Source organism: Hyalella azteca, unplaced genomic scaffold, assembly GCF_000764305.2.
Source record: "Hyalella azteca isolate HAZT.00-mixed unplaced genomic scaffold, Hazt_2.0.2 contig10827, whole genome shotgun sequence".
Classification (NCBI taxonomy): domain Eukaryota; kingdom Metazoa; phylum Arthropoda; class Malacostraca; order Amphipoda; family Hyalellidae; genus Hyalella; species Hyalella azteca.
Window position 1 is genome coordinate 20017 of NW_025940847.1, and position 72089 is coordinate 92105.

Genomic DNA, 72089 nt, shown 5'->3' on the forward strand with positions numbered 1-72089 from the left:
TACTCCTGCTGCCTCTTGAGTCCGAGTAAGAAAGATTTCATTCAACAAGTGCAACGAATACCTATCAAATATGGTCATTGCATGATGACCTACTCAAGATGGCATACCCAAGATGGCATGTCCAAAATGACATACCCAAGATGACACACTCAAGATAGCATACCCAAGATGACATACCCAAGATGGTAGGGTCCAAAATTACATACTCAAGTTGGCATACCCAAGATGACATACCCAAGATGGCATGTCCAAAATGACATATCAAAGGTGACAAACCCAAGATGAGATACCCAAGATGGCATGTCCAAAATGACATATCAAAGGTGACAAACCCAAGACGAGATACCCAAGATGACATTCTAAAGATGACACATCCAAGATGACACACTTAAGATGATATGTCCAAAATGACCTACCAAAGTTGATATGTTCAAAACGACATACTAAAGATGAAATTTCCAAGGTGACATATCCAAGATTAAATAATCAAGATTACATACCAAAAATGACATACCTAAGCTGGCAAACCATACATGACGTATCAAAGATTGCATATAACCTCTGAAAGATAACTCCATCTACAAGCCTATTGACCAGTGAGCCAGCATAATTTTGCTTACCAGGTCAGGATCTTCCACAGAATGCCACTTGTGAAGAGAATAGCATGATTTTTATCGGCTAAATGAAAATTTTTATATGATTAACTGTCTGAAGAAACTGGAACGTACAGTGAAATTTATAACACTAAGACAGAGGGTAATGAGGTGGATTAAAGTCCCACTCGCAGTTATAATACACATGGTAATGATGAGAGAAAAAATGCATTTGATCATTTTCCCGAACAAGACCTGTGAACACATGATTTGCTTATTCACCTCTGCTAGGAAAAAAATCATTCGTCACTGCCTGAGGTATTGGATCTGCCTAACACGATTAATATATACGTTGAAAAAATTGTTTGAGCGTATTCGGAATTTCAGTAGTCTTACATGATTTTTCTTGCTTCGTACTCTGGATTAGATTCCTTACGATTCGTTGCATACGTTTATTTAATATATATATATATAAACAGTTGTATATTCATGTGTAAATATTCAATAAGAATGCCAGAAGCGGAAATTCGTCGTGCCTCGGTTGTACTTTCTCGATTTTTTAGTCCAAGCCTGGCTGCTTGCATAGATATTTAAATTATACCGTGTACTCGACCCTATTATCCTACCCACTCATATTGTGCCAAGCTAGTGTGAGGGCATGATTGCAATGGAACCATTTGTTACGTGTCAGGCAATTTCTCATTCTTCTTCAAGCTTGCTTTTAAGCGATCTCGCTTAGGTATTTTTCAAGCCGTGTGATTCCACCAAAGCAAAAATTTTCATAATTAAAATATTAGATAGAGTAATCGCAACTCTATTAGCAAGGAAGTTGAACTCGTATAAGCATTAAAGTATTTGGTTCATACAAAGAAAACTGAGTGCACGAGTGCGCCATCGGCGTGCACCATCAGCCGACCCTGATGGACTCGCGGGTGCATGTGCAATGACATCACGGCTGCTAAGCGACATCAAATATTTATTTAATTGCAGGTAAATATCATGTGTGATCCATTCATGATGATATATATTTGTTTGATATATATAGTCATGTTATAAAATTTTCTGTTGTGAAATTTAGGTCTCTGTTATGAAATTAATTTTTATACTGAACAGCCTAGCGTTACGTGTTTTTTAATCATGGAATTTAAATCATACGCCACATATTTTTCAGAGAGCGGTTGGTTGGAGCTAGCGCACCAAGATTGGAGCAGTGATCTGCGGGTTCGAGTTCCAGTAATCTCCAAAAATTCTGCGACATCGCTTGTTGCGTTGGTCCATTCGAATCTTGAATTCCCCGTTTTTCGGTCACCTAATGGGTCAAGATACTGGTATATGGAGTCCTCTGGATGGCTGAAACCGTCGGATTGGGTAAGTCTCACCATAATGACGATACCTAACTATTTTCATTCTTCATACTCCGATGTATTTTTAAAATTTTCATTTTTGACTGCTGCCATTTTAGTATATATTATGTTTATTCTAGAGACTGTCTTAAATTGTTCCATTCTCTTGTCTAATTATGAAAAGGTAATTAGATTTTTCCTCATTTGTCCCTTAAACTCGTACATTAGTGAAATACATTTAGAAATATCGTCGGTGCCTTGATTTTTGATTTTTTGATTTCTTTGTACCTTTAATTTGTACCTTTCCTTGCACACTGATACAAATTCTCTGTGAAGAACACTATCATGCTATATTATCTGTGTGCCTGTGGTATGTGATATCTGCATGTGATATTTCATGTGATCTCTGCATGTAAAAGAGATGAAAAAGTATCTGTGTGCCTGTGGTATGTGATATCTGCATGTGATATTTCATGTGATCTCTGCATGTAAAAGAGATGAAAAAGTAACGTATAACATTTTTCATTCTTACCCTAACAAAATTTAGAGTCGCCCCAGCTTCTGGTAATCCAAATCAGATGCTGACGCGTCTGTAAATTTTCACTGGGTACTTAAAGGACATCATCCTTTTAGTCAGCGAATCGATTCGATTCAGCCAGCCTCGAAATCAAAGAGAATGCCGCCGACCTCAATTTTAAACAGATTCAGCCAACCTCAAAGTCTTAACAAATTTAGTCAGACACATTCTAAACTGATCCAGCCAGCCACGAAGTGTAAACCGACTACATCGTGGATAGAATATTCCAAATAAATACCCTATCGATATTTAGGGGTTGTCCGCTTTTTAATTCTGGACGCCTCATTTGAGCGTAAATTGGCGGCTCTATATGACCGCTATACGCTCTGGTTGTACGAGCAAAATAAGCGTCCCATTAGAATTCGGTCTATTCTCTGACAGCCGTAGTGCGAATGCGAGGTGCGCTTATTTGGTACCTGATACCTTCGGGACGGACACGGCCGAATCTTAAAAGTGTGCTAAAAAATGCTACTCCCTTCCGTCCTTATACTGAGGTGGAGAGAGGGGGCGTTTCATTACATACATTGGAAAAAAGGTAACACTGCCATTTGCATTATCCGATTCTACCCTTACATTCTACCACATTCACCAGTACCAAAAATTTTTCTCTAATCCGGGTAATTCTGTCACATAACCCAGTGTCAAGCGTTCTTTCATATAATACCAGCACCATGCATTCTCTTCCATTCACCATTACAAAACACTCTACCATTATCAATAGTAGAATCAATTATAAGTCCTCAATGTTCTCCCACAACATTCACAAATAACAGCCTAGTGGGTCTATAAGGGTTAGTTTTAAGGCATGGACTTGATTTGTATTGGCCATTTCAACATGGTACAGTTTAAGTGTGGTAGCTACTCTGACGGCAAAACCGGACGTTCATCTGTTAATTGTTCTGCCAATTAACAGCTTGCACAGCTATTAGTGAGTTATTATGAGTTATTTTATAACTACTAGTTATTTATGTTATGATAAGGATGTGATATTACCTCAAAGAGTTACAGGCATTGATTTGTTTGCTGTCACGTACTCAGCAGTGTCTCTCAGCAGTCTCTGGTTTATATAAATAGGATAGTTAGAAATAAAGGCATATTTCTGTCAAAACAATTCTTGTCGTACACGTAATGAAATTAATAACTAAATACCACATACGCTCGAAAAATTGGTTAAGTCAATTATCATCCTGTCTACACAAATATACGTATACACGCCACTCTATGAGCTGGAGATGACTTGGTTCGCTCCAATATCAAAGGCTGACCAGGCTATCATGAAGCAGCTTGACAAGCCGCTACTTTAGGTTATTTTACGCAGATTCGGACCATTGGGCAATCGATTCCCACAAAAGGCTCCTAAATAACAGTCGAATACAGTAAGGTGGCCGGCCGATCAATGCCTGATTCCCAGTGAAAATTTACAGACGCGGCAGCTTCTGATTTGGATTACCAGAAGCTGGGGCGACTCTAAATTTTTTAGGGTTCACCTATAAAGCGAGAGTTGCAACCGTTAGTCGTCCGTAAGTCGACTCTAAAATTTGACTGGTTAATTCCTCAATATCAATGGTTAAGAAGCAGTCAAGCAATGCCACAAACTGGCACGCTCTCGTCTAGTACGTGTTCGTCCAATAGAAACTTGAGATCCGCGTTGATTGTACTCTTGAATTCTTTGTTTTGGGATTTGCATAGTTATTCACGCACATTGAATTGCAGACCTTGCTCTTCTGTCCTTCACATAGTGAATATCAAATAGCCAAATCAGGCCATTTTTATGCAGCAATGCTGGATTCTCGAATTTTGCATGCTAGCTTCCTGTCCGCTCTTTGTGTGATTGGTTTAATTAATTAATTAAATTTAAAATTTAATTTAATTTAATATTAAATTTAATTTTAAGTTTTCGCAGGCAAGAGCCAATATTGAGTTGGTAAAATTTCTTCTAGAATCGTAAACGTTACTGCCTCCAATGCACAAAACTGCATTAATTTAAGCATTCATATTTTCAATGATTTTTTAAATGTTTCTTTCTGGTCATAAAGTTGGAAACGAAATAATTTTATTTTTGAAAATTACGATCAGGAGATGTTGCATCTATTTCGCTGAATCTCTTAAGTTTCGAACAGGCATTTCAGGTAGAAGGATATATCCTACACGCTTGCTCTCTGCGGTCTGATATTTCTAAACTTGATTAGCATCATTTATTACGTCATTTTTCATTTTTTACTTGAATCACTCAAAATATTTGTCCGAATATTCTGATATCACTCCAAAATTTCATTTCTTACCTCTCAATCTATCAATGATTCCTGCCGGCACTAATGATATGTATGCATAAATAGTATTATACTTTAGTCTGCATGAAGATGAAAATAAAACTTTTTCAAGTTGAGCGAATACAAAAATGTCAGCTATAATATTAGGTTATCCCTAGCTATATTACATGCTTCTGTATTAATATTATGAATGCAAAACTGAATGCAACACTATTATTATTATTACACTTCTGAAGGCAACATCAATTGTGCTCAATTCCAAAACATATAATAATTAAATCCCTTGAAAATAATCATTAAGTAGCAATAAAAATAATAATAGAGTCAAATCTCGATAACAGTTTATAATTATCTACTATATTCATCGGTAGTCATCTGATTTAAATCCAGCGACATCGAATGACATTGTTTTTTTACCGTTTCTGAGGGTCACATAAAATTTAATGTTAAGAAGTTTTGTCTGCATCTAAAAATTTTGTTATTAATTTTGACAATAGCTTTTTCCACCTAAATGACTTTTCGGCGAAATTTATGGTTGCTCCTAGAAAATTCCCAACAATTAAAATGGGCATCCAGTACAAATTGTATACATTATCTTGTACAAATTAAATTGGCATTGAGTACAAATTTTATTTATACTCGGAAATCGAATGCTACACATTCTTCATAATTTAGTTATTTGCCGCATAAATTTTAAGAATCTTGATTCGTAAAAACAATGTCAGCAATATTTACGTAACATCGCGTGCAATTCTAGTCTCATGCTGCGAAAAAATTAATAGAATTATAGTACAAAAGCAAACAAAATCTATTAGTTCACTTCAAGGTTTACCATTGAAAAATTCGTTAAAATACGTTTCTATTATAACAACAAGGCGGAAGACATCAACGAGAGAAACGATCACTACTAGATTTGTTGCAGACGCACGGTGTGTGGCGCGTGTGGTGGTGCAACTCTTTATTTATTTATAATCCACATGTTATTGTGCTAATTGTTGTTTCTTGAAGTATACAAGAAGTGTTCGTGAACTCACATCAAAGCTCTGCTGAATTAATATACAGGAGACGATGATGTCCAGATTTCATTCACTGCTCTGTGTGCGCGTAGGGCTGTTTAAATCGTCTGCACACCTCACTCTAAATGGACATAGAAAAAGGTATTAAATGGGCTTAGAAAAGGTATTATTTTTTGCGGAAGCATACCCATGTTATGGGGCAGACTTAGACGAAAATAACTGAAGTAAAAAGTTAATGTTGTTGCTTATTTATTTCGAAAATTGTACTAATAACGAGCTTACTCAGCTGTGATAGGTAGTTATTAATGATATTATTAGGTAGTTTCGCTGCTCAGCAAAATCTTCTTAAAAATTAACGTGAATGACAATCCAAAATTATTCCAATACAGACCGTTTCATGGAATTTTCCAACGACACCACCACCACCACCACCACCACCACCACCACCACCACCACCATCACCACCCCCACGCTACGTTATCGACACTGCTGACTATGAATACTAATCATTCGATTACTTACCATGAATACTAATTATACGAGTTCTCACCATTAAGCTCATCATTCGACTGCTCACCAGTAAGCTCATCATTTGACTGTTCGCCATTAAGTTCATCATTTGACTGCTCACCATTTATACTCATCATTTGACTGTTCACCATTTATACTCATCATTTGACTACTCACCATTTATACTCATCATTTGACTACTCACCATTTAAATTCATCATCCGACTGCTCACCATTTAAATTCATCATTTGCCTGCTCACCATTTAAATTCATCATCCGACTGCTCACCATTTATAGTCATCATTGGACTGCTCACCATTTATACTTATCATTTGACTGCTCATCATTAACACTTATCATAATCATTCCACTATTTGATACACGTAGCTTAAACCGGTAAAAATTTTTTGTTTAACATTAGTTAGATACGACTTATTAACTCGAATTTGCGATATTGCACAAAATTGTTTCTCTGTTCCTATTCAGAATGATTTATCACTAAGTACAACTAACGTATCACTAGCTAGCATACTTTTTTGACCAAACATTCAAAAATATTAGTTATCAAATGCTACCCATATTTTCTAGATCTTATTATATCTTCCATCTAACTCCATTCTCCGTAACTCCATTTTTCTTATTACCTCGCTTCTTTTACTTCATTCTTACCAATTCTTTTCTTTTACTTCATTTCATTCTTCTCATTTTGCATTTCATCTTTCATTTCATTCTTTCATTCTTTTACTTCATTTCATTCTTCTCATTTTGCATTTCATCTTTCATTTCATTCTTTCATTCTTTTACTTCATTCTTACTAATCATAAATAAAGGATCGTCATTTTCATACTGAATGTTCCTCTTTACAATTCATTTTATGTTTATATGACGCGATTCCGTCATATATGACATTTTCTACATCGCCAATGTGTATCACATCTACATTTTATTGATAAAATCAATCTGTTATTGTTTATTTTCTAAGTGTAACTTAATTTCTTCTACGTACATTAACTAATGAATATTTTACCCGGTATTTCCAATTACTTACTTTTGTATTATCAACAGCAACTCATCGGGGCTGAAGCGTCGACAGGCAGGATTGCCTACAACAAGCGAAGGCAGGATTGAAGGCAGGATTGCCTACAGCAAGCGAAGGCAGGATTGAAGGCAGGATTGCCTACAACAAGCGAAGGCAGGATTGAAGGCAGGATTGCCTACAACAAGCGAAGGCAGTATTGAAGGCAGGATTGCCTTCAACAAGCGGATTGCCTACATTTTTGTTCATGTCGGCAATGAATACATCGCGCCATGGATTTACGCACTCCAGAATAACTTGGTACTCTTCACGTTAGGATTTCAAATAAATAAAAATATTAAATTATTTATTTAATGGGATTAATTATTTACTAATTATTTATTATTAGATTAAATAAAATTGTACGGCTGGTCAAGACATTAAATTCATGCGGGTTATCATCAATATTCGCTGCCTCACATGAAAAAATCTATCATATAACTAACTTCAGATGTAGGTGCGCTTTTAGGTGATAAAATTACAGTAGATATTCACTAGAAATGAAAGTTTAGTACTCTAGCATTCCGCTAATCATTTCTGATAACATGTACCAAATAATTCACAACTGATCAGTAATACCAAAATTAGTTTTTACCATTGGTTTTCCTGAATCATTACTGAAATTTTCATATATGTAAGATTAAAATTGAATTATGACTATATGAACCTCTAGCAACTAGCAGCCGCTTTAATATCCAATTTCTAATTGTTATCCTGAGGGAAATAAGGAAATGTCAAGGTGAGAAGTAAATCTCGCAATCGTGATCGCTTTATGAGTATTTGTGAAAATTTAAAACTGGAATTAGAAATAAAATTCATTGACATATAAGTATTAAAATCACTTGGCTGCTTTAGTCGCAAATTTACCAGGAATTTAAAAGTAAAGAAAAAAGTCATTGGCATATTTTCTGATAATTCATTAACCCTCCTCGATTAAATTATAACTTTTTAAAAAATTGTCGGATTTTCACGAGAGTACCTAAAATTTTAAAGAAATTATTTAAAGGTGCTCTAGTTTTATTTATACTTACTTTTTGAATTTTAAAAATGTACTTTCCAATCAAAATTTTAGCAATTTATTTAGAATGATGTCGTAAAGGTTGAACAAAGTAAAAATCTGTAAGATCTTATTTATTTACCTACATGTTCTGATAGCGTCAGAGGACTTCTTTAAGATCATTATAAATGTTTATTAATGTCTTGAATATGATCGTTCCAATTTTAGAAGAAACATTACCCATTAATCATGTTATCTGGAACATCTATCATCTCTTTCTTTGTTGATCTGTACTGCATTGCTCACTGAAATTAAAATTATAAAAAGTAATATACGAAAACGAGAAAATTTCAGAAAAAACCTTCACGATACTCTTTTATGTTACAATCAAATGTTTCTTGTTCCGTGCGTGGAAGGAAAATTTTAATTTTACTCTATCAGATTTTGATTTTTAGCGCATCTTCTCATTTATGGAAAAATGCACTATTGTGCTCGTCATGTCCGTCCGTCCGTCCGTCTGTCCGACCGTGACCTCAAGTTTTCGTCGACGAGAAAATGCGCTCTCTGTCACTCACTGCAGTGAGTACTGAGTTATATTTTTTCAGATCACTGCGGCGGTAAAGCCGTGCTCCTGCCGAGCGGCAAGCATTGAAGTCTTCCAAGCTGTTCATGGTCAGCACGCTGCCAAGAAATACAAGATGTCTATTTGTTTCAGCCACAAAAACACTTGTAGACCGATATTTGTTTGGTCTACAAGTGTAGACCAAACAAATGACAAACAAAATGACAAACAAATGACAAACAAATGACCAAACAAAAACACTTGTAGACCAAACTACAAGTGTAGTTTGGTCTACACTTGTAGACCAAACAATCGCTAATAAACGTTAAAACGAAACATTAACTGGTTAAATCGCAACTTGTTTGGTCTACACTTGTAGACCGATGTCCATTTGTTTCAGCCACAATTTTAAAAATTATTAATCTGTAACGGACGGAAAATCTAAGCTCGTCATTCCGGATCCCAAGCCAATTTACCTGCGTTGTTGAAAGGCTGAAGGCAATATTTATTTAAAAATTGATTTTAAAAAAATTAATTTCAGCTCAACGTTAATCTTTTATGGTACGAATAATGAATTTAATCCTAATGCTTTATTTATTGAATAAAAATATGAGTTATTAAAACGATACACGTCAGTCCACTATATAGAAGCGCGATAGGTTCAATGCATGATAAAAGTTCCTTCTCTCGCAGAATTAAGACATAAAAGAATAATGAAGTGTTATGGTGATAAAAGATTCATACAACAATGATCATTTCAAACTCGCGAAACTGTAATTGTATGCCTGAAATCTTCCTTTCTTCGCATCGATTTTTCATTTATTCATCATAGAGTTGCCTCTATACCTGCCGTATGAATCCTATTATTAGGTTTCGTTTAATTTCTAATTGAATTCTTATTGAAGTGCCAAGCTTTAGATCATACAAAACTTAAACCACTTGATATTTAGCACAGATTATACATTATTATAAATTATAGACACAGATTATACTCAAGCAGATATATACTGTAGAAAAGTGATCCTTTTAACGCAGATCCTTTGTAAAACTTAAGCTTTAAATGCAACAACGTATTACATTGATGAATCGACATTGCGATCAAAAATTGTTAATGTCGTATCCACCCAACATCATAGTTATACATTAGTCAAAGCTCGACTGAAAATTCAGATTCATCTTCAGTTCTGGTTCATTTCAGAGTGAATAACTTTTATGTGCTAGCTCATTTGCGGCAATCATGGCAAAACAATAATGACAATGATAGTCGTGATGGTATGATATATCAGTCGTGCCACGAATCACGAATACTAGACAACAACATCAACCTTTAAATGATTGAATCATACGATAATCAGTGAATATATGCTAAATTATAGAGAAATTCACTTACATCAACTACTTCACCTTCATCATGTCAATCAAGACGTGGTCATTTCAATCATGAATTCAGATTTTGGCGTAAAGTACTTCTTAATTTCCAACATTTCGTCCCGATGTAACTTGCGTAACATTACGTGGCGCACCACAAATGCGGTGGTTTACGACGCCGAGATGAATATGGACCTAGCCGAGCCTCGACAATCTTGTTTTCCTATTTGCCTGTGCACTGTTAGAAAAATTACCGTTAACGGTATTACCGGCGTTTCAGTGGCCGTTCGGCACGTGAAAAGAAACACCGTGTCGCCGCTTATATTCAAATTTAACACTATAAATCCGTAAAACATCTGATTAAAACGGCGAAACAGTTCATTTTCACGGGGCGGCCGGCCACTAGAACGCCAGTGGGACCGTTTTTCCACCGTTTTTTCTAACGGTGTGTGCACTGGACTTGGTAGCCGTTGAGGGTGGTGTTTCAGCACCTCCTAAATCAAAATCTGGAGACTTAGTTTCCAGTGAAGAGCTTCTTAATGTCTCAAGGGAGTCGAATTCAGCTTCCGCAGCAGGCTTCTCGTCACCCTCATTCTTGTAATTCTAGCGGATAATGCCAATAATCAAATCAGTATTAAATATGAAGCTGATGTGCTTTACTTGAATTCTTGGCTAAATTATCGGAGTTATCCGCTAGAGTTAGAAGTTAACTAAATAACGTCAGAATTTATGTCTGATGCAATTGAACCTCATATTGGATACAGAGTAAAAACTCAAAGAATCAAGAAAAGAAGTAACTTTACGCAATAAAATTTTTACCTGAAGCCCATTATCTGAAGTACAAGAAGTTTTGTGAGATATAAGGAATTTTCATATTTGCGGTCACAGAATAAAGTTTGGGCAGGCGTAATATTTGAGAATTTTCATTCTCAATACATTCTCATAGCTGCATAGTTTACCGCTAGGAACGTTTCTCATGATTCAGAATACATTTTCGCGATGTACATGTAAATACAGAGGCAAGAATGATATTACATTCGTGAAAAATTGTCAAATTATGTTTTTTTCGAGAAAATTAACGGGAAGAAAGTAAATAATTCGTGTAAATCGGTTCTGTACCATTGACGACTCACTAATTATTGTACTGAGATCTAATGAAGCATCAAGCTCGTATAGGAAGTTAAATTTGTTGCGAACTGAGTTATGGTAGATCCTTAATATAGCAACCAACGATTCAACAATAGTTGTAGGATATTATAACAATAATGAGGCAGAGTGAAAGTGAAGAGACAGGGGAAATACAAATAGATATTGCGCCATAATTAAGTGAAGACTGGGGATATTACAGGATTTTTCTCATATTATCATAACTGAAATCTAAATTGTTAATATATACACATTTTTTGAACCGGAAAGTAAATATAGATTTAATTTATTTTTGACTTACTCACCTATCTTTAATAACTTCTTTAAATTAGGATCTATGAAGTGAAACAACAAGTGGGGCTAGAACTCGTTCATACAAAGGAAATTTTCATTTAAAATCTCAAGGAAAAAGGATAGATTTTATTTTGAACCGTGATTATCGTTCTGATGACAATTTGAAAGTAAATTTTCATTGCAAGAAATCTACTCATATCTCTCCATTTTAATGTAAAGCAAAATAAAAAACAATTAAAGTTCTTATTTTGAACCTTGTTAACACGTTTTTCTTAGCTTAGCTTCGCGTTTGTTTGTTTGTTTGTTTGTTTGTTTATTTGTTTGTTTTTAACACGTTTTTCTTAGCTTAGCTTCGCGTTTGTTTGTTTGTTTGTTTGTTTGTTTATTTGTTTGTTTGTTTGTTGTTAACATTGACAACGAAAATTGGCCCACTTCTGATTGCTCTAGAGATCTGAAATTCGGCATGCAGGCTATTTTCGCCTAACAATTTCAGATACAATCATAAAAACTAGCAATTAGAGACCAAAATTGGTTTAATTGAGTAAAGTATATATATAGTATATATATAGTATGACGTGCGGGCGCTCACGTTATAGACGAGCAGGCGCTGACGCTGCGTATCATCGATACGTGCGTCAAGTCATACTTAAACAAGTCTTAATCGATTTTCTTGTGGACTAAAAAGTAGAAAATAAAATACTTAAAAAAATTTTTTTAAAAACCACGTTTTTCTTGTGGACTAAAAAGTAGAAAATAAATTATGGTTCGCCCCAAAAAACGTGGGTCGGGCATTTTTGGGGCGAACCATAATTTATTTTCTACTTTTTAGTCCACAAGAAAAACGTGTTTTTTAAAAAGTTTTTTTAAGTATTTTATTTTCTACTTTTTAGTCCACAAGAAAAACGTGGTTTTTAAAAAAGTTTTTTTAAGTATTTTATTTTTAAAGCTAATTAGTTAACTTATATTTCATTTTTTGAAGCAACGGTTGATTTTCAGTTTTTTTCCCATTTTATGTATACAAAACTTGTCTGAGATTTATAAAAGTTTGGACACAGTTTTTTCATCCGATATTATCTACTTAGTACTGTATACTAATTACATTTTTACATTCTCATTCAGACCTGGGCCTATACTTTCAAAAAAAGTTAAGAGTTCGTAAGTTCATCAGCCAATCATTGACGGCCTATCGAGCAAAATCCACCAATCATAGACAAGACATTAGGTCGTAAGTACTTACGTTCACTTAGCGAGTTTTGAAAGTATGGCCCCAGATCATTTCGTTTGGGAATTTTTTACTGGAATTTGTGTGAAATTACCATTACATTTCATTATATTAAATATTTTATGAATTTCGATGTGGATGTGTCAGGCACAAATCCATATTTATATGCTGATGATTGGAGAGACGATATTTGAACTTGGAAGTCTGGAAGAGGTTGAACGAGTATGGTGGAAGTTGAAAGGGAATCGTACAATATCGAATAAAAATTAGGTCGACGAGTCTGGAAGAGGTTGAAAGGGGATCGCACAATATCGAATAAAAATTAGATCGACGAGTCTGGAAGAGGTTGAAAGGGAATCGTACAATATCGAATAAAAATTAGGTCGACGAGTCTGGAAGAGGTTGAAAGGGAATCGTACAATATCGAATAAAAATTTATTATCGTCTAAACTTGCACAAACTATAACATACAGTATGTTGTGAAATTCTGTTGCTGTGCTGGCATTTTCGTATGGTTCCTTGCAATAGTTTATGACAGCGCGTTACTTCGAACTACAATCATTGACTGTTCATACAGAAGTAAGTTACCGTTTAACTGCTTCTCCAACAATAGATTTATATGGCAATGTAAAAAATTGTTCTTAAGGGCAGCATCTGGGTCTTTTTGTAACTCGTTTATTTACACACGGATCACTTCAAAATTTGATACTCGTTTGTAAAACAGAAATCTAAGACTTTTTGTTCAAGTGAATTTTTCGAAAAATGGAAGAAAACGTGAAATTCTTAGAAAACGGCCAAAAAATGGGGACTGTAGAAATCTGTCTGGTCCTAGGATTTTTAAGCTACAACATCGAGACACGTATCATTCGATGGGTGAAGACCATATCTATAAAATGATTGTTTTTTATTTTCATTTTTGTGGTTGTGGGGGCATTTTTCGGAAATTTTTCGATTTTACCCCCCGCCACCCCCCTTTTTGCAGAATAAAATCCAAACCATAACGAAATTAGAAAAACGCAAGCATGACTTTGTAGATCTTTTCTTTGCAAATCGAATGGTATATTTTCAGAATGGTATATAAGATGAGCGTGTTCAGACTGGCTATTTAAGTGCACTGCCGGCAATTATGCCCTATATTAAATGTTAAAGAACTGCACCACGCCCAGCCCTTTCCCGATCTGTCGTGAACGCATAAATCAACGTACAGAGGTGGTTTTGGTACCGTTGGATAGATCAGAATGTCAGCTTTAAGACGAGACTAAAAACTGGAATATAAAAAGATGAGACTATAAACTGGAAAATTTTCGATTTTGTACCCAGGCGCTCTCCTATTCGCTCGGGTCTTGTAAGGTAAAGATCTAAACCACTCTTCTACATGTAGGTTATTAAATCATTTATTTACTTCATGTGCAAGATATTCTCATATCAATATATTCCTCCAACGTTGCCGTTTTTTCCTATTTCTGAAGCAGTGTTATTTTGTTAGCTTCATTTGGGTCACCTCGGCTATCGCTTACGAGAACATACTTATTTTCAACGTGTAAGATTAAGTGCAGCGACCACGATGACTAAGCCTCAACGGATCTGAGTACCGACCTTGCAATAATGTTCCCTTCTAATTGAATAGATTGTTAAATTTTTATTATACTTACATATTTTCCGACCACAGTGTCCAAGGCGTTCATGAAAGGCTGTGCCGCGAAGGAAGTTAACAAATGAACTTTTGGTTTTTCTTTCCTTTATTGTTGTTGTAAGACACAAGAGCGAGTAATTAGAATCTTTACGTAAAATTGGTGCGCAGGTTGCATATCAATGAACTTCGAAAATAACTAGAATGTCAAGCTAACAATCTCGACTAGGTTCATTGTGGGTAATCATAAAATAAAACTGTAACGCATACAGCAGGTATTTGGACGTAAAAGTGTACACAGAATTCATATAAAAGGATTCTCGTAATAAAAAACTCACAGCAGGGATTCGGACCTCTTAAGGGATGCAGTGAAGCGTCGACGTATGAAACATTAGACGGCGACTCTATGATAAACTGGCGGGCTGCAGCTATTCGTCCGTACCCCGTTTCCGCGAAATGTTGCCATAGTAATAAGTAATTCACTAACCGTAGGCGCTAAAATATTGTATTTTGGATGGTTGACCAACAGCGTTTGTTGGTTTACATACGGAAAGTTTTCACCAAATAAAAAAATCGCCCGGTAGAATTTATTTCCGCTGATCGCCCAATAATTTATGTTAAACGATTTTTTTTCAATCGCATGCCGTAGTACGAATGCCATAGTCACCACAACAGATGCTGGAATTGTTTGGGTGAATTTATTTCAGTTAATGGTCGAATAATCATGGTTATTCGTGTTCTATGAGTGAATTTCTTTCAGTTAATGGTCGAATAATGATTCTTCTTGGTGTATGAGTGAATTTATTTCAGTTAATTCAGTTAATCATGATTATTCTTGTTGTGTTGCAGTCTGCATGAGCTCACCCGTATACTGAGGAGCTAACTGACCTCTAACACGTACAGTCCCTCGATAAACCATTTCTATTATCAGGTATAACTGAAATAAAAAATCGTGATTTATCTTATCATTCGCAAGATCAATAGAAATGAAGCTAAATAGTTTCGTAAATAAATAATCACACTAAGCTTGAATTGTATTTTTAAAGACATCACCACACAAGACATCACCACACAAGACATCAACACACAAGACATCACTACACAGGACATCACCACACAAGACATCACCACACAAGACGTGACATAATGGACAACATTTCGTCTGTACCACGCATAGTCTGGTGTAGCCATGCAATTCATCTGAGACATGAATATTATTTTACTGAACATCTGAGACGTGAAGACAGAACCCAAGGCAAACTGAACTATTTTGGGGAAATTCCTAATGATTAGCTATTTGACAAAACAACATTTGCCGGTGTTAATAGTGAGTGAAATGAAGTTTTCAGATGATTGGACTAATTACAATTGACTGAAAATAAATTCAATTTAAACATCAAGAGGAATAAGTATGGTCTTACGAAGGAAAAACTATTAGAAACAATGAAAATGTGTCATTAATTCTTCTACCGAGGTGAATATTGAGTTATCAACATTTATTATTTTTTTTAGTTGCTATGACTTGCATCTTCATTTGAATCAGAATCCACAATGTTCATGAATCCATTCATAAATTTTAAACTTTATTTGGAAAATTTTTATCAAAATCCACATCGTTCATGAATCCATTCATCAATTTTAAATTTTATTCCTAAAATTTTACACAAATTTTGCGTGAATTTCCAGGCCAATTCATGTTAAATCTCCTGAATCCAATTTGAAGGTCAGGGCTATGTGAATGAATCATACGTCATCACTTTTCGTTGCCAACTGTTGATCTTTCCGCACTTTATATTTCATAAATTCATAAAGCTATTTTATCGCTATTTATTCCTAACTTAGATCATGAGTGATGAAACAAATGTTTATTATGTCATAGAACTATATCAATAGAAACGTAGTATTAAAATATTTCTTCTTAACACGTTGACTACGATTGCTTTATCTTGTACTATTATTTCATTTTTTGTACTATTTTTAAACAGGGTTGCCAAACGGTCATTTTTTCCGGACAAATTCCGTGATTTAGTTTTTCTCAATTGCGTTGGACGGCTAAAATTTATGATAAGGGTACTTCCTAATTAAATTTCAAATACTGCAAAAAGAAAATGAATGAAATTTTTACAGTGGAACCTACAACTAAACTAGTATATCTTAAGTTATCGGCCTTTTTTGGCCTTTTTTGTTCTCGGATTTGGCCAATTTTAGGCAACCTGAATTATGTACCACTACGTCCTGGAGAAATACATTTCGTGGTACGCATATGTACCACTTCGTAGTCAACGTGTTAATATTAAGAACTAAAAGAATAATCAATTGCGAAACAATTAGAAAATTTTGAGTAGGAAACTTAATTGATTTTACGTTCCTGGTATTGTTTTCACTACTCGAAACAAGATAAAATTTGTATATCACACCGTAAATATTCCGGCAGCATATTTCTTTGAAGAGACTTAATTCTGCCGCAATCCAATGTTGAAAACCATTAAAAAATTCACATTTAATCATCAGTCCTTTAAATATTATTTCGTAATTAAAGACCATTTTATCAAAAATATTTCGTACTTAATGAGCATTCCATGAATAATTCCGTTATTAACTACCATTTATTATTATTATTATTATAACTACCAAATTATTTTGCAATTGATTAACCATCAAAGCAGAAAATTAAGTACTCGGAGGCCGCGAAAGTCAAATATTTCGTAAATACAGCTATAGATCTTTCCAGCACAATCATTCCTCAATATAATACAATAACAATTAAATTATTTCCAAATTTACAACGGTTCAAAGTAAATTCTGTAACTAGGGCCTTTAAAAGAATATCCTTTCGTCAACAAAGACCATTTCGTGCAAATTGTTTTGTGCTCAGATGACGGACGTACCAATTGATCCTCTGGTTTTGATCATAGTTCGACGGAAATTTTTATGCCTGCAAATTTCGAAAATTAAAATCCACAGTTGAATACCTAGCACATGAAAAAGATTAATTAAAAAACATTATCGTTGAAATAAATAAAATTCTCCAAAAAATATTTAGGCAGATTTCGTAAGCTTCAGCAAGCCATTGAGAGACCAAATATGAAGGCAATTAGTATGATAAAATAATGAGTAAATTAGTACATTGTATTGGACCCAACTTCATAAAAACTGCAATTTTAAAGTCAGTTTCCTTCGTTCTCATTAACTGGAGCTGAACTTAGTCTGCATTCAAAGTATTATTGTAGAGAATAATCATTTGTGGAACGTCTACAATATCCGCGTATTTGAAGGCACGTAGGAGTGAATTTAAATTGCATAATTTTATGAATTTAAATTATATATTTTTATGAATTTAAATTATATAATTTTAACATATATTCATTTACACCGCACCAAATTTTTCAAGTACCTTACAATTTACGACCAGTCATTTTCTCTAACACGGCCTTTTATTTTGATTTGAAACCATCTTGATACGCATTGGAAGAAATACTTTCATTAGCACAACCATTTATTCATTATTTTATTGATTACCTTATTTTTATTTGTGCTTAAAGAACGCACAACAAAGTCAGTGACGTGTCATCGCCACGGGCCACATGACCGTAGTCGTTGAGTACTGAGGCAGTGACGTGACATCGTCACGGACCACTGGCCGTAGTCGTTGAGTACTGAGGCAGTGACGTGACATAGTCACGGACCACTGGCCGTAGTCGTTGAGTACTGAGGCAGTGACGTGTCATCGTCACGGACCACTGGCCGTAGTCGTTGAGTACTGCGGCAGTGACGTGCCATAGTCACGGACCACTGGCCGTAGTCGTTGAGTACTAGTCATCGTCACGGACCACTGGCCGTAGTCGTTAGTACTGAGACAGTGACGTGTCATCGTCACGGACCACTGGCCGTAGTCGTTGAGTACTGAGGCAGTGACGTGTCATCGTCACGGACCACTGGCCGTGGTCGGCAGAGTAACAGCGTCGAGAGAACTGTGATCGCACTACATTATGCAATCATCTTCTACCTACAATCGTCCATTCTCTAAGCCGCCGCTAGATTTCTAGTATGACTGCAACGAAATTTTTTGTATCTAATCTGAACAAGGTTGACGAAACATTCAATTTTTAAACTTTGATATAATACAGTAACCTTGTTTCAGTTATAATTTGTAACTTACGGAGCTAATAAGCTAATAAGCTAATAGGTTATATAACTCCAACAGTGCCAAGTATGCATAAAAATGCTGGTTGAAATCTAACGAATTGTTATGGCAAAGATTTGAATAATTTTATTTATCTACACTGCAGCAACATGATACAAGAGGTCGACGAGTTCAAGTGTGTTGTAGGTTAGGATAACTGCGTTGAATTGAGTTGAAAGATGATAACAATCATTGGAACAACTGTGTTGAATTTTGGTGGACGATGATACGTATCTAGCGTTGGAACTACTGAGTTGATTTAAGTTGAGTGATGGTTACAGGAGTTAAGATGACGGTATTGAATGGAGGCAGAGGATGGCATCATTTATTGAACCACTAAATTTTTCTACTTAATTATATTCTAGGACATCAAAATGAATTGGAAATAATTTGATGGCAATTTTAACAAGCACCTGAATATGTAAATTCAGGTCAGTCGTCATTTGCCCTGACGAGATGTTGCAATAAAGTGAAATACTTTTTTATAGCTATTATTCACTTTAATTGCGCCTGTGTTTTATTTGTTCATCTCCACTTATTCTCCGATGTTGGATATACCGTGCTTTAGTTCAGTCCTACTCCGGTTTGCATAGATCCATTTCATAATGTAGCCTTCTGATTTTACTTGCTGTTACCTAAGTGCATTTCCGCAAACTAATATGAACATTACATTATTAACACCTGTATTGCACCCCTCGTGGCTCGTGGCAAGAAACGTTCGTCAAACGTTTACCAAGTAGAACCGTTGAACGTTTCCAGGTAGACCCATCGAACGTTTACCAGGTAGATCTGTCGAACGATTCCCAGGTAGACCCGTTGAACGTTTTCCAGGTAGACCCTCAAACGTTTACCAGGTAGACCCGCCGAACGTTTCCCAGGTAGACCCCCCAACGAACGTTTCCAGGTAGACCCGTTGAACGTTTCCCAGGTAGACCCGACGAACGTTTTCCCAGGTAGACTCGTCCAACGTTTCCCAGGTAGACGGGAGCTCGCCTCCCGCGGGCGCGTATATAAGGACTGGTCCCGGCGCGGCAGCATCAGTTGACATGGCGTCGTCAAGTGCGTCGCTCGAGATGCAGGATACCACAAGCGATGGCGGCTCGCCGCTGTCGTCCAATTCTGTCTATGAAACGAAATATCAGAAGTCTTTACGACATTACCTCACTAGGGAGGCCTTACCTAAGGAGTCAAACTATCGTAATTTGAAATCCATTGTGGATGCATCGCTGCAACCACGGCCAACTTTGGATGATCTTCAAAGAAATACCATACCGAGGCACCCGGTGAGTAATCAAAATTTAATGCTGGTAGCAGCCTCTAGATTTTCATGTTAATCTTTTTCTGGTTTCATTTCGTTCCTGAAAAGATTTTTTTTAATCCATTTATAGACCGGATCCAGTTTATTTCCGGCGGCGACTAAAAGCAACGGCTTCGTTAGTCGTAGCGGTTGGTGTAAAATTTGGTCCTGATTTTTATATGTGATCCATAAACTCATAATTAAAACTCAGCTTCCAAGAATTTTACAGACTTAATTGAATAGTACAAATCGTGATGTTTTTTGTATGATACGGACTAAAACGAGCGGGTGGATCTTATTGGATCTTATTTTATATAGAAGTTATCTTACCAGTTATCTTATTTTATATAGAAGTTATCTTACTAGTTGTTCCAAACCTCCTTACATAATACAATATGAAAAATTTCAGTGTCAAACCTACCTGCGAATAAATGTTGCAGTGGAATTGTTCTCTAGAGCAGATAAATGCAGAAACTGTCAGTGTCAGTGAAATTCATAAAGTGTGACCTTCTATTGCAATTTGGGTCGGTGAAGTTTGAAATAGATTGAGAAATCCTAGCCCTAAGCCCTCGGGATACATACTCGTATATGAAGTCTTCCTATAGTCCCATGAATAACAGTCCTATAATCCTATAATCCTATAAAGTCTGGTCATATAAATAAATAAAGATTTTGAACTCCATTCTGAACTCTCTGGAAACTTACAGCTTTACCTTAGTTTTTGATTCATTAAATCGCACCTACATTACACCATGCGAGTTTTCAACACGAGTCGAGTTACGTTGATTTTTCTTACAAACCCCTTTGTCAGTTGAAAGTGTCAATCATCGTTGAATTCACGCCTCTGATCTGTACATTGCTTGTGCGGGGCGTTTACAGGACGTTATCCCGTTGTCATTAAGTTCAGAAACTTCCGTTCTGAATTTGTCCACAAAACGTGCACGTTTTCCAAGCATTGAACATTGCCCTGAATTCCACCTTGAACCTCACGAATTGCAGTTTGAATGTCGTGAAAAAACTTCCGTATGTCAAGCGCTTTCTCTCTGTCATTCTTTCACTTTCTGTTATTCATTTGCCATTCATCTCTGCTACCGTCGTTTTTTTCCTAATTGCAAACTTTCAGTTATGTGATAATTATTATTTTATTACTTTTAACTTCATCTAGAAATGGTAGTATAGTTATCGCTGTTCCTCGATCGGTAATTTCGCTTTTTCATAAACGCAAACTTTCAGCTATGTGATAATTATTATTTAAATACTTTTTACTTCATCTTGAAATGGTAGAATAATTATACGGTGTCGCTATATTTCGAGTTACACGGAAAATTGCGAGAGAAGTGAAAAAATTACGAACTTACGCGTACTGTCAATTGCGAAGTACTAACAATGAAGGCTATGAAGAGACAAAAGTGGTTGATGCCAGCGATGTCTCATGTCTGAAACTCTGCAAGTTTCTGTCATTTGGATATCACTAATGACGGAATTAAAACATATTATTTATCAACATATACTTGGAAAAGTTTTGAATTATCATTAGCCGATACCTACGACGCATAATGTTGCAGTCGCCACCTTCATTGCCTGACTTGATCGCTGCCTGGCCTTGCCTCGAATTTGCTTTGCCTGACTTGAACGCTGCATGGTTTGCCTTTAATTTGACTTACCTGACTTAATCGCTGCCTGGCCTTGTCTTAAATTTGCCCTAAAAAACCCGAACGCTGCCAGGCCTTACCTTCAATTTGTTTTGCCTGACTTGATCGCTGCCTGGCCTGGCCTTGCCTTAAATTTGCTTTACCTGACTTGATCGCTGCCTGCATAGCCTTGCCTTTAATTTGCCTTACCAGGCCTGATCGCTGCCTGGCCTTGCTTGCAGTTTACCTTACCTTGACATGACCGCTTACCTGCAATTTCGAAGATCACCATCTGCACTGATCTTCCGCCCACAAAATTGTTCTGAATAATGGCTATCAGAACGCAAGCGATGTCATAAATGAACTAAAGTATATACGATGCATCAAATGCATTACATGTATACGCTTATATTTATAATTAACACGTTGACTACGATTGCTTCATCTTGTACACTTATTTCATTTTTTGTACTTTTTTTAAGCAGGGTTGCCAGACGGTAATTTTTTCCGGACAAATTCCGTGATTTAGTTTTTCTCAATTGCGTTGGCCGGCTAAAATTTATAATAGGGGTACTTCCTAATTAAAATTTAAATACTGCAAAAAAATGAATGGAATTTTTATAGCGGAACCTACAAATAAACTAGTATACATTGAATTATCAGCCTTTTTTGGTCTTTTTTGTCCTATTTTGTTCTCGGATTTGGCCGATTTTAGGCAACCTGAATTATGTACCACTACCTCCTGGAGAAATACATTTCGTGGTACACATATCTACCAATACGTAGTCAACGTGTTAAGATAACTAAATACTGGATTTGGCTCATTAGGGCGTTACATACAAATTTCCTCACACCCGTGACCCAGTCTATACAGAGGTAGTCTGTGCAATTTGCGCGAGTGCTATGGCAATTATATGGCTAGTGGAGTGGCCAATTAAATGGATAGCAGAGCAGGCAATTATATGGATAGCTAAGCGCACCATTTAAATTATGGCTGCTTCCAGTCTGGTGAACTAACACGTTGCCGAGTAGGTTACGTCGCAGAGTAGGTTACGTTGCCGAGTAGGTTACGTTGCCGAGTAGGTTACGTTGCCGAGTAGGTTACGTCTGTCTCTTATACACATCTAGATGTGTATAAGAGACAGCGTTGGAACAGCTGTGTTAAATTGGAATGAAGGGTGATAAGCATTGTGTTCAATATTATTAAAAATTCAAAATTATTANGTCTTTCAGTGCCGTCTTTCAGTGCCGTCTTTCAGTGTCGTCTTTCAGTGCCGTCTTTCAGTGCCGTCTTTCAGTGCCGTCTTTCAGTGCCGTCTTTCAGTGCCGTCTTTCAGTGCTGTCTCTGACCTAGGCTGATGGTCCCACAGCAAACTTGTATGGGTCCCAGGCAAAATGTGACGCGGGTCTGTCCCGCCAGACGTGACGTGGGTCCCGGGTCCTGGTCTGTCCCGCCACACGTGACGTGGCCGTGACACGGGTCCCGGTCCCTGACGCTCCCGCCCTTCCTTCCGTTCCGGGACGCAATGCGGCCCGCCCTGCACGCGACGAGCGCCGCGCTGCTTTCCCGTGAGCAGAACTTTCCCGTGAGCAGAACTTTCCCGTTAGCAGAACTTTCCCGTGAGCAGAACTTTCCCGCAAGCAGAACTTTCCCGTGAGCAGAACTTTTCCGTGAGCAGAATTTTTTCGTGAACTTTCCCGCGAACAAAACTTTCCCGCGTGCAGAATATGCCAGTGAGCAGAACTCTACCGTGCGCAGAACGTTCATGCGAGCATAACTTTCCCGCGAGCATAATTCAATCATGAACAATCGTATGGTCATATCACGTAACGAACTCAGCGGCATTTGCCGTCTGACGTCGATTAAACGTTGTTTCATCAATGTCAACTCGTAATCAAAGTTGTTTCATCGATGTCAACTCGTAACCAACGTTGTTTCATCGATGTCACCTCGAAATCAATGTTGTTTCATCGATGTCAACTCGTAACCAACGTTGTTTCATCAATGTCAACTCCTAATCAATGTTGTTCCATCGATGTCACCTCGAAATCAATGTTGTTTCATCGATGTCAACTCGTAACCAACGTTGTTTCATCAATGTCAACTCCTAATCAATGTTGTATCATCGATGTCAACTCGAAATCAATATTGTTTCATCGATGTCAACTCGAAATCAATATTGTTTCATCGATGTCAACTCCTAATCAACGTTGTTTCATCGATGTCAACTTCTAATCAATGTTGTTTCATCGAAGTCAACTGGCAACAAACTTTGTTTCATCGATGTCCAGTTCTAATCAACGTTGTTTCATCGATATCAACTCATAATCAACGTTGTTTCAAAGTTATTTGACTATAGCAGAGTCCCGGGAACAACAGCGTTTAATGGAACCCAAGGCCTTATTTTCGCCAAGGAATCAGTCGAGGCTCCTAAGAAACACTTGTTTATCGTCTATCTCTGGCCGAACATGGACTCCATTAAATATCTTGAATAATACTGTGCAATTTGGAGAGAAAACTCTTATGTAAAGTTGATTAAGGGCAACATGCCTGAAAGAAAAAAAATTGCATTATTGTTGATAATAAAGTAATATCTTGAAGGATTTCATAAGTTTGATTTGGACGTCAGCCTTCATCACACTTGCTATCAAAATTTTGATCTTCCTCAGGCAAATTTTTACTGGTAAAATCCAGTACCTGTTCCTCTGCGACTGCATTCGTATTGTTAGGGGCACCTGCTACTACGAGAAGTAGTTTACCAAACGTTAAACACAAGCCTAGTCTTTAAACATTTTAAGTTTCCAAGCGGACCAGTTTTTGCACTGGCCGCCAAACTGGCTGTCACCAGCTCGGTCAGCCTCGCACCACGTACGAAGCTCTTATACGCTTCCTGGAATCTGCACCCGGCGTCCTAGAGCGACTTTTTTTGCCACTGCGGCCATCCAGACTCTCCACTGCAGCTAATACAGGCTCACTACCACGGCTGTTCCAATCCAGTGCGGCTCTTCCAATCCTATCCAGTGTGGCTGGCCCAAGCTTTCCACCGTGGGTGCTCCAGGTTCTCCACTGCGACGCTCCAAGATCTCTACTGTAGCTGATCCAAGCTCTCCACTGCAACTGCTCCAAGCTCTTCAATGCGGCAATACCAGGCTCTTCACTGGAACTGCTCCAAGCTTTTCAATGCAGCAGGCAGTTCCTGGCTCTCCACTGCTACTGATCCAGGCTCTCCACGGCTGCTGATTCAGGCTCTCCACTGCAGCTGATCCAGGCACTCCACTGCGGCTGATCCAGACTCTCCACTGCGGCTGATCCAGACTCTCCACTGCGGCTGATCCAGAATCTCCACTGCGGCTGATCCAGACTCTCCACTGCGGCTGATCCAGGCACTCCACTGCGGCTGATCCAGACTCTCCACTGCGGCTGATCCAGGCTCTCCACTGCTGCTGATCCAGGCTCTCTACTGCAGCTGATCCAGGCTCTCCACTGCTGCTGATCCAGGCTCTCCACTGCTGCTGATCCAGGCTCTCCACTGCAGCTGATCCAGGCTCTCGGCGTCGGCTCCATGCATGCGGCTCGCTTGGCTCTTCATGGCTGTGGTCTCTTTGATAATTCTACAAAATTTTGTCTCACTGCAGTCAAGTTTAAAGCAAGTTTAAATCGCTAATAAGAAATTTTTCTAAATTTTTCAGCTGGACAGGCTGGCTGCAGTTCCTTTAAAACGTTCGTATTATTGGATAAAATGCAAGGCTCCGTGAAGTGTTAGAAATCGCATCGAATTTCTGCACTAAAATTTTGCTAGGGCGTGATAACTTATTTATTTCCGTCCGTGAAGAATTGTTAAAAACTATGAGTGGAATTACAATCTTATTTATTTACCACACATTTTTCATTTGACCTCTTCTTTTCTTCATAACACTGGCAGTTCTTTCAGTTTCAAGTTGTTTGTAACGTAACGACTGGGAATCCAGTTTTACAAGGCCAAATTCCCAAGTAATTTGCTCGAAGGTTTATTAGAGGCTTTAGACGCAGAGGCTATAGACTTTTTTTCCTGGAACCATTCCAGTCGATCAAATGCAATGATGCATCATTACCTCTTGCATCATTGATACATCATCACCTCTTGCATCATTGATACATCATAACCTAGTGCATCATTGATACATCATTACCTAGTGCATCATTGATACATCATCACCTCTTGCATCATTGATACATCATCACCTCTTGCATCATTGATACATCATCACCTCTTGCATCATTGATACATCATCACCTCTTGCATCATTGATACATCATCACCTCTTGCATCATTGATACATCATCACCTCTTGCATCATTGATACATCATCACCTCTTGCATCATTGATACATCATCACCTCTTGCATCATTGATACATCATCACCTCTTGCATCATTGATACATCATCACCTCTTGCATCATTGATACATCATCACCTCTTGCATCATTGATACATCATCACCTCTTGCATCATTGATACATCATCACCTCTTGCATCATTGATACATCATCACCTCTTGCATCATTGATACATCATCACCTCTTGCATCATTGATACATCATCACCTCTTGCATCATTGATACATCATCACCTCTTGCATCATTGATACATCATCACCTCTTGCATCATTGATACATCATCACCTCTTGCATCATTGATACATCATCACCTCTTGCATCATTGATACATCATCACCTCTTGCATCACCGATACATCATCACCCAGTGCATCATTGATACATCATTACCTAGTGCATCATTGATACATCATCACCTAGTGCATCATTGTTACATAATAACCTCTTGCATCATTGATACATCATCACCCCTTGCATCATTGATACATCATCACCTCGTGCATCATTGATACATCATTACCTAGTGTATCATTGATACATCATCACCTCTTGCATCATTGAAACATCATCACCTCTTGCATCATTGATACATCATCACCTCTTGCATCATTGATACATCATCACTCTTGTATCACTGATACATTTCCTATCTGATGATAAATGTCCCAGGATACGCGACATTTTCCTCCTTGTTTGCCGTCACGCTGGCAAATATCGGACCAATTTAGTCGACGAGGTTACTTTCTGCAGGACTTCAGATAACTATTTGTCTTTTATAATAAATCCATTACCGTAAGTTTTGACCTTAAGCTTTATATATAAATATATATTTATCGTCGCAAACTATTAAAATGTCATTCGGAAACCTGCTTTTCGATCTCCCGACGCCAGCAAGAAATTTGGTTCCACTCATTGAAAAAACGAACAAGAAGATTGTTAATAAAAAGCATGCTCTGGTCTTCAATCAAACTTGCATAAAAGAAAATATATATTTATATATAAATAGGACTTGTAATAATTACTGCGTCTGGATAATATTAATAAATGTCTTTTGACATTTTAATGGATCCTTTTATAAATATATATGACTCAATATGATTTCCGTTTACATTTTAGGCCTTTACTGTACAGATTTTATGATTAAAAGCAAGCATTAACTGATCTATTGGTGAATGCTTTTTCCCCCTAAGATGGGTTGAAGTCACGAATTTTTTTTCTAATCAATTGATAAACACGATCAGATTGATTTGGGATTTCGTATTAAAATAATAAACTATCCTTAAAGAAACGTGTTGCTACACGATTTTTTAGCGATGTTTAAAAACTCAGTTAGCATTGTTTCATTTAAGTAACTAGAAACATAACAGAAAATACTATTTTTTGCAAGGAATGTTTTATATCTGAGTCTGTTTTCTTGAATTGGACGCAATGACCCAGTATTTACTGCAGGTTAGAATTACACAATCGGCTTTGAAATCACACCATTTAGTGTAGTTAATATCATGTAATTTATGAACGTTCATTGTCGTACACAAGACGTGCACTCGCATATATCATTCCAGTGGCTGGACGAACGCGTCGAATTCATTATGAATTTTCCGTCTAAATTATGAATTTTCCGTCTAAATTATGAATTTTCCGTCTAAATTATGAATTTTTTTAATTACTTAGCCGAGTATGGATACCATGACGGCTACAGGTTACAGGTATTCAGGCTGCTACAGGTTATAGGTATTCAGGCTGCTACAGGTTATAGGTATTCAGGCTGCTACAGGTTATAGGTATTCAGGTTGCTACAGGTTACAGGTATTCGGGCTGCTACAGGTTACAGGTATTCAGGCTGCTACAGGTTACAGGTGTTCAGGCTGCTACAGGTTACAGGTATTCAGGCTGCTACAGGTTACAGGTATTCAGGCTGCTACAGGTTACAGGTATTAAAGATATTCAAGGCTACAGGTAAGCAGGTTTCGCATTCAGCGCTCGGTTCTCTGAAGGTCTGAAGGCCGTCTCTCTGAAGGCCTGAAGGCCGTCTCTCTGAAGGCCTGAAGGCCGTCTCTCTGAAGGCCTGAAGGTCGTCTCTCTGAAGGCTGTTTGAAGGCAAATCAATTGAAGATTCTTATCTATCAGGAAAAATTAAGAAAATTAGAAAACACTCAAAGAAATTAGCGAGATTCTGTCCACATAGCGTGGCACATATTATTCCTGTGGGGGTCATCCTTATCTATTTTGGCACGGCTAAAAAGTGAATTAGTAATTCTTTAGTTCCCAATTAGAATTGTAGGTAAAATGTGTCATCCTTATCTAGTTTGGCCTGGCTAAATGGGTGAAAAATTAATGCTTATTCCGTTTTCTACTTGAATTGTTGGTAAAAAGTGATTCATTAATTGGACAAGATGCGCCAACAGTTTTTCTGCTTGTACAGGGTGAACCAGAATTAACTGACCCTTTTAATTTGTTTAAGAACGTTATGAAGTTGAAACTTGTTTTATTTAAAAGAAGAACATTTTTATGGTAATATTGTATCCTAGTTAAAATATTGTATCCTATTACAATATTTTATTATTGTATTAGTTATAATATGTATTATGTATTCATAATATGTTTTAGTTAAAATATTTTATGTAATGTTGTATCCTAGTTAGTTATTGTATCCTAAAACTAGGATACAATATTACCATAAAAATGTTCTTCTTTTAAATAAAACAAGTTTCAACTTCATAACGTTCTTACTTTTTTATTTATTAACAAATTAAAAGGGTCAGTTAATTCTGGTTCACCCTGTATCATTGCAATGCAGAATGCTCCCTCAACGAGTCGTCAATAAGAAGCCTAAGGCGGACTAATAACAAACATTTCAAATGGAATGAAAATCACACGGAATTAAAATGTATGAGGACAAAAATGCGTTCACAGCGGCTAATTTCAATGAAACTTTTATCAGCCTCCATTTTCACTGCTTTTTAGCCCATTTTCTCATTTATTGGAAAAACGGCGCTATTGTACTCGTCATGTCCGTCCGTCCGTGACTCCACGGACGGACGAGAAAATGCGCTCTCTGTCACTCATTTCAGTGGGTATTGATCTAATGTTTTTCATCGTTCAATTTCACCGATTTCATTTTTCTGGTTCCATCCCCGCCCTTGAATTCAACCCTTTAATTGTTATATACCAATTTCATAATGATAACCCTTTATCTGCATCAAATCCTTTCTAAACTACATATTTTATCATGATTTTCCATCATCTTCAACTTCATCAAATCCTCTCTAAACCACATATTTTAATCATGATCTTTTATCATCTATCATCTCCATCAAATCCTTCCTAATTAATTCTTAATACCTGAACTATATATACTACATATTTTATAATGATCTTCCATCATCTTAATATTTTTCATGATTTTCCATCATCTTCATCAAATCTTCTCTAAACTACATATTTTATCATGATCTTCCATCATCTTCATATTCATCATAGCCCAGCTAATCACTCACCAAATGAATGCGGATAACTCCATACAGGAGACGAGGTTCACTTCGTCCGCCTCAGGTGCTTGCTATGGCGGCTGTAATTTTTGGTGCTCCGATAATGCGGCTTTAATTCCGGGTAAGGTGGGCCAGCTGGCCACCGATAAACCGGCTGTAATTTTGGGTAAGGTGGACCACCTGGCCTCCGATAAACCGGCTGTAATTCCGGGTAAGGTAGGTCCGCTGGCCTTCGATAAACCGGCTGTAATTTTGAGCAAAGTGGGCCAGCTGGCCTTCAAAAATTCGGCTGTAATTTCGGGTAGGGTGGGTCAGTTAGCTTCCGATAAACCGGCTGTAATTTCGGGTAAGGTGGTTCCGGGTGGCCACCGATTACCCGGCTATAATTTCGGGTCAGGTGGGTCCGCTGGCTTCCGATAAACCGGCTGTAATTTCGGGTAAGGTAGGTCCGCTGGCCTCCGATAAACCGGCTGTAATTTCGGGTAAGGTGGTTCCGGGTGGCCACCGATTACCCGGCTATAATTTCGGGTAAGGTGGGTCCGCTGGCCTCCGATAAACCGGCTATAATTGCGGGTAAGGTGCGCCAGCAGGCCTCCGATAAACCGGCTGTAATTTCGGGTAAGGTGGGTCCGCTGGCCACTGATTACCCGGTTATGATTTTGAGCAAGGTGGGTNGCCTGCACTCGTGGCATGGACATGTAGGCCTGTACTCGTGGCATGGACATGTAGGCCTGTACTCATGGCATGGACATGTAGGCTTGTACTCGTGGCATGGACATGTAGGCCTACGCTCGTGGCATGGACATGTAGGCCTGTACTCATGGCATGGACATGTAGGCCTGTACTCATGGCATGGACATGTAGGCCTGTAATCGTGGCATGGACATGTAGGCCTACACTAGTTTCATGGACATGTAGGCCCACACTAGTGGCATGGACATGTAGGCCCACACTAGTGGCATGGACATGTAGGCCTACACTAGTGGCATGGACATGTAGGCCTACACTCGTGGCATGGACATGTAGGCCTACACTCGTGGCATGGACATGTATAATTAATAACCATAACGCTTCAATAATATAATTAATGTAAATATTGTTGCTAATCTAAAAAATATCTAAACTTTTTTACTTGAAATTAGGAATCCAGATGAATTTGACGTAAAGAAATCGAAATCAACTACTTCGGAAAGTTGATTTGTATCGATAACGAAACTTTTGTTTGCTCCAACATTCGTTGAAATTATTTACGAATATCACTCATTATTGGATAATTTGAATATAAACTGAAGATGAATCGCCATTCAAAAATGTATTTAGCGATATTTATCAATTCTATCCAGGCATGAATTTTATGAATTACGAGATGATATGAAAAATGGATTGGACGTTTGATTGAAGATAATGGTTGCTCAATGACTTGATTATTTTATAATTAAAAATTGAATCATTTTAGCTTGGGGTGCTGGTAATAAGGACAAAAGTATATGATTTTCTTTCAAACGTAATCGAAAATATAATCACAATGTAATTTTTGAGCTTTTGTTGCTTATTTTAACGTGAACAAATGATTATTTGCAGCAGTAAGTGCAGTATCGTGCAGTGCTCCAGTAGGTGCAGTACAATGTACTGCACCAGTGAGTACTTTGTGCAATTCACTGCACCAGTAACTATATACAGTACAATATACTGCACCAGTAACTACAGTGCAATGTACTGCACCAGTGAGTACTGTGCAATTCACCGAACCAATAACTACAGTACAATGTACTGCACCAGTGGGTACAGTGCAAAATATTGTACTCTATTGTACAGTACAATGTACTGCACCAGTGACTACAGTACAGTATACTGCACCAGTGAGTACAGTACAATGTACTGCACCAGCGAGTATAGTACAGAATATTGTATTCTATTGTACAGTACTCTACTGTACAGTACAATGTACTGCACCAGTGCGTACAGATTATTATATAATTTATAGATAATCGAGATGAGGACATTTGGTAAGACAGGTATCGCCGTTCAAAAAATTTTTTAGCTGATACTTGTCAATTCTATAAGGTATTAATTTATTGAATTACGAGTTAATGTGAATAATGAATTGGATGTTTGGTTTAAGGAAACGATTGATCAATGTGTTGACTATTTTTTGATCAAAAAACTTAATTCTTTTTAGCTTGGGGTGCTGGTAGAAAAGGCAAGGTATTTTATTTTCTTACAAATATAATGGAAAATATAATCACAGTGTAATTTTTGAGCTTATGTTGCTTATTTTAACGTGAAGAAGTGATTATCTGCAGCAATAAGTGCAGTACAATGTAATGCACCAGTGATTACAGTACAATGTACTGCACCAGTAACTGCAGTGCAATGTACTGCACCACCGAGTACAGTACAATGTACTGCACCACTAACTGCAGTATAATATACTGTACCAGTGTGAACTGTGCAATTCACTGCACCACTAACTACAGTACAATGTACTGCACCAGTGGGTACAGTGCAAAATATTGTACTCTATTGTACAGTACAATGTACTGCACCAGTGAGTACAGTACAATGTACTGCACCAGCGAGTATAGTACAGAATATTGTATTCTATTGTACAGTACTATTGTATATCTATATTTATGTACAGTACTATTGTATCTATTGTATAGCACAATGTACTGCACCAGTGCGTACTGTGCAAAATAATTTATTTTATACGACAGTACTCTACTGTACAGTATAATGTACTGCACCAGTGACTACAGTACAATATACTGCAACACTGAGTACAGTACAAAATAATGTACTCTATAGCACACCGCAGCAGCTGGGGCTGAAGGATGAACGCGTCTGAGGTGAGCTCTTGTTTATCATTTTTTACAGCCTCGCTCATGGCGGCTTCCTATACTCGTCGTATCCTGGGTCAAAATGATTCACATCCTTACATGCAGCGACCTTGCGTACATGTAATTACTTTTTATTGCTATATCCGACTATTATTAACTCCTATTACTTCGGATATAAGTATTAAAATCACTTGGCTGCTTAAGTCGCAAATTTACCAGGAATTTAAAAGTAGAGAAAATAGCCAAAAAGTTCACCATTTCTCATAAGAGAAAACGAAACGACGATGGAGCTGGACTCCGAAACGTTTTCTCTTATAAGAAATGGTGAACTTTTTGGCTATTTTCTTTACTTTTAAGTTCCTCCTATTACTTATATTAGCTTTATACTATTATCGTTCATTGCCTATCTTTATCTTACTTAGAATTGGTTACACTCGAATACGTTATAGTTGTGTTTTGTTACTTTACGATCACAGCACAACTTGCGATCACAGCACAACTTGCGATCACAGCACAACTTACGATCGCCGCAACTTACGATCGCCGCAATTTACGATCCATTGTCATTTGACCTGCGCTTGGTTGTGTAATTTCGAATTTCCACTGAAAGCCAAAGTCCACAATGGCGTAGTCTGTGCAAGCCGCGCTGTTAAGCCCTCAGGTCAACACAAATTCTTGATGCAAAAATAAAATAACAAATTGTCATCGAACTGTAGGCTGTGAAAGGCTCGTCAATAAAGCAGGCTGTCAAAACAGTCTGCCCTGACCTTCAGCTGTAGTGGTCTGCTAATGCAGCTGTAACTATTTGCAGCTGCAATTTATCATGGTATTTTTAAATAAAAAATATTAATATCAATATATTATTTCTCACGACTAATTTGCGCACGCGGATGTAAAAATTCATGAATGTTTTTATCACGTCACAAATCTTAGTTAAAAAAATACTTGTTGCATGTTGCCTCTATCGACCCAGCCAAGGTTTTAATTCAATCACTGCGCATAAAATTATATACCGACAATGGATCTGAATGTGCAAAATTTTTTGGTGGACATTGGATCTGAACGTGTATTAGTTTGCGGCCGAGAATGAATCAGAATGTTCCAAAGTTTTTGATGCACAACGGATCCGAATTTTTCGTAGCTGAAGAAGTAATTAGCAACACCTTGACGGAGGTCAAGTTCAAAGTGGTATCTTTGTTGGTCCGGCAATTTGATGGATATTAAAGGATGAGAATTTTTCGACAACTCTAAACCCCTAAGAGTTGACAAAGTCGAGAAGTTTCAAAACAGTGACGGAACGCGCGTGATCAAATATGAAGAAATATTGAAGCAGATGTTGGAGTGCTTCAGGATACTTGGCTGGATACATGATCCTTCTGGAAGTCCCTGAAAATCCATTTCCTACACCAGCACCTGAACTTCTTCCCTATTAATTATGGAGTTGTCTTATCGAGGCCAACACCGCAAGCGATTCCGCCAAAAAAATTTCGCACTTAAATGGTATATGATATATGATATATGGTATATGGTATATGATATATGGTATATGATAAATGGTATATGGTATATGATTAATTGGAGACGCTCTACCGAGGGATTTTCAACCTGAACATGTGGGGCTGTTTCTGTTGGCTTCTGCATGGTGCAACACAACTGACACGATGCAATACAAACTCAATGTCAACGTTAAATCAACGCTTAATAGACGTTTAATTCGAGTTTAATAAACGCGTAATAAACGTTTAGTCAGAGTTTATTAAACGCCTAATAAACGTTTAATTCGAGTTTAATAAACGCCTAATAAACGATTAATCCGAGTGTAATAAACGCCTAATAAAGGTTTAGTCAGAGTTTAATAAACGCCTAATAAACGTTTAATTCGAGTTTAGTAAACGCCTAATAAACGTTTAAACCGAGTTTAATAAACGCCTAATAAACGTTTAATCAGAGTTTAATAAAGGTTCTATCAACTTTCAACTAAAGCTTAGTCGACGTTTAATCAACTTTTAATCAACGTTTAATCAACTTTTAATCAACGTCTAAACAACGTTTGATCATAGTTGAAACAATGTTTAATCAAATTTCCGTCAACGTTTAATTAACATTCAATCAAATTTCAATCAACGCTAAATCAACGTTCAATCAGTGTCTAATCAACGTATAATAACGCTAATTACACGTTCAATAATCGTTAATAAACGTTCATTCCAAGTTTATTCAACGTTTATTCAAGTTAGCTTTGGTCAAAGTTTCTCTGTCAAAGTTGAAACAATGTTTGGTCCGCGTTATTTCCACGTAAGATGCCTGGTATTTCGTCCGCCGTCCGCAGCACGTACGGCGTTACGGAAAAAATCTGCGGTCACCGCCGGACTCTCGTTTTTATATCGAGGCCCTGGACGCTAAACCGGCCAAACATATTTTTCAGCTCGATGCTGGAAGGAGGAAGTGTTTAATAGAAATTAAATTCCTTCATAATTTTCGATTATCTTCTTTCTTACTTAGAAAGATTTATTACCACGTTTTTCTTAGCTCGCTTTCGTGTCCGTCTGTCTGTCTGTGTCCGTCTGTCTGTCTGCTGTCTGTCTGTTTGTGATGATCAAATCTTGCAATCGATATTTTACCAACTTTCCCGCTATCTAGCGCTCTGAAACTTTTAGGGAAGCTCAGCTCCCGATGACAATGCAATAATCAATAATTTGTTGCACGTTTCCAGGCGTATTTATCACTATTATAAACAAATTAATTTTCGAAGTGGTTCCTGTAATCGATCGCAGCGCCATTCCCCCTACTATAATCCATCCATCTGACATGGTTTGGTCGCCAATAACACGCCTATAATCCATCCATCTGACATGGTTTGGTCGCCAATAACACGCCTATAATTCATCCATCTGACATGGTTTGGCCGCCAATAACACGCCCATAATCCATCCATCTGCCAAACATGGTTTGACCGCCAATAACACGCCTATAAACCATACATACGACACGGTGTCGCCGGCTGTAACGTGCCTATAAACCATCCATCTAACACGGTTTGGCCGCCAATAACACGCCTATAATCCATCCATCTGACACGGTTTGACCGCCAATAACGCGCCTATAATTCATCCATCTTACACGATTTGGCCGCCTGTAACGCGCCTATAGTTCAGTCGATACGAGTCGGTCAATAAAGCCAGGCAGGTTGTTGTGGAGAACAAGCCATGACATGGTTTGGTCGCCAATAACACGCCTATAAACCAGCCATCTAACACGGTTTGGTCGCCAATAACACGCCCATAATCCATCCATCTGACACGGTTTGGTCGCCAATAACACGCCTATAATCCATCCATCTACATCCATCTGACATGGTTTGGCCGCCAATAACACGCCTATAATTCATCCATCTGACATGGCTTGGCCGCCTGTAACACGCCTCTAATTCATCCATCTGACATGGTTTGGCCGCCAATAACACGCCTATAATTCATCCATCTGACATGGCTTGGCCGCCTGTAACACGCCTCTAATTCATCTATCTGACACGGTTTGGCCGCCTGTAACGCGCCTATAGTTCAGTCGATACGAGTCAGTCAATAAAGCCAGGCAGGTTGTTGTGGAGAACAAGCCTCAGGCTTGACATTTCGCAGCCTCTCTCTCCGGCCTTGCACTTCTCTCTGTCTATGCACTGTGGACTCGTCTATTTTTCTCAGTATTCCTTTGTTCGTCTATTTTTCTCAGTATTCCTTTGTTCCTCGTAAATACTTCATGGTTTTACGGAAATAAGCAGTTTCAGACGAATTATCAACAATTTTTCCATATGTTATGCAGCTGTTCGTAAATACTTCTTGGCTTTTCGTATAAAAGCAACTATAGAAGCATTCTCTTCAACTTTTCTTAGAGTTTACTTGTACTTAGCAAAGACATGGACGTTTTTTTCGTACATAAACGGAAGCGAACAAGTTGTTTTCTTTGACCAATTCCGACATTTACCCACTAAGAAAATGGAACGCAAGAACACTGTACGCGTTCTTTGTCCAAATGTGGGCTACATCTCCACAAAGAACACTTCAGCGGCTGGAGAGTCCACACAGAAATATAATGGGTCACATTGTGCAAATAATGACACTTTCTTATCCCCATTACGGAAAAAAAACGGACATATATAGCACTGATGGGCTATTTTCGTAAGGCCAAACCGAGTCAGTGTGACCCACGCAAGAATAAAACAGCATTGCTTTTTAAACAAAGTTGCTCGTTGAACAAATTCTTAGAAGAGAAGGTAATATGCGACAACGTATCCAAGATACCGATGCAAGTTTAAAAAATACAAACGCTCTGAAATATGTGATGGGTTTTAATTAGAATACCTATATAATTAGTTATACATGTTCAATTTACAGGACTGTTAGGATTAATTTGTGTTGTATTCCTCGTTATAGAGATTTAATATTTAGTACTTGTATAGGTTTAAAATTTAAGTTCTTCACCATTAGTTTTGTCAAATCGCAGCTTAGCCGCAAATTTAAAAGCAAAAAAAAATTTGCCTCGCTTATTCTGTATGTAGGTTTTCATGCAAATTTTGCTTCTCTCTGCCGATTGTATTTGTATTCTTTTATACATTTTTGAAGCTGCTCTTCGGAACATTTTCGGTTATGATGTGGATTTACTTAGCGTCTTCATTTGTTTTAGATTATAGGTTAAGTCCATGCATTTTCCTACGTGAGATTGAGTTTTATTTACCTTCGCTATTTTCGGTAACGATTTGCTTCCGGTAAATCGTCGTGAATTACGCAATCGATGTGTCGGAATTGTTTACTGATGTTTAATTCTGATAATTAATAAGAAAGAGTAAAGTAAAGTCTCGTTATTAAATTAAGTGTCCGTTGGCTGCATAATGGCTACGATTTATTGTTCAAAATACAATATATTATACAATATTTACGTACCCTGTCCATGCATATGGTAATGTAGATCAGATACTCTAGTTTCGCGTAATCTCCATCCACTCTGCTAGGATTATAACCGGTTTATACTTTTACTGTACAATTGTGGAAACATTAGTTTCTTAAATACGCTTCTTTATGGCCATCATATCTCCCGATAGCCCTACAAACTCCTCAGCCCCGATAATAGCCTGTATTGTTTGCCTACCGTACGGAGAAGCATATTTTTTATTTATTTTAATTTTAAGGAAAAATGTCATTTAGAATAAGTACGATTTTTTAAAAGTTATTCCTGACTCACCTACGAGTGTTTCCTATATACGAAAAAAAACAGTATTGGTATTCTTCAGACTATGCATTGGCCACCGTTAATCCGCCTGGGATTTACATTACCCTCAGTTGTGCTGCTCTAGAAAATATGATAACATGTTCCTTCATATGCATGCATGATGTCAGTACCTTTGGATCCGGGATAAGTGCAAGCAAACAAAACCATATACGTGATCTACATGATCTACAATTGTTTAATAGGATACGGGATAGTATCCTATCTCGTATCCAGAAACACTGACATCATGCATGAATATTTAACAAGTCCCTTTTATATTCACACAAAACTTCAATAGCTCTTGATATAGGACAAGTGCAAGCGAACAAACCCATTAACATGATCTGCAATAGGATACAGGATCGTATCCTATCTCGTATCAAGAAACACTCACATGGTGCATAAATATTTAATAAGTCCCTTTTATATGCACACAAGATGTCAATAGCTCTTGATATAGGATAAGTGCGAGCAAATAAAACCATATATTTGATCTCCAATAGGAGTAACGATCTCGTCCAATATAGCGGGAATCATTTATGTATACGCTCACGGTATCCTGAAAGTGATAATGAACTTTTTTTCATTGTTTAATCCCTAAATACTCCGGTATGTAATATGATATATATGCAATTCCTAGATCAGTGATGCAACCATAAGAATGTGCTATTAGCAGTTGGGCTAAACAACAAACAAACAGAATTAGATTAACTAGATACAAAACTGTAAATTAATTAGAAACGTTAGTTCTACGATTTCACATCGAAACCAAGTTTAGATACGTGATTAAGTAAAATTAATGATCTAGGACGAACCTCTAGTGAAGTGCACCATGGCAGTGTCATTGGGCGGGGTCTGAGGCAGTGTTCTACTGCAGTGTTCTAGTACATTGCTTTACTGCAATGCTCTAGTCAGTCTAGTGCATTGTTTACTGTAGTGTTCTAGTGCATTGTTTACTGCAGTGTTCTAGTGCATTGTTGTACTGCAGTGTTCTAGCGTATTGTTTACTTCAGTGTTCTAGTGTATTGTTGTACTGCAGTGTTCTAGTACATTGCTTTACTGCAATGCTCTAGTCAGTCTAGTGCATTGTTTACTGTAGTGTTCTAGTGCATTGTTTACTACAGTGTTCTAGTGAATTGTTCTACTGCAGTGTTCTAGTGAGTCGCTTTACTGCAGTGTTCTAGTGAGTCGCTTTACTGCAGTGTTCTAGTGCATGGTTTACTGCAGTGTTCTAGTGCATTGTTCTACTGCAGTGTTCTAGTGCAGTAATCTAGCGCAGTTTTCTAGCGCAGTTTTCAAGCGCAGTTTTTCTAGAGCATTGTTCTGGCGCAGTGTTCCAGCGCAGTTTCCTATCGCAGTGTTCTAGCGCAATGTTCTAGCGTAGTTTTCTAGCGCAGTTTTCGAGCGTTTCTACCGCCGTTTTTTAGCGCACTGTTCTAGCCCTGTTTTCTAGCACAGTGTTCTAACGTAGTGTTCAAGCGCAGTGTTCTAGTGCAGTTTGCTAGCGCAGGGTTCTAGCGCAGTTTTCGAGCGCAGTTTTCGAGCGCAGTTTTCTAGCGCTGTTTTCCAGTGCTATTTTCCAGCGCTATTTTCTAGCGTTACTTTCTGCCGCTGTTTTCTAGCGCAGTTTTCGAGCGCAGTTCTCTAGCCTAGCATTCTAGCGCAGTGTTCTAGCACTGTTTTCTAGCGTTACTTTCTACCGCTGTTTTCTAGCGCAGTTTTCTAGCGCAGTTCTCTAGCCCAGCATTCTAGCGCAGTGTTCTAGCGCTGTTTTCTAGCGTTACTTTCTACCGCAGTTTTCTAGCGCAGTTTTCTAGCCCAGCATTCTAGCGCAGTGTTCTAGCGCTGTTTTGTAGCGTTACTTTCTACCGCAGTTTTTTAGCGCAATCTCTTAGCCCAGCATTCCAGCGCAGCATTCTAGCGCTGTTTTCTAGCGTTACTTTCTACCGCTGTTTTCTAGCGCAGTTCTCTAGCCTAGAATTCTAGCGCAGTGTTCTAGCGCTGTTTTCTAGCGTTACTTTCTACCGCTGTTTTCTAACGCAGTTTTCTAGCGCAGTTTTCTAGCGCAGTTTTCTAGTGCAATGTTCTAGCCCAGCATTCTAGCGCAGTGTTCTAGCGTATTGTTCGTTCTTGCGATCGTCGCGACGTTGACATTCCGAGCGTCTGATTCACCGCCACCTGTTGTATTGATTGTGAAATTTCAGTCAATTTCTGTATATCTTGCGCCATTGCCATGAATTTCGTAATCATTTCCTTAATTTTTATCTGACTGCGACTAACATAAGCGCAGATATCGACGATAATCTCAATATCACTATTGCAAACTTTGCATTTATACTACCCGAATTATTGCTTGTACTTATTTTTATTTATATGTTACTGTATTTTTACATGATCATTTATGTTTGTGTTTTCGCCGTCCTGTTATCATTACTCTGTTGCCTGTTATCGCGCTATCCATATTCCGCTATCATTTGCTTATAAGTTATTGGCCATCGTCTTCCTGTTATCTTTTCATCATTGTTGGCATTCACTTTTTAACGATGCCCTGTCATCATCTTTGTTATCATAAATCTCTCTTCCCTATTCAACAATTGTTCATTATAAAATAATAATTGTTATCATCGTCCAATTATTTTACTTTTCCTTATTTCTTTTGTTATCTCATTGCAATCTCTTTATCAGCGCAGCGTTATTGCTCTGTTATCATGACTGTGTTATCACTCTGATATCATCGCAGTGATATCGCTGTTATCATACATTGTTATTGCTCTTATATCTTATTACCATCAAGTTGTTATCGCTTTGTTAGCATCACATTGTTATCGCTGTGTTCTCATCGCATTGTTATCTCTGTGTTATCACATTATTACCACCGTGTTCTCATCACATTGTTATCACTGTTTTCTCATCACATTGTTATCACCGTGTTCTCATCACATTGTTATCACATTTTTCTCGTCACATTGCTATGTCTGTGTTCTCATCGCATTGTTATCACTGTGTTCTCATCACATTGTTATCACTGTGCTTTCATCACATTATTATTGCTGTGTTATGGCCGTTTTATCATTGCGTTCTCATCACATTGTTATCGCTGTCTTCAAATTTTTATCGCTCTCATCATATTTTTATCGCTGTCATCATATTTTTATCGCTGTGTTCTCATCACATTGTTATCGCTGTGTTACAACCATTATATCTCTGTGTTCTCATCACATTGTTATCGCTGTGTTACTGCCGTTATATCTCTGTTATCCTCAGATTGTTATCCTTATCTCTGTGTTGTCCCCAGGCCACGCCCCACGGTGCAGAGGAGGCGCTCGACAAGGAGCCCACCGGCAAAGTCAAGCTGGGATGGATGAAAGGCGTCCTGGTGAGTCATGAGTGAAGTGGGTCGTGAGTAAAGGTGGGTCATGAGTAAAGTGGGTCATGAGTAAAGTGGGTCATGAGTAAAGTGGGTCATGAGTAAAGTGGGTCATGAGTAAAGTGGGTCATGAAGAAAGTGGGTCATGAGTAAAGTGGGTCATGAGTAAAAGTGTGTCATGAGTAAAGGTGAGTCATGAGTAAAGTGGGTCATGAGTAAAGTGGGTCATGAGTAAAGTGGGTCATGAGTAAAGTGGGTCATGAGTAAAGTGAGTCATGAGTAAAGTGGGTAATGAGTAAAGTGGGTAATGAGTAAAGTGGGTATGTCAGTTAGGTGCCTGTCAGTTAGGTACCTGTCAGTTAGGTACCTGTCAGTTAGGTGCCTGTCAGTTAGGTGCCTGTCAGTTAGACGCTTGTGTCTGGTAAAAGCTGTCCCCAGTTAAAAGCAATATTCAGTTAAAAGCAAATTTCACTTCTATTTTCCCGTCACGTGAATCTATTGAGCAAATTCAGCAGTAAACCACAATAAAGCGGAGCAAGTTAGTTTAACTATAACAACCAAATCTATTAGTTTAACTATAACAACCAAATCTATTAGTTTAACTATAGCAACCAAATTTAATAGTTTAACTATAACAACCAAATCTATTAGTTTAACTATAGCAACCAAATTTAATAGTTTAACTATAACAACCAAATCTATTAGTTTAACTATATTAACCAATTATATTGAATGTTAATGATGTGTTGTGGCCGCAGATGCCGTGCATGCTGAACATCTGGGGCGTGATGCTGTTCCTGAGGATCTCCTGGGTCGTGGGACAGGCTGGACTCTGTAAGTGTAGTGAACTTAAGGAGAGGGTATTAGAGATAACGCGAATACGATAAAGAGGGTATTAGATATAACGCGCCTACGACAAGGGGAAGTTATTAGAGATAACGCGCCTACGACAAGGAGAAGTTATTAGAGATAACGCGCCTACGATAAGGAGAAGTTATTAGAGATAACGCGCCTACAATGAGGAGAGGGTATTAGAGATAACGCGCCTACGATAACGAGAGGGTATTAGAGATAACGCGCCTACGATAAGGAGAGGGTATTAGAGATAGCGCGCCTACGATAACGAGAGGGTATTAGAGATAACGCGCCTACGATAACGAGAGGGTATTAGAGATAACACGCCTACGATAAGGGGAGGGTATTAGAGATAACTCGCCTACGATATGGGGAGGGTATTCGATATGAAGCGCCTACGATAAGGAGATGGCATTAGATATAACACGCCTACGATAAGGAGAGGGAGGGTATTAGAGATAACACGCCTACGATATGGGGAGGGTAATTAGAGATAACGCGCCTACGAAAATGAGAGGGTATTGAAGATAACGCGCCTACGATACGGGGAGAGTATTAGATGTAAGGCGCCTAAGATAAGGAGAGGGTATTAGAGATAACGCGAATACGATAAGAGGAGGGTTTTAGATATACTGTAACGCGAATACGATAAGGAGAGGGTTTTAGAGATAACGCGAATACGATAAGGGGAGGGTATTAGATATAACGCGAATACGATAAAGAGAGGTTATTAGAGATAACGCGAGTACGATAAGGGGAGGGTATTAGATATAACGCGAATACGATAAAGAGAGGTTATTAGAGATAACGCGAATACGATAAGGGGAGGGTATTAGATATAACGCGAATACGATAAAGAGAGGTTATTAGAGATAACGCGAGTACGATAAGGGGAGGGTATTAGATATAACGCGAATACGATAAGGGGAGGGTATTAGAGATAACGCGAATACGATAAGGGGAGGGTATTAGAGAGAACGCGAGTACGATAAGGGGAGGGTATTAGAGATAACACGCCTACGATAAGGGGATGGTATTAGAGATAACACGCCCACGATAAGGGGATGGTGTTAGAGATAACGCGCCTACGATATGGGGAGGGTATTAGTTATAACGCGCCTGCGATTTGAAGAGGGTATTAGAGATAGCGCGCCTATGATAACGAGAGGGTATTAGAGATAACGCGGCTACGATAAGGAGAGGGTATTAGAGATAAGAAGATAATATCAGAGGCGCCTACGAAAATATTGATACAATATTAGGAGCCAACGATAATATTGATCCAATATTAGGCACCTATGATATTATTGATCCAATATTAGGCGCATTCGATAATATTGAATACAGAATACTAATAATTTTCTGTAAAAATTGGAATTAAAATACATTTTCCCGCTATAATAGCCTTGACACTGATCATCGTATGCTCGGCCAACCTGGTGACGTTCATCACAGCGCTCTCCATGTCGGCCGTCGCTACGAACGGCCTCATCCAAGGCGGTGAGTCTGAGTACCGACCTTTATCAGGCACTGCTAAGGACTAGACGGGTTAGCTCATCCGTGGCGGTGAGTCTGAGGACAGCCCTTTTTCACACCCTACCAAGGATTAGACGAGTTAACCTCAACCATGGCGTTGAGTGTGAGGACCGCCTTTTATCAGGCGCTGCTAAGGACTAGACAGACGGGTTAGCTCATCCGTGGCGGTGAGTCTGAGTACCGCCCTTTATCAGGCGCTGCTAAGGGCTAGACAGGATATCTCATCCAGAGCGGTGAGTGTGAGAACCGCCCTTTATCAGGCATTGCTAAGGACTAGATGGGTTAGCTCATCCGTGGCGGTGAGTTTGAGGACCATCCATCAGGCGCTGCTAAGGACTAGATAGGTTATCTAATCCGCGCGGGGGTCTGAGGACGGCTCTTTCCCAGGCGATCACACGCTGTAGGCTAGACTTTTGACACCACCAGCCTGAAGTACCACCAAATTCGGCACCAAATGCATCATCTTAAAAAATTTATGCCATGCAATATATTGTTTGATTTATAAAAGCAATTTTAATAGGGTTTAAAGAGCACACTGTACAGTATACACCCTCTTACATTTCAGTTGGTTTTCATATATAATACGCATTAAAAACGCACATATTATACGCATTATATGTGAAAATACATTTTCATATATAATACGCAAGGTGGCATTAAATATACATTATTCCATCCTACACACCACCTAACACCTCAGGTGGAGTATACTACATGATCTCCCGGTCGCTGGGGCCAGAGTTCGGTGGCTCCATCGGCCTCATGTTCACCCTGGCAAACTCCATCGCCGTGTCCACGTACATCATCGGCTTCGTCAACAGCTTGCAGGTGAACACAGCGATGTGGGTTATTGTTTAGAGCATGTTGGGTGATTATGGTATTATGTGTTGCAGGTGATGGAATTATGGTGTATTGGAGGAGGGCATGTATGGCGCAGTGAAGTGTGTGTGTATTGCGATGGCGTGATGTGTTGCAGGTGATGGAATTGGAATTATAGTGTATTGGAGGGCATGTATGGCGCAGTGAAGAGTGTGTGTATTGCGATGGCGTGATGTGTTGCAAGTGATGGAATTATGGTGTGTTGGAGGGCATGTATGGTTGGTTGAAGTTGGGTGCGTGTGTTGCGATTGTGTGGTGTGTTGCTTGCTGAGCAATTATGATGTTATGGGAAGCGTGCATTATGATGTAATGGGAGTCGGATGCATGGTGATCGGCATGTAGTTTGGAGCGTATTTTGTGGTCAATATGTGGGATATATAAGGTTTAAGTAGATCAATCATTATCCGGTATAATGCAGGGATGGTTCATTGGTCGTGGTGAGATGTGTGCAGGGTGACAATCAGGTATTACAGCCCGAGTTGTTATGTTTTACTGTTATCACGGACCCGTTGTTATCCTTGTTATCACGGACCCGTTGTTATCCTTGTTATCACAGGACCTGTTGTTAACCTTGGTATCATAGAACCTGTTATTACCCTGGTTATCACGGGAACAGTTGTTATCATTGCTATCACTGTACCTGTTGTTATCCTCGTTATCACGGAGCCCGTTGTTATCCATGTTATCTCAGTATCTGTTGTTATTCATGTTATTTCAAAGCCGAATGTTACCCTTGTTATCATGAGACCTGCTGTTTTCCTTGTTATCGCATGACCCTTTGGTATCCTTTATCACATGACCTGTAGTTATCCGTGTTATCGCAGGACCCGTTGTTATCTTTATTATCACAGGACCTGTTGTTATCCTTGTTATCACAGCATCTGTTGTTATCCTTGTCATCATAGGGTATGTTGTTATCCTTATTATCATAGGACCTGCTGTTATCCTTGTTATCACAGAATATTTTGTTATCCTTGTTATCACATGACTCGTTATCCCTGTTATCACAGGATCTGTTGTTATAATTGTCGTCACAGGACCTGTTGTTATCCTTGTTACCACAGGACCTGCTGTTATCCTTGTTATTACAGAACCCATTGTTATCCTTGTTATCACAGCACCCATTGTTATCCTTGTTATTTCAGGATCTGTTGTTATCCCTGTTATCACAGAACCCTGTTGTTATCCTTGTTATCTCAGGACTTGTTGTTATCCTTGTTATCTCAGGACCTGTTGTTATCCTTTTTATCTCAGGACATGTTGTTATCCTTGTTATCTCAGGACCTGTTGTTATCCTTGAGGGTGACCAGAGTGAGTGGACTGGGTCACCAGGGTGAGTGGACTGGGTCACCAGGGTGAGTGGACCGGGTCACCAGGGTGAGTGGACCGGGTCACCAGGGTGAGTGAACTGGGTCACCAGGGTGAGTGGACTGTGTGACCAGAGTGAGTAGACTGGGTCACAACGGTGAGTGGACTGGGTCACCAGGCTGAGTGAACTGGGTCACCAGGGTGAGTGGACTGTGTCACCAGGGTGAGTGGGCTGTGTCACCAGGGTGAGTGGACTGGGTGACCAGGGTGTGTGGACTGGGTCTCCAGGGTTAGTGGACTGAGTGGCCGTGGTTAGTGGACTGAGTGGCCGTGGTTAGTGGACTAATGGCCGTGGTGACTGGACTAAGTGGGCGCGGTGAGTGGACAGAATGATCAGGGTGAGTGGACTTGGCACCAGTGTGAGTGGACTGAGTGACCAGGGTGAGTGGACTGAGTGGTCGTGGTGAGTGGACTGAGTAGTCGTGGTGAGTGGACTGAGTGGTCGTGGTGATTGGACTGAGCGGTCGTGGTGAGTGGACAGAGTGACCAGGGTGAGTGGACTGGGCACCAATGTGAGTGGATCAGATCGTCATCTCTTGTGGTCAACCTTACTATTATCTCCCGTTGTAACCTTCCTTTTCATCAATCTTTATCAACATAATAGTCACCTGCGCTTTCATCTTCCGTTATGACCCCCATTACCAGCTCAGTTATTATCCCCCGTTATCACCTCCATCATCACCTCCACGTCACCCCGCAGGTCCAGATCGGGCTGCTCTTCTTGCTCATCGGGTCGCAGGTTGACTTCGTCATCGGCGCCTTCGTCGGTCCCCTCGACGATACTGAACGCGCACAGGGCTTCGTCGGCCTCAGCGGTGAGACGATCACGTGTAGTGTTCCCTCAGATTACCCTTATTGGCAAGGGCTGTTCACTTACCTAATTCCCTCGGTAATGTTAACTGTTTTAAAAAGTTTCCCCTCATCTAAGAGAACTGCTCTATTTTCTTCATCGCAGAGAACTGTTCTCACTATTCTTCTCGTTTCAGGTGAACTATTCTCACTATTCTTCTCATTTCATGTGAACTTTTCTCACTGTTCTTCTCGTTTCAGGTGAACTGTTCTCGCGGAATTTCTACAATGACTTCAGGTACGCCGAGGGTTCAGATCAGAACCTGTTCTCTGTGTTCGCCGTGTTCTTCCCCGCCGTGACGGGCATTGTGGCGGGCGCCAACCTCTCTGGGGACCTCAAGGTGTGTGTGGGTTCCTATAACGGGCGTCATTTATATAACGGGGAACCATTCATGTAAGAAGCGTCGTCCAAATAACGCTTTGCTATCCCAATGACGGTGTACGAATCCTTTATTGATGTACTTCAAGTAATTGATCGGTTTTAGTTCCAATATTTAAATCGGTTTTAGATTGGTTTTAGTTGCAATATGCAATAATCCTACAACTCACCAAATAATCACCAAGATTGTTTAGGGACAACTGCAAGGGGTTCCCTGTCAAGAAATGTGATTTTTTCCTAATCAAAAAGAATGAACTTAATTAACTAAAATCAACTAGCATTGTTTCGGTTACGCGATGTGCCTCCCTTATACCGGGGTCACAGTTCCTGCAACGGAAACCTAATTTTTGAAACTAGGTGGTTCTCAGGTGGCTTTGATTATGATAATGTAGTTTGGTTCCTACAACGGGTGGAGTGGTAAAGGATTGAGGGTCATATAATGGGTTGCAATCCAAATGTATTATACTTGCTAATTTTTTTTCTTTCGGCTCCCTTTGGTGTTGTATGACGAGGTGTAGTATCGTTTAACGGTGCGTAGTCTCATTTTGATATGGTGTGGTATCGTACTTACAGTTTTGACCCGTTGCATTGTATCCCTAGGACCCCTGCGGAGCGATCCCCAAGGGTACGCTGCTCGCCATCGGCATCACCTTCCTCACCTACATCGGCTACCCCTTCTTGCTGGCGGCCACTGTGGTCAGGGATGCCTCAGGTAAACATTTTATCAGCTCAATTAGACATTGGACGCCTAACGCCTTGTAGTCATGGTACGTTTCTAGTGGATATTGAACGTCTTGGGTAGAAATAGGATGCCTCGAATAGATATGGCACCTATATATATCGGGTAGACATAACACGTCTCGAGAGGTTATGTCGCCTGGAAGGTGCAAGACGCTAACGCATTTATCAAAGATTTCCGAATTACATCTACCCATTGTCTTTTCCTTACTCTTTACCTCCTATATAATCAATAACTTTCAATCTTTCTTCTTTCTAATGTTCCATTTACTGGCTTACTTCTTTCTATGTCCTCAGTCTTGCATCTATTTTCCTAGACCCTTCTTCCTACTTCTTTTCAGCTATTTTTGCGCATTTGATTATTTTAATAATGACATCATCTTCTTTTACATTAATCATGCAATGCTACCCCCAGGCAACGTGACAGAGTTCCTGGACTACATTGTCAACGACACTGAATTCATAGATGGTGAAAAGTCCATCCTCGACGCACCTTCCTTCACGGGGGAGACTTGCTCGAACCTCGGCCCCGCTGCCGTGCATCCCCTCAATCTCACACGCTGTGCTTACGGCCTTCATAATAACTTCCAGGTTAGTTAGCGATGTCTTATAGCCTCCACAACAACCTCCAGGGCGATTTGACGATATCTTAGGGCTTTCAAAACAACCTCCAGGCGATTTGACGAAGTCTTAGGGCCTTCACAACAACCTCCAGGCAAGTTAGCGATGTCTTAGAGCCTCCTCAACAACTTCCAGGCGAGTTAGCGATGTCATAGAGCCTCCTCAACAACTTCCAGGCGAGTTAGCGATGTCTTAGATCTCCACAACAACTGCTTGGTGAAGTCACTCTTTGGCCTCGATTATTGCACTATTCCGCCATAGTTGCAATGTTATTTACAGACTAATTAGGTTGCTCACTATTAGGCTTATTCGGTAGCTTCGGTGCTTGTCAATCATCTCCACCTCGTGTCGAATACATGAATGAACGAGACCAGGGAATGATCAATACTCTATGGAAAACTCGGAACGTAAAATGACGTAACAATTACGTAACGTAATTTTTATCATTGAAAATATGATGTCGAATGATCAAGTTTATTCGGTACCATTCCCTCACCAGGTTATGGAGCTGGTGTCGGTCTGGGGTCCGTTGATCTACGCAGGCTGCTTCGCGGCTACGCTGTCCTCCGCCGTGGCTTCTTTGGTGGGCGCCCCCCGCGTGCTGCAGGCCCTCGCCAAGGACAGACTCTACCCCGGCATCCATACCTTCAGCTGCGGCTACGGCCCCAGCAACGACCCTGTCAACGGCTACATCCTGGTCTTCATCATTGCTCTCGGGTGCATCATGATCGGTGAGCCTATGGTTCTCGTGAAATTGACGCGGCAATTTTTACTCTTTCGGGTGTGTGTACGCATTGCTCTATTCTCTATTCGCATTTAATAATGTTGTCTAGTGATCCGATTCTTAAACTCTATACTCAATTAACACGAGTCATCTAATAATTCGCTACCATGACCAATCGTGGACTGGATCATGGTATCGTTCACCATTGGACATGGACTGGACATCGATTCACGATATCGTGAACCGTCGTGGATCATGATAGAAATAATCATTTTCCAGCTGGATTTCGAATGACGTCTTGGTTTTTGGTCACGCTAGAACTCCAACGCTCCCACCAACAACCCTTTACACTACCAAAAACCTCCGAACTCTCACCAATAACACTCCACACTCCCACAAATATAACCCCACACTACCCAAAAACCCCATACTCTTCTTAATAACCCCAAAATTTTTGCAGGCGAGCTGAACGCGGTGTCAACGCTTCTCAGTAACTTCTTCCTGGCGTCCTACAGCCTTATCAACTTTTCCTGCTTCCACGCGTCGCTCATCAAGAGCCCTGGCTGGAGACCGGCCTTCAAGGTGTGTTCCTTGCTAGTCCTGCCGCCACACCTCATAATAGCTAATGTACAATCAATTCTGATGCATTGATTAATGGGCACTATCGTCTTGACGCCATCACTATCGTGGCGCTATCATTACCGTAACGCCATCATTATATTTGCGCCATCATTACCTTAGCGCCATCATTATCTCAGCGCCATCATTATCTTAGCGCCATCATTATCTTGGCGCCATCATTAGCTTAGCACCATCATTATCTTAACGCCATCATTAGCTTAGCGCCATCATTAGCTTAGCGCCATCATTAAGTCGTCTCCTTCAAAAAGCCTTGTGAATGACTGACTATACATTGAGAGCCAAATCATTGCTCTTTAATTTAGTTTTAACATCATCCGGATATGTGTTCTTGCTCTTCAACTGTTTTGCAAGGTTAAAAACTGGATTTATGTTTCTTAACCTTCAGTCAGACTTATACTCAAGTTTGGAATAGGTTAATTTATTGTAAATATCTCGACAAATTGAATGATAAATAGATTTGACCAGATAGATTACAGCGAAAGTAAGCAAGAAAATTAAATTGATCTTCTAAATATGGCCAGACGTGAACTGGGGCTCGAGCGCTCAAGCTGCCACCTACTCCACGGCGCTGAAGAACACCCTGGAGCTGCAGACGGTGGAAGACCACATCAAGAACTTCCGCCCTCAGATCCTTGTCCTCTCGGGACCTCCCAGCACCCGACCATCCCTGGTGGACTTTGGCAACGTCATCACCAAGAATATCTCCTTGCTCCTGTGTGGTCATGTCGGTCAGGTGAGATGACCGGTGGGTGGTGATGTCGGTAAGGTGAAAGACTGGTGGGTGGTAATGTCGGTAAGGTGAGAGACTGGCGGGTGGTGATGTCGGTCAGATGAAAGACTGGTGGGTGGTGATGTCGGTCAGATGAAAGACTGGTGGGTGGTGATGTCAGTTAGGTGCGAGGCTGAAGGGTGGTGATATCGGTAAGGTGAAAGAGTGGTGGGTGGTGATGTCGGTTAGGTGCGAGACTGGCGGGTGGTGATGTCGCACGTGCGGCGATGCTGAATGGTCGTGTGGTGCAGATGGTGGTGTAAAGTTGTTTTACAGGTTCAAGACCATCCGGTGGTAAAGCTGACTTATTATAGATGAGCGGTACGAAACGCCAGAATATTATCTTGTATTGTAGATATTTTATACGTCGCACAGCAGTATACTATTGTGAGACGGCATGAGACTGTCAACCTTCCTGTGAAGTGTAATTTTTATTTACGTATTACTAAATATATTTGATAAATACTTTTTGTTGCCTCTTGATTCCAGAACATCGATTGGAAGAAGAGACATTCCCTGATGACGCGCGGCACAGCCTGGCTTCTCAAGTACAAGATCCGCGGTTTCTTTAGCGTCGTGGAGGCCAAAGACCTCGAGACCGGGGCGGTCAACTTCTTCCAGGTGGGTCTCGCCATGCAGTAGTGCACATGTATAGGCCTTTACCGGCTTCTAAAGCATGCATTGCGTGGCTTCATGCAATATTCACTAAATTTGTATCAATGGATTCGCTAAAGTTATTTTGGTAAAATTACTTCACTTGAACATATACTTAAGAGTGCAATTTGGTTGTCTGGTACCGGGGATACACTCCCGGAGTTCTTTCCTTTATCAAATGGATACCGGAGCATCAGCTAGGACCGATAATGAACATATGAAACTTTTGTGCCTCATGCTTCATGCAATGAAGCTAAATACCTCGTCTTAGTAGTTTCCTCAGTCATCACCGAACTTCTAAGTCACCAATTACTTTAAAAATTTCTCAGTTGTTTCGTCAGTTATTATTTTGCTCACTGAACTTATTGCTCGCTAGCAAGTTTCATGCGTCGTCTCAGTAATAAATTTGCTCACTGAGCTTACTGCTCTCTACTTAGTTTCAAGCCAGCATCTATATAAGTAGATTTCTCACTGAACTTTTTCCTCTGAAGTTGTCGGGGCTCGGCAAACTTCGTCCCAACATGGCTCTGCTTGGCTTTAAGAGCGACTGGAAGACGTGCGACAAGGACGAGGTCATCTCCTACTTCAACACTTTGCAGTATGTAGCCCTACACGTCTCCTCGTCTAGAGTCTAGACCATGACAATAATTAGGATTAGTAGAATCTGTTTCCCGGCCACCTGACAAATAAATTACTGGAAATTCTAATTAATCTACTGAAAACTTGCGTGTAATCGAATGTCTACAACACCTATTATGACCACACAAGATTTTGATTTAGCCTAAAATGTCACCAGAAATATCATAATTGAAATACGACCTCTACACTAAGATGCTTAATAGAATAGTGCAACCTTGAACCTCAGTTAGACCAGCCTTCCTGGAGCTCAAATGTACGGAAGTTATTCATTTTAAGTTGAGGCCACATATAGTGATGCAGTTCATCACACATGTAATGTTTGTTCTGCTAGTGTAATGTTAGTTCTGCTAGTGTAATGTAAGTTCTGCTAGTCCAAACTAAGTTGTGCTAGGTTTATGTTGGTTCTGCTAGTCCAATCTTAGTTCTGCTAGTCCAATCTTAGTTCTGCTAGTGCAATGTTAGTTCTGCCAGTCTAATGTTAGTTCTGCTAGTCCAAAGTTAGTTCTGCTAGTCTAATGTTAGTTCTGCTAGTCCAATGTTAGTTCTGCAAGTGCAACGTTAGTTCTGCAAGTCCAATGTTAGTTCTGCTAGTCTAATTTTTGTTTTGGCACTGTTAATATTTTTCTCTATTGAAAGCTTGGGAATACATTTTTCTAAAAGACTAAAACTAAGGCTCCTATTTGGGTTGGTTTTCGTTCGATACTATTCATCCGTTGAGTACAAGTGCCCTCTTTGGGACCCACATTTCAGTTCCAGTGTCAGAATAGACATAACATCCCAATAGTTATTGCGCGGACATTGCATTTTGGGTTATATATAGAAATTATATAGTAATTATATAGCCATAGATTATATGTATATCAGTATATATATTCAAATGTATATTATTATTGTTTTAACCAATCAATATGTCTCCTTTTACTACGCGTATCTCATTCCAAACCCACTTAAATAAATGGTGATATTATCTCATTTTGATCATATTTTCGTACGGCGTTAATTTCCAGACGGGCATGAGAGCGAGACGTCCTCGCCCCCCGCCACCCCCGACATCGACCGGGCCCAGAACGTCTCGGGCCTCGACGGTGCACGGGACCGAGGCGCCAAGAAGCGTAAAGGGTCCATGACGGCGGCGTACGTCGGGAAGGGCGGCACCAAACTCACCAAAAGCGCCCTCAATAACATCACGCTCTTCCAGAGGAAGCAGAGGAAGGTGAAGGGGAGGAAAGAAAGTGTAAGGCCGTAGGCGAGGAAGAGGAGTGAGGGGCCGTAAGAGAGGAAGAGGAGTGAGGGGCCGTAGGAGAAGGAATTCGGGGACCGTAGGAGAGGAAGAGGAGTGAGGGGCGGTAGGCGAGGAAGAGGAGTGAGATGCCCTTGGAGAACAAGAGGAGTGACTGATAGTAGGAGAAGTAGAGGAATGCGGGACCATAAGAGAGGGAGGGGAGTTAGGGACCGTAGGAGAGGCAGAGGAATGAGGGGCCGTAAGAGAGTGAGATGAGTGAGGGACCGCATAGGAGAGGAAGAGGAATGAGGGACCATAGGAGAGGAAGAGGAGTGAGGGACCGTAGGAGAGGAAGAGGAGTGAGGGGCTGTAGGAGAGGAAGATGAGTGAGGGGCTGTAGGAGAGGAAGGTGGGCGGGGTAGGGCTGAGTCCGGACGTAGAAAGAAATGGGAAGAAAAGTGAAGTGACTGCTAGAAATGCTGAAAATACCAAATTTTTAGATCTGTTTTCAATAATATTTCATTGGACAAATGAGCTTCCTGAACGATTATTGTTGCATTGGTGACCGGGTACCATCAATCTGTCGCGGTTATCCTCAAAAACCTTTACTTCTTGCAGTGCACATCCGACGTTTGGCGATTATCGAGAAAAGTTTTCATCCTACTTTCAGACCTCCAACGTCACAAGGTTTTCCTCAAAACTTTTTCCTTGATTCCAGGGAACCATCGATGTGTGGTGGCTATACGATGATGGCGGCCTAACACTGCTCATCCCCTACATCGTCAACACCCGATCCAAGTGGAGCAGCTGCAAAATGCGCATCTTTACCCTCGCCAACCGCCGCGACGAGCTCGACATGGAGCAGCGCAGCATGGCGAGCCTATTGTCCAAATTCAGGATAGACTACAGCGATGTCATCGTCATCCCTGACGCCATGAAGAAAGCCTCGGAGGCAGCCAAGGCTGACTTTGAAGCCCTCATTGAAAAGTTCAAAACCGACGGGGATGTCGGGGACGGTGGGTGGTTATGGACGGTGGAAGGCTGACTTTCGATGTTAGCTGATTGGTTTTTATTGATGGCAGGTTTATTTTGGATGATGGGTGGTTGGTTTTCGATAATGGGCGGTTCGTTCTGGATGATACGTGGTTGGTTTGGATGATGCGATCTTGTCAAGTTTGTTAGCTATTCAAATCATACGATGTTGTCAAGTCTATTACTTATTTTATATCCAGAAATACTTGAAATAATTATTTTTCTATATGATCTACTCCTCCAACCATTGGTATTGGTATTGAGTAATAAATTTAAGCCGGAAATTGTAGTTGATGGTTGTTAATAGTTTCGAATATTAGGTGGTTGAATACTCTGCTTTGTATTTCAAATGATCTAGTATTAATACTACTAATAAAGATGGTGATAATAATGCCATTAATAAGGAAGATAATAATTATAATAATAATTATAGGAATGACGCTAACGGAAACTGAGTTGATGAGTCAGCGCGAGAAGACGAACAGACACATCAGACTACGCGAGCTGCTGGTCGAGAACTCCATTATTTTATTCAAGGCTAAAAAATACGAAAAAAGGTGAACTTAAAGAGACCTCTGTCTCAGCCATAACTGCCTCGCCCTTTCCAGGCACACTGAGCTAATCAACTGATGCAGTTTTCAGTTTAAATTATAAACTTTGAGATTAAAGCCGCACCCACCGTTCAACAGTTTGCTTACTACCACCATTTAATCATTGTTTACCACTGGGCACTGATTAGAGGAAACTATACTTTCCACCCTACAGCCAAACCCAACCACAAAACCCTATGACCAACACCAACTACAACTAGAACTACATCGCTAAAATCAACGCCACACTCACCACAACCCTTACCACCAACGCTAACCACATGAACCAAAAGACTTGCACCAACCAAAAAAGCCTGCAACCAGAACTAGAAGCAACAATCCTGCATCTAGTACCATAAGCAACAAGCCTGCAACTAGGACTATAAGCGAAAACCTGCAACCAGCACCAACCACAACAACCCTACGACTAGCACCTACCATAGCAGCCCTTCTAAAATAGCACCAAGCAAAATAACCCTCAACATTCACTAAAATAACCACAACCAACTCTAACCACCACAATCTGAATGTTAATTTATTTCCAAGGATTACTTATTTTCCTATGCCTATGAATTTTGCTACACATATTAATTTACAAACGTGATTATATTGAGCTAATTAATTTTCTGAGCCGACAATATTTTTATGCTTATTAAATTGATTAATGTTTTAATTTTACTTTAATTTTGTTTTAATTTGGTTTCATCGTTTCTTTGCTGGGCAGGACGCTACCAATGCCCCGCAAGGGTCAGGTGTCGGCGTCCCTCTACATGGCGTGGCTCGACTACATGACCAAGGGCATGCCGCCCTTCCTCTTCGTCAGAGGCAACCAGCAGTCCGTGCTCACCTACTATTCTTAGGACCACTTGTTATTCGCAGGACCATTTGCTATACTTAGGACCATTTACTATTCGTAGGACCACTTGCTTTCCCTAAAATTTCCTATCATTCGTAGGGCCACCTACTATTCGTAGGACCACTTGCTATCCTTAGGACCACTTACTATCCTTAGGACCACTTGCTATCCTTAATACCACTTGCTATCCTTGAGACCATTTACTATTCGTAGTACCACTTGCTTTCCCCAGAACCTCTTATCATTCGTAGGACCGCCTACTATACGTAGGACCGCCTACTATACGTAGGACCGTCTACTATACGTAGGACCGTCTACTATACGTAGGACCGCCTACTATACGTATAGGACCACTAACATCATTGGGTCTACTTATTATTCCTAGGACCACCTACTATTCCTAGGATCAATGGCTATTCCTGGACTTTGTGGACAAAATATTCTTTTTTCTCGCTCATCCGAACTCTATGGAGGCAAACCCGAGATCTTTCACCGTGTTTGCAATAATATGCTCGGGTTTGTGATTTTTAGTGATAAATTTTCCATACAAATGCTTAGCTTTTAATTTTTTTTCGGGTTACGTTTTAATATTGTACCTTCGGTTCTGGTAATTTGATGAACAATCTCTAAGAAAAGTTCCTTTTTTATTCAATACAAGGAACAAATCCCATGAATTTGCCCAGTTTTATTCATTTTAAACCAAGTATCAAATATACTAGCTTCGTTTTCGATATTTAAGCAATCAAATCTCTGAAAGAAAGACAGCAGTTCACCACTGTGTTTTTCGAAATGCTTTAGCTTGTGAGGAAGATCAAAAGACGTTGGATTCATTGATCATAAGTGCTGTTCGATTGTAAAGAGAACTCGTTACCGTCCTGATTCTCTGCTATCGCTTAGGTTTGTAAATCATTCTTCATCGTTTCTACTACTATTCTATTTTAATTTTAATGTCCTTAGTTACGGAATAAAATGTGAGTACATTCATCGGTAGCTGAAACTCTCGTTTTATCTGAAACTCTGGATTTATCTTCATTTATTTTGGCCATACATTTGTTTCTTAACATTCACGTATTCATACAAGAATTTTACGAGGGTCGAGTGAAACATGTTCATGTTGCTGTTGACGATTATATAGAATTTTAAATATGCTAGAATAAGTTTTCTGTAAGTATAAGTAATTTAATAGGAACTTCTTTAGAATATAATTTTGCTCTGTACATTTTCCCCCATTATCAGTAGTTGTTTGATAATTTTGTTGGTATCCGACGTCCTCTTGTTCGCTTGGTGCATTTCATTTTTATATCGGCGTGCAGAGAATCTCAAAAAATCGCCAAAACGAACAGAAAATGGAAAAAATATTCATTTTAAGTGCTCTAAGTTCGTAAAATTTTAAAGTGGCTGATTTTTATTTCAATTCATTTTTTTATTGAACGACTTATCGTAAAAAAATTATTCAATAAAAAATTTAAAATATCGTTCAATTTTTTATTGAAGACTTTTCAAAAAAAACCAAATCAGTCTTACGGCTTGGTTTATAATTATCATTAATGTGTTCATTATTATTATTATTAATGTGTTTCAAGTGAAGCGAAGACAAAGACATATATTGATGAAATAAGAAATGATTAAGAATTTATGAGAAATTTTCCATTGTCAACACAGAAAAAGATAAGAGCGGCACAATGCACATAGCTCTTCACTACAGGTGCTACTTAGCAAAATTTGAATAAAGATCTACCACTCATCAATTGAAGCAAATACCATTACCTAGAATTCAATGAAAATAGGAACCACGCAGTGATTCATATGTTGACATTGTGGTTCTTAAATAACGTGTAACTAATTCCTGAATTGAGTTTATTACAAATTGTACATTATCTCGTTTGTCCACTCATTAGAGAAACGGCCTACATTGTTGTAAAAGTTAAATGAGAAATATATGAAAAATGAGAATACAATTTTATTTCGAGCTTTTTATTCTCCATCTGCTTTGTACATTTTACTATATTTATTTTTATAATTTTATTTTCTGGTCAATCGATCTTGCCAGATTGAAAGCTAGGTACTGAAAATGAGTTCAAGCTTTACTGATCTTAGAAGCTCGTGTTCGCCGAGTAGTACAGATTACCAAAATTAGCGCTCAGCGAGATGGGGGTTCGAAACTCCCAACTAACCCTGAAAATTATGGTCGAAATCGGCAAGGTATGAATAATCTGCGACAATCACAATGACTTAACAATCGTTTGAGCAACCAGTGAATACATTACACGATCTGTGGTCATAATGGTATCACTTGATAAAATTTAATATTTCTCGCGAGATATTATGGCTATAGTGGCAATATTCTAGATTGCATACCGCAAAAATCTCAGGCGAGGAAAAATTGTGTTACACCCAGATTATACACTAAATATTCAATAATTTTACAATAAATCATTATAGAACGATTGCACAGAAAAGAGCCAACAGCCGTTAAAAATTTTTAATCAATGATACCCTTCAGGTTTAGAAGAATGAAACAATTTTATCCTAATTTCAAGAACCGCATATTATGTGCGATAAATATTTTGGAGATGTAACTGGTCAGGACCGAAATGAGAATAGATTAGTGGGTTCGTAACAATATGCAAATTACTGCTCGCAACATAGAGCTGCACGTCACCATAGAGCATACAACATAGTGTTGTATGTCATTAATGACAACATAGTGCTCGCAACATAGAGAGCAGTTAATGCTATCCGCTTGGTGGTGACCATCCAAGGTTGTACTGCAATGACCAATGGTTTCTTCCATGAAATGATGAACAAAAATAAAAGCTATAAATTTGGTAATAAATTGCACCGATCAGAGAATAAAAATTAAATTCAGTAAAGGAGCTTGTACACAAGCAAACATGCACGCGATGTTGTCGATTACTTTTTAGCGCATTTTTTCATTTATGGAAAAAAGCGCTATTGTGCTCGCCATGTCCGTCCGTCTGTCTGTCCGTCTGTCCGTGATTTCACGTTTTCGTCGACGAGAAAATGCGCTCTCTGTCACTCACTGCAGTGAGTACTGAGTTATATTTTTTTTAACATTATGTATAGTGAAGAAAATTTTCGAAGTGAACGAGGACACGTTTATCTTAATAACTGTAGTAGGTAATATATTAATAACCATATTAAAATATTAATACCTGCACTAGTATATAAATAACTGCCCTAATATATCAAAAAAGGAACTTGTTAAGCTTGTTATATACCAGCGTATGACGCATCTCTAAGCAGGCGTACAGATGAAAGACCATGTGGTGTAAACTCTCCATAAGGCTGACTTATTTATGTACATTTACAGTTATTATTATGATTTGTTGTTATACTTTTTCGCATATGGACGGAATTAAACTTGGCGTTTTCTTACAGTTAGCAAGTGAAGAATAACTATAATATTCTAAAGCACTAAAGGCCTTCCAGGCAAATGACGTAGAAAAAATTTTGATTCCGTGTAAATTTCATTAAAAAACGTTCAATAAACGTTATTTCGCAGTCAGGTGCCTGGTTGCGGGTTAAGTTTCACTATATTGTTGATAAAAATAGTATTAAGCTCAATTGTCGTTGAAAAACATATTCAACACAACCTGGAGCTTGAGATCATATCCATATAGGGTACTTCGCTTCCGAAGCTAACGCGATCTTAAAACTTAAGTCTTACCAGTTCACCGTAATGCATATTTATTATGAACTCTTTGCAACGCAGTTGAGATATTATCAATATATTAACATGAAGCAACTAGCATAACAATTAATAAATAATTGACGGAATAACGAAATACTGCGTGGAATATTATAGCATGAAGGTAAGGCAGTGAATATTGACCAAAGACAGTAAATGTTGGACAAAGACAATAGCTATTGGAAAAGGACAGAAAATATTGGTCAAAAAACAGTAAATATTGACCACAGACAGTAAATATTGGCCAAAGACAGTAGCTATTGGAAAAGGACGGTAAATATTGGTCAAAAAACAGTAAATATTGGCCAAAGACAGTAAATATTGGACAAGGACAGTAAATATTGGACAAGGACAGTAAATATTGGACAAGGACGGTAAATATTGGTCAAAAACAGTAAATATTAACAAAGAGAGTAAATATTGACCAAAGACAGTAAATATTGGTCAAAAACAGTAAATTTTGGACAAAGAGAGTAAATATTGACCAAAGACAGTAAATACTGGCGACTCTTCGATCATTTTATACCAGCAAATGAGGAAGATGTTTGTAACGAGAAGATAAATATATAGACATGTAGTAACGACTAGCTGCATGCCCAACACCTCGATATAAAATGGTTTAATCTACATTTATGTCTTCTTTTATCTGTAAAACATGAAACGTAGTAAGAGTGAATTGAACTAAAATTAACTAAAACTACCGTGATTAACGTTGGAAGTTCTAACGTTGGAAGTTCTAGTTCATGTCTAATGTTATACATGAGAAACACGCAATTCGTCTTTCACTTTCACTTATGAATTATCATTTCTAGAGAATCGTACGTTTATTTCACTTCCTATGATAAATTTCTTCAAGATTCACAAATGTATTTCAGCGTACACGATTATTTACAGATATTCACATATACAGTTCCATAATTTCACACTTTCCTTAATATATTATATTAAGGAACGTATATTCATATATATCAATATATGAATAATTTCACACGTATATTGTTTCAGATTCACATAATTACTTCCTTCGGTTTACACGGTTATTTCCTTGGATGTAAATGATTAGGTACTTCCTTATATTTACACGGTTATTTCATTAAATTTATACGATCATTTCTATTTAAAATGTTCATTTCCTCGGCATTTAAAAGCACCACGTCACCACACGACGGTTAGACTCTTCTCAACTGCAGCATGTTTACCGGCCCAAATAACGGAAAGAAAATGCAATCTAAATTTAAATGGAAAAGCAGTCACATAATAATAAGTCACACATAACATAGTCACATAAACAAGTCATCTGGATTAGACGGTTTCCACCCTAGATTGCTCAACGAATTAGCAACCCTCCTGGCCGGCCCTCTAACAGTATTCTTTCGAAAAACCTTAATCGAAAGAACCTTGCCGGCCGACTGGAAAGAAGCCCAAGTGACACCCCTGTTCAAAAAAGGTGACAGGAGTAACTGGAAAAAGGTGACAGGAGTAACACAACAAGTGTTGTGTGTAAGGTGATGGAATCGGTTATGAGGGATAGGATTATAGATCACTTGGCTGTTAACCATCTTCTATCAGACCTGTCTCTTATACACATCTAGATGTGTATAAGAGACAGGTATAACATGTTACCCCATGCAACAAATCACCCCGCAACACAAATCACCCCGTAACACAAATCACCCCGTAAAACAAATCACCCCGTAAACAAGTCACCCCGTAAACAAGTCACCCCGTATAACAAGTCACCCCGTAACACAAATCACCCCGCAACACAAATCACACCGTAAAACAAGTCACCCCGTAACACATGTTACCACGTAACACAAATCACCCCGTAAACAAGTCACCCCGTATAACAAGTCACCCCGTAACACAAATCACACCGTAAAACAAATCAGCCCGTAAAACAAGTCAGTGAAGTCACCCCGTAAAAAAGTCACCCCGTAACACAAATCACCCCGTAAACAAGTCACCCCGTAACACAAATCACCCCGTAACACAAATCACCCCGTAACACATGTTACCCGTAAACAAATCACTCGGTAAAACAAGTCTCCCCGTATAACAAATCACCCCGTATAACAAATCACCCCGTATAACAAATCACCCCGTAAAAGAAATCACCCCGTAACACAAATCACCCCGTAAAAGAAATCACCCCGTAACACAAATCACCCCATAAAACAAATCACCCCATAAAACAAATCACCCTGTAACACAAATCACCCCGTAAAACAAATCACCCCATAACACAAATCACCCCGTGAACAAGTCACCCCGTAAAAAAGTCACCCCGTTACACATGTTACGCCGTAAACAAATCACTCCGTAAAACAAGTCTCCCCGTATAACAAATCACCCCGTAAAAGAAATTACCCTGTAACACAAATCACCCCATAAAACAAATCACCCCGCAACACAAATTACCCCATACAACAAATCACCCCGTATAACACAAATCACCCCATAACACAAATCACCCCATAACACAAATCACCCCATAACACAAATCACCCAATAATACAAATCACCCCATAACACAAATCACCCCATAACACAAATCACCCCATAACACAAATCACCCCATAACACAAATCACCCTGTAACACAAATCACCCCATATAACACAAATCACCCCATAACACAAATCACCCCGTAACACAAATCACCCCATATAACAACATATGTCATCGCTGTGGGTAGAAAGGCACGGGTATGAAGCTGGTGACGCGGGCATGGGTGTAGCGGGCCCGGGTGAGCATGTAGGGGGCATCAGGGTACTCGAGGTCAGGGTACAGGGTCGTACCCCGCCCCAAGTACCCCGCCCAGAACCCGAAGGTGCCGAAGGTCATGATGCGGTGGTGGCACAGCGCCAGCAGACACATGTCCTCCGCTGCGGTGCCTGCGAGTGTGGCGAGGTAATTACCTTAATTTAATACTAATTTCTATTAATTACCTTTTAATAATTTTTTAATTAATTAACTTAATTTTTTATTTAATTAAATTAGTACTTTTTATTTAATTAAATTAGTACTTTTTTATTTAATTAACTTAATAATTTTTTAATTAATTAAATTAATACTTTTTTTATTAATTAACTTAATTTTTTATTAAAATAACTTAATTTAACTTGTATACTTGTATAACTTAATAACTTGTTTGGTTATGATTTTAATAATTACGTATATTTACAAATAATTAGATGAATTGAAAGGTCAATATAAAAGACTTGGTAGGGCAAAATTCATTCATATTTAGTGCTGTTCAATGGAATTGCAATGATTCAACTATAATTATTATTATTACTTTTGAGTACATCCTAATTATTTGCTTAAACATGAGGTTAGACGCTTAATACGTTCACCACGACGCACCATTCGTCACCACGACCCACCATTCGTCACCAAGACGCACCATTCGTCACCAAGACGCACCATTCGTCACCAAGACGCACCATTCGTCCCCAAGACGCACCATTCATCACCACGACGCACCATTCGTCACCACGACGCACCATTCGTCACCACGACGCACCATTCGTCACCAAGACGCACCATTCGTCACCACGACGCACCATTCGTCACCAAGACGCACCATTCGTCACCAAGACGCACCATTCGTCACCACGACGCACCATTCGTCACCAAGACGCACCATTCGTCACCACGACGCACCATTCGTCACCAAGACGCACCATTCGTCACCACGACGCACCATTCGTCACCAAGACGCACCATTCGTCACCACGACGCACCATTCGTCACCAAGACGCACCATTCGTCACCACGACGCACCATTCGTCACCAAGACGCACCATTCGTCACCACGACGCACCATTCGTCACCAAGACGCACCATTCGTCACCACGACGCACCATTCGTCACCAAGACGCACCATTCGTCACCACGACGCACCATTCGTCACCAAGACGCACCATTCGTCACCACGACGCACCATTCGTCACCAAGACGCACCATTCGTCACCACGACGCACCATTCGTCACCAAGACGCACCATTCGTCACCACGACGCACCATTCGTCACCAAGACGCACCATTCGTCACCACGACGCACCATTCGTCACCAAGACGCACCATTCGTCACCACGACGCACCATTCGTCACCAAGACGCACCATTCGTCACCACGACGTGGTCCAAGCGCAAGTCCTGCAGGATGGCAGTTGCGTTCTCAGGCTCGTCGGATGTGACGACGAAGGATGCGTTGGGGAAACGACGTAGGATTTGACGCGTCGCGCGGCGCAGGTAGGAGCCGTAGGACGCAAGCAGACCCTCTACCTGGAACTCCTGTAGGGGGAATGAGAGGGAGGGCGTGAAGGTGTTGGGGTGCGGTGATTGGTTGAGTAGATGAGGAGGAGGAAGATAGGAAGAGTGGCAAGGTCGTGATGGGGTCGTGGCAGGGTCGTAGCAGGGTTGTGGGAGGGTCGCGACAGGGTTGCAGAAGAGTCGTGGGACAGTAGTGGCAGAGTCGAATCAGAGTCGCAACGGTTGTGGGAGAGTCAAGACAGGGTTGCAGAATAGTCGCGGGACGATATACAGTCGCAGCAGGGTCGTGAGAGGGTCGGGACAGGGTTGCAGGAGAGTCGTAGGATGAGGGCAGGAGGGTCGTGGGATGGTGGCTAGAGGGTCGTGAGATGGTGGCAGGAGGGTTGTACGAGAGTGGCAGAGTCGTGGCAGAGTCGCAGCAGGGTCGTGAGAGGGTCGGGACAGGGTTGCAGGAGAGTCGTGGGATGGTGGCTAGAGGGTCGTGAGATGGTGGCAGGAGGGTTGTACGAGAGTGGCAGAGTCGTGGCAGAGTCGCAGCAGGGTCGTCGGAGGGTCGGGACAGGGTTGCAGGAGAGTCGTGGCAGAGTGGCAGCAGGGTCGTAAGTTGGTCACGTCAGTACGACGTACCCTCTTCATGAAGCCAGGGTAGTCGGAGAGTCGAATATGCATGCCCACGGCCACCCTGCCCACACCTCCAGCACGCGTCGCGTTCAGTAGTCGCGCCCGCGCCTGCACGATAATTTATAGTGAGCCTGATGAAGTGGATAGTGTACAAACAGTTCTCCAAACGTCTCATTATATTGTCCCCCCGCATGTTTCATTATCTTATTTCTTACCTCTCTCATTATCGTAATCATTAGCTAAACAGATGAAAGACCATGTGGTGTAAACTCTCCATAAGGCTGACTTATTTATGTACATTTACAGTTATTATTATGATTTGTTGTTATACTTTTTCGCATATGGACGGAATTAAACTTGGCGTTTTCTTACAGTTAGCAAGTGAAGAATAACTATAATATTCTAAAGCACTAAAGGCCTTCCAGGCAAATGACGTAGAAAAAATTTTGATTCCGTGTAAATTTCATTAAAAAACGTTCAATAAACGTTATTTCGCAGTCAGGTGCCTGGTTGCGGGTTAAGTTTCACTATATTGTTGATAAAAATAGTATTAAGCTCAATTGTCGTTGAAAAACATATTCAACACAACCTGGAGCTTGAGATCATATCCATATAGGGTACTTCGCTTCCGAAGCTAACGCGATCTTAAAACTTAAGTCTTACCAGTTCACCGTAATGCATATTTATTATGAACTCTTTGCAACGCAGTTGAGATATTATCAATATATTAACATGAAGCAACTAGCATAACAATTAATAAATAATTGACGGAATAATGAATTAATTCGAGGAATATTATAGCATGAATATTGGCCAAAGACAATAAATATTGGCCAAAGACAGTAAATGTTGCCCAAAGACAATAAATATTGGCCAAAGACAATAAATATTGGCCAAAGACAATAAATATTGGCCAAAGACTTTAAATATTGGCCAAAGACAGTAAATATTGGCCAAAGACAATAAATATTGGCCAAAGACAGTAAATATTGGTCAAAGACAATAAATATTGGCCAAAGACAATAAATATTGGCCAAAGACAGTAAATATTGGCCAAAGACAATAAATATTGGCCAAAGACAATAAATATTGGCCAAAGACTTTAAATATTGGCCAAAGACAGTAAATATTGGACAAAGACAGTAAATATTGGACAAAGACAGTAAATACTGGTCAAAGAAAGTAAATATTGGCCAAAGACAGTAAATATTGATCAAAGACAGTAAATATTGGCCAAAGACAGTAAATATTTATGAAAGACAGTAAATATTGGCCAAAGACAGTAAATACTGGTCAAAGACAGTAAATATTAGTCAAAGAAAGTAAATATTGGCCAAAGACAGTAAATATTGGTCAAAGACAGTAAATATTGGCCAAAGACAGTAAATATTGGACAAAGACAGTAATATTGGCCAAAGACAGTAAATATTGGCCACAGATAGTAATATTGAACAAAGACGGTATATATTGGCCAAAGACAATAATATTGGCCAAAGAATGTACATATTGGTCAAAGACAGTAAATATTAGTAAAAGAAAGTAAATATTGGCCAAAGACAGTAAATATTGGCCAAAGCCAATAAATATTGGACAAAGACAGTAAATATTGGCCAAAGACAGTAATATTGGACAAAGGCAGTAAGTATTGACCAAAGACAGCAGGTAAATATTGGATTAAGACAGCAAGTATTGACCAAAGACAGAAAATATTGGCCAAAGACAGTAAATGGCGATTCGTCGATCATTTTCTAGCAGCAAATGTGGAAGATGTCTTACGAGACGAGAAATAATATGGACATGTATGATCGACTAGCAACATGCACAAAACCTCGATATAAAATGCTTTAATCTACATTTAAAAGTCTTTTATATGTAAAACATAAAACGGAGAATGAATTGACTTAAAATTAATTGAAAATACCACTATTAACGTAGGAAGATCTACTTCATGTCTAATTTGTTACGTGAGAAACATGCAGTTAATCTTTCACTTCTAAATGATAATTTCTTGAGATTCGTTCGCTTATTTCATTTCCCATTTTCAATTCACACATTTACTTCTACGTCCATCATTATTTACCTATATTTACATATACAATTCCTTAATTTAACACGTATAGTGCTTCAGATTCATATAATTATTTCTTTATCTTAACACGCTTATCTCTTTAGCTGTATATGATTACTTCCTTATATTTACACGGTTATTTCTTTAAATTTATACGATCATTTCTATATAATATGTTCATTTCCTCGGCATTTAAAAGCGCAACGTCGCTACAGGACGGCTAGACTCTTCTCAACTGCAGCGCGTTTACCGGCACAAATAACGGAAGGAAAATGCACTCTACATTTAAACGGAAAAAGTACGTCACATAATGAGACACAATATAAGTACAATCAAGGCACAATCAAGGCACAAGCAGGGCACAATCAAGGCACAATCAAGGCACAATCAAGGAACAATCAAGGCCAAATCAAGGCAAAATCAAGGCACAAGCAGGGCACAATCAAGGCACAATCAAGGCACAATCAAGGAACAATCAAGGCCAAATCAAGGCAAAATCAAGGCATAAGCAGGGCACAATCAAGGCACAATCAAGGCACAATCAAGGCACAATCAGGGCACAATCAGAGCACAATCNTAACACAAATCACCCCGTAACACAAATCACCCCATAACACAAATCACCCCGTAACACAAATCACCCCGTATAACACAAATCATCCCGTAACACAAATCACCCCGTAACACAAATCACCCCCGTAACACAAATAACCCCATAACACAAATCACCCCATAACACAAATCACCCCGTATAACACAAATCACCCCGTAACACAAATCACCCCCGTAACACAAATCACCCCATACAACAAATCACCCCATACAACAAATCACCCATAACACAAATCACCCCCGTAACACAAATCACCCCATAACACAAATCACCCCATACAACAAATCACCCCATACAACAAATCACCCATAACACAAATCACCCCGTAACAACAACAATATATGTCATCGGTGCGGGTAGAAAGGCACAGGTATGAAGCTGGTGACGCGGGCATCGGTGTAGCGTGCCCGGGTGAGCATGTAGGGGGCATCAGGGTACTCGAGGTCAGGGTACAGGGTCGTGCCCCGCCCCAAGTACCCCGCCCAGAACCCGAAGGTACCGAAGGTCATGATGCGGTGGTGGCACAGCGCCAGCAGGCACATGTCCTCCGCCGCGGTGCCTGAGAGTGTCGAGAGGGAATTAACTCAATTTAAATTTAATTTGGTTGATTTTAATTAATTAATTTAATAATTTTTAAATTAATTCTCTTAATTTATATATTTAGGTATGCTTTTAATAATTAGATATACATATAATTAGCTGAATTTGAAGGCTACTATAAAAGACGTTGTACAGCGAAATTCATTCATATTTAGTGCTGTTCAATGGAACTGCAATGGTTCAACTATAATTATAATTATTATTTGGCTTTACATTCTTATTATTAGCTGAAATATGAGGAAAAACGGATGACCATTCGTCACCAAGACGCACCATTCGTCACCAAGACGCACCATTCGTCACCAAGACGCACCATTCGTCACCAAGACGCACCATTCGTCACCAAGACGCACCATTCGTCACCAAGACGCACCATTCGTCACCAAGACGCACCATTCGTCACCAAGACGCACCATTCGTCACCAAGACGCACCATTCGTCACCAAGACGCACCATTCGTCACCAAGACGCACCATTCGTCACCAAGACGCACCATTCGTCACCAAGACGCACCATTCGTCACCAAGACGCACCATTCGTCACCAAGACGCACCATTCGTCACCAAGACGCACCATTCGTCACCAAGACGCACCATTCGTCACCAAGACGCACCATTCGTCACCAAGACGCACCATTCGTCACCAAGACGCACCATTCGTCACCAAGACGCACCATTCGTCACCAAGACGCACCATTCGTCACCAAGACGCACCATTCGTCACCAAGACGCACCATTCGTCACCAAGACGCACCATTCGTCACCAAGACGCACCATTCGTCACCAAGACGCACCATTCGTCACCAAGACGCACCATTCGTCACCAAGACGCACCATTCGTCACCAAGACGCACCATTCGTCACCAAGACGCACCATTCGTCACCAAGACGCACCATTCGTCACCAAGACGCACCATTCGTCACCAAGACGCACCATTCGTCACCAAGACGCACCATTCGTCACCAAGACGCACCATTCGTCACCAAGACGNCACCTGTCTCATTATCTTAGTCCCCACCTGTCTCATTATCTTAGTCCCCACCTGTCTCATTATCTTAGTCCCCACCTGTCTCATTATCTTAGTCCCCACCTGTCTCATTATCTTAGTCCCCACCTGTCTCATTATCTTAGGATGGAACTTGAAGTCTTGTAAGAGGAGCGCGCGGTACGCATTGAAGAGCTGCATCTCGAATGGATAAGCTGCGACACAACGACAGGTTAAGATAATTAGAATTGATCTTCGTTGAAAATGTTCAATGTAAACAACTCTTCAATAGGGATCAATGTAAACAAATCTTGAATTCAATGTGGTTCATTGTAAACAACTCTTCAGTGTGGTTCAATGCAATCAGCTCTTCAATTCAATGTGGCTCAATGTAAAACAACACTACAATGTTGTTCAAATGTAATGTAAATAACTATTCAATGTTTTTAAATGTAAACAACTCTTCAACGTTGTTCAATGTAAACAGCTCTACAGTGTTGTTCAGTGTAACCAACTCTTCAATGTGGTTCAATGTAAACTACACTTCAATGTTGTACAATGTAAACAATTCTTCAATGTTGTAAAATGTAAACAACACTTCAATGTTGTTCAATGTAAACAACTCTTCAATGTTGTTAAATATAAACAACTCGTCAATTTTGTTCAATGTAAACAACTCTTCAATGTTGTTGAGGGTGAAAAGCATTAGTAAAACACGGATAGGCCCTCTTAAGTTTTACCATAAAAAAGTAAGAGGCTTGTGAGACAGGTTTAGATAAAAAAAATTGTCATCTTTAGCAATGTTTAACGTGAAGAACTTTTTACTGTTGTTTAAAGTAATCGACAATAGTAGAACATGTCCATGTTATCTGGAGTTGTACTTACAGGATTGCATATCATTAGAGGATTACATTACATATCATTTGTAAGACTAGAGTTGTCAATTACTGCTATGGGTTTACCATTACCTAGTTATAACAAACAATTCTATGTTGGTCGCAGTGCTTGAACCACTTACGGTTCGTCAATGTGCTTGAACCACTTACGGTCCGTCAATGTGCTAGAACCACTTACGGTTCGTCAATGTGCTTGAACCACTTACGGTCCGTCAATGTGCTTGAACCACTTACGGTTCGTCAATGTGCTTGAACCACTTACGGTCCGTCAATGTGCTAGAACCACTTACGGTTCGTCAATGTGCTAGAACCTCTTACGGTCCGTCAATGTGCTAGAACCACTTACGGTTCGTCAATGTGCTAGAACCACTTACGGTCCGTCAATGTGCTAGAACCACTTACGGTCCGTCAATGTGCTAGAACCACTTACGGTTCGTCCATGTGCTAGAACCTCTTACGGTTCGTCCATGTGCTAGAACCACTGAGATGAGGAACTGCTGGGGCCCTGAACCCACCTGAGATGAGAATCTGCTGGGGCCCTGAACCCCTCCTGAGATGAGGAACTGCTGAGGCCCTGAACTGCTGGGGCCCTGAACCCCACCTGAGATGAGGAACTGCTGAGGCCCTGAACCCCACCTGAGATGAGGAACTGCTGAGGCCCTGAACCCCACCTGAGATGAGGAACTGCTGGGGCCCTGAACCCCACCTGAGATGAGGAACTGCTGGGGCCCAAAGAGGCCCGCGGCGGCCAGTTCGAGGCCACGGTAACGCCTCACGGCACAGCCGCCGTCCTTGGCCAGCAGCGTCCAGTTGGCAGGCGTCTCGTCTGCCAAGAGACCTTGACATGTTATATTTTGATATCATTATCATATTATCATCATTACGTATTAAATTACCTACATCACATTTTTCCCGGCTCAGAACTCATGAAAAATTTTGAATTTAGGACAACCACCAGAAATTGGAGTTTGTAATAAGGTTAATTAAACGAGGTTTTAAAAAAAAATAATTTCGTAATCAATGTCGTTTCAACGTAATTTGTCTGTAGGGACTAATTTAATGTGACGTAGGTACTAGTACGGTAGTAGGATGGTTAGCTAGCGCTCCAGCCACCAAGCTATTTTTCGCAAACACCCTTATAGGAAGGAAGGTCTCAAGTGTCCAGCCCGCTGAACCTGGCTTGAAAAAAGCAACGTTGGCCTCTCAAAGAGACGAAATGACAAGGAGGGACAGGTGACAAGGAGGGACAGTTGAAAAGCAACAGAAACGAAGACACTCGAACAATAGGTCGCTTACACGGGACGTCGGCCGCCCGCACGAGAGAGACAGAGAAGGGAAATGTAAGGACTCTTACCTACATAATAACTTAATGTAAGGAATCCTGCCTACATAATAACTTGATATGAGGAATCCTACCTACCGTACATAATAACTTAACCCCACAACTAAAGCCCGCAGTCAGGCACCGCGAGCTCAGAGGTGTAGCCCTCAGGAACAATTTTCAACGCGAAATCTCACAGGACTTCTGACGAGCAAAGACATGCGTCAGAAGTCCCTCCTGAGTGGCCACTATCTCAACTATCTCAACGTACCCTCAGTGAGTGTAGGCAGCGAGAGGTGAGGGAAGGTCTGCGTCAGGTTGCCAGCCATGTCCTCGGTGAGACGCACCGTGACGTTGTACAGCTTGTGCAGAGCCAACAGGGTCGCGTACTCCCCCATCTGGTTGCCTAAGCGTCCCAGGGGCGCGATGGCCAACAGAAGGCTCGGCTTTGAGGCGTCTTTTGGCGCTAGCGTGGGACCCAAATCCGCATCAAACGACTTTAGAGGACGTAAGTTTCCATCAGACAGCTCGGTAGACCCTAAGTCTTCGTGGGAAAGCTTGGCAGGACTCAAGTCTCCAAGAGATGAAGGAGCTGATGCCGGGACGAGATCAAACGACCGGAATTGTACGTCTGGGGGCAGCGCAGGGCGTGGAGGTGGACGCAAGTCTCTGCAGCGCTCACATGCATACTTGTTCCGGAAATCCTGCAAAATGTCAGAGACAAGGTAACAATTTTTCTCGGTCCGCGGCATAATTGAAACAATAATGAAGAAACATGGTATCAACACTGAAAGATATGAAGAAAAATGGTATCAACATCAACAGAACGCTCTGCTGGTTGAGTGCGTTGTTCAAAAACCCACTCTCACACGAATAAACTGCTCTTAATAATTGAATTCAGACTTTAACATGCCAAAGATCATTGTCTCTTTAACACAAACAAACGCACCGTGAGTTTGTCGAGCATCTGGTGCAGCAGCCGCGTCGGCGTCACGCACAGAGTTGCCCTCAGCATCTCCATGTACGACCGCCTCCTGATCGTCGTCAGCTCAAGGATCAGGTCCCCAACGCGCCCCGCTATGTCCTCCACGGGACTGGGGGCCAGGTCCTCCACGAGACGGCGAGCCAGGTCCCTCGCGCCTACCTCAGCGGCGCAAGCCATCGAGAAATTGGTCGCTTCGATGCTGGCCGACTCGTTCGGGTGCACGCCGCATGGCCACCAAATCGAAGAGTTTGTGGGCCCATCTTCATCAATGGCCCCTGAGGGGCTGTTGGTCCCTGAAGCGACGTTGGGTCCTAAAGCGTCGTCGGGCCCTGCCGCTTCGATCAGCCTTTTTGTGTCGTTTAGTACCGAGTTGTCATTCTGCCTACTGGGCCCAGGGAGGCTTGTGGTCCCTTGGAGGTTACTGGGCCGTGGGGGACTAGTGGGCCCTTGGAGGTTACTGGGCCGTGGGAGACTAGTGGGCCCTTGGAGTTTACTGGACCATGGGTTTCTTCGAGGCCCCGTAAAAGCTTCATGGTCAGTAGCGTAGCTACTCAGGAGTACCAGAGGCCTCTTGGTACCCGACTGTTCACGGGGTGACTCCTGCCTTGA

General features: G+C 39.9%; 2 protein-coding genes across 2 annotated transcripts in view; one reads left to right on the plus strand and one right to left on the minus strand.

Moving 5' to 3' along the window:
* The first annotated feature begins 19783 nt into the window (after positions 1 to 19783).
* LOC108666312 (bumetanide-sensitive sodium-(potassium)-chloride cotransporter) lies at positions 19784 to 56794 on the plus strand. The gene is made up of 22 exons (XM_018153156.2): positions 19784 to 20070; positions 40976 to 41056; positions 41806 to 41881; positions 43307 to 43402; positions 44139 to 44266; positions 45250 to 45257; positions 45463 to 45467; positions 45634 to 45650; positions 46386 to 46500; positions 46736 to 46875; positions 47514 to 47625; positions 48067 to 48242; positions 48772 to 49003; positions 49457 to 49582; positions 50160 to 50371; positions 50897 to 51028; positions 51553 to 51659; positions 52243 to 52277; positions 52708 to 52913; positions 53641 to 53938; positions 54388 to 54511; positions 55269 to 56794. The coding sequence occupies exons 1-22, from the start codon at positions 19834 to 19836 to the stop codon at positions 55402 to 55404; spliced, it is 2799 nt and encodes a 932-aa protein (XP_018008645.2). The 5' UTR covers positions 19784 to 19833; the 3' UTR covers positions 55405 to 56794.
* Positions 56795 to 61762: 4968 nt separating this feature from the next.
* The window catches only part of LOC108666313, a 10432-nt gene continuing 105 nt past the window's right edge, over positions 61763 to 72089 (minus strand). The window contains exons 1-7 of the mRNA XM_018153157.2: positions 71445 to 72089; positions 70767 to 71199; positions 69881 to 70000; positions 68408 to 68493; positions 64019 to 64120; positions 63241 to 63412; positions 61763 to 62008 (exon numbers count right to left, since the gene is read on the minus strand). The exon at positions 71445 to 72089 is cut by the window's right edge and continues 105 nt beyond it. Of these exons, the coding sequence (XP_018008646.2) occupies positions 61794 to 62008; positions 63241 to 63412; positions 64019 to 64120; positions 68408 to 68493; positions 69881 to 70000; positions 70767 to 71199; positions 71445 to 72089 (1773 nt within the window). The 3' untranslated portion in view covers positions 61763 to 61793. The remainder of the gene's footprint in view (positions 62009 to 63240; positions 63413 to 64018; positions 64121 to 68407; positions 68494 to 69880; positions 70001 to 70766; positions 71200 to 71444) is intronic.

What these genes read in the sequence shown, in the direction of transcription:
- LOC108666312 (XM_018153156.2), top strand. Translation starts at nt 19,834, where the DNA reads ATGGCGTCGTCAAGTGCGTCGCTCGAGATGCAGGATACCACAAGCGAT. An exon ending in GGGCTTCGTCGGCCTCAGCG is followed by an intron (nt 46,501 to 46,735) that starts GTGAGACGATCA and finishes TTCTCGTTTCAG; the next exon opens with GTGAACTGTTCTCGCGGAAT. An exon ending in GTTAGTTCTGCAAGTCCAAT is followed by an intron (nt 52,278 to 52,707) that starts GTTAGTTCTGCT and finishes GTTAATTTCCAG; the next exon opens with ACGGGCATGAGAGCGAGACG.